This window comes from Chiloscyllium plagiosum, unplaced genomic scaffold (assembly GCF_037043375.1).
Source record: "Chiloscyllium plagiosum isolate Xiang-an unplaced genomic scaffold, Cpla_swu_hap1 HiC_scaffold_46, whole genome shotgun sequence".
Lineage (NCBI taxonomy): Eukaryota > Metazoa > Chordata > Chondrichthyes > Orectolobiformes > Hemiscylliidae > Chiloscyllium > Chiloscyllium plagiosum.
In genome coordinates this window covers 15477727-15549815 of record NW_028270184.1, presented here as the reverse complement: position 1 = coordinate 15549815, position 72089 = coordinate 15477727, and the positions used below count along the sequence as shown (strand labels likewise).

Below are 72089 nucleotides of genomic sequence, written 5' to 3'. Positions count from 1 at the left end.
TTGATGTCTGCAAACTATACTGCTAAGCACAGAACCCCTTTTCAGCATTCGGTCTCGTCATTGTTTGAGATCCGACCTCCAATGTCACCAGCAAACATTTAAATGGAGTGGGTACGGAATTTGGCCACACATGAGCGTATAAGGAGAATAGTAGGGGGCTGAGTACACTGGCTGCACAGAAAGATCTCATTTAATTTACCTGAGGGAAGATTCTCTGGTGCCTATTACTGTTTTGCATCTTTCTGTCAGCCTCGGATGAAACACATTTGGAGGAAGTTTGCAATCAAACTTGCTAATCTGTTGTGCATGCGTGATCCTGATTCCTCCCTCCTGAAATGTTTGAGAGGGTGGAAAAAAATGCACGCATGCTGTCCTCGGGGAAGGGTCAAGCAGGGAGAAAGAACGAGAAGAAGATGTTCTTGAAACTCATTGCTAATTTGAATTCCCAGAGCTACCTGGAATGTACTTCATTGGAAAGAACAATGAGCAAGTCTCAGCTGGTTCCGGTGTGGGTTTCAGACTGCGCTAATGGAATGCTGGTCTGGCTGAATGATCCTTGCTTAGGGGCTTGTACGTTGCAGATGTGTGAGAGGTCCTGAACTCAAATCCCAGATAAGCCCTGATTGCTTGCCGTCAGTTTTGCAGGCAAGTAGCAAAAATCCACAGTGGATTGAATATGTTAAAAAGTTCATGCGTTCAGCGTGACAGCCACAACCCCAGCTCAGCAAGTCAGAAATCTACCACCTGAATCTCCAATATCCACATGGTTACTGGTTCCATGTGTCCAGTTGGAACCCTGTATGAAGCAGTATACAATCTGACAGAGCACCTGTGGCTCCTCCACTCTGATCTAAAGCTGCAACAGGAGCTTTCTATTCCAGCTGTGAGAAAGGCGGGTTAAAGGTGGTGAATTTGAAAGTGAATGGTGTAGGTTTGCATTCTCCTCATTGCATTATTGTTTAAAGCTCTTCGCCAGAAACTACACAGAAAATCTGCAACATTCAACCAGTCGGATCTGTCCCACCATTCAATATGGTCATAACTGACTTGACACTTCCAATGACTCTTCCCATCCCATTCCCCGAACCATGTACACCAATGGAAATCATACACTCTGTACCTTACATATATTCAAAAATGTTTGGTAAATGGTGGAAAGGTAATGTTATACTCAACGCCAGTTGGATTTCTCCATCAGCTTTGGTTGAGAGAGCAGCTAATTCTGGTCTGATCATCGATTGAAAGATATCATTTCATGACCAGTTGACCTGAGAAGCTGACAAACTTCCTCTGGGCAGTGTGATTGGGGTGGGGTGGAGAAGGAAGAGAAATGACCAAAGTGTAGAGCAGTTTTTACAGAATATCATTGATTCATGTGAAACCTGAACTGAAGTTCTACACTGCTGGTCGGACGAACGACTTTTGAATGTCAAGGTGCTCTCCATTATGCCGCAGAGCATCGCAGGCGCTCTGACCTGTGTGGTTTACAGCACAGAAGACTATCCTTTAATCCATTGTGCATGCACATTTCATCAGGAATAAGTCCTATCCTCATCTCACTTTCCAACACCTTAACAATGTGTTTTCTGTCGCTTCAAGTGAATGCTTCTGAAAAGTTGTGATCTTTCCTGCATTTGTGAGATATTAAAGCATTGAATTCTAAATACCTTTCATCCTGTGCATGAAAGAAATCTTCCTGAACATTCTTCCAAACCAGCATCCCCTTACCATAAGCCATATGCCCTTGTTGTTAAGACATTGAATAATGAGACATTATTCCTATTTCCCATATCTATACACATCTAAATTTTCTGTGCGTCGATCACATTCCCACTCAGTTTCATAGAAAACAGAACTGTATAGCAGAGGAACAGGCCCTTCGGCCCACACTGTTGTATCGAACATGATGCCAACTGAAACTAATCCCTTCTGCCTGCCCTTGGTCCATATCCCTCCATTCCTTGCATATTCATGTGCTTCTGTGAATGCCCCACTACTGGCACCAGTGTGTTCCAGATTCCTACCACTCTCCGTGTAAAAAATCTGCTTCTCTTGTCTCCTTTGAACTTTCACCCTGTTAGCTCAAATGCATGCTCCCAGGTATTAGAAATTTGTACTTTGAGGAAAAGATTCTGGCCATCAATGCTACCTATGCATCTCATAATTTTATAGACTTTCTATCAAGTCTCCCCTCGCCACTGCTACTCAAGAGAAAACAACCTGAGTTTTTCTAGCCTCTCCTTACAGCTTATACCCTCTAATCCAGGTAGCAATCTGGTCAATCTCTTCTACACCATCTCCAAAGCCTCCACATCCTTCCTGTAATGTGGTGACCAGAACTGAATGCAATTCTGGAAATGTGGCCTAACCAATGCCTTACAAAGCTGCAACATCACATTCTGAGTCTGTACTCAATTCCCCAGCCAACAAGGCAAGCATGCCATAAGGCTTCTTTACCACCCTATCTACATGTGTGATCACTTTCAGGGAGCTATGGACTTGAACCCCAAGATCCTACTGTACATCAATGCTGTACAGGGTCCTGCCATTAGCTGTATACTTTTCCATAACATTTGATCTCCCAAAGTGCAGCACCTCACATTTACTCAGATTATACTCCATCTGGCATTTCTCCACCCATATATGTAACTGATCTATATCCATTTGACAGCCTTCCACACTATCCACAACTCCACCAATCTTTGTATCATCTGCATAACCTACTAATCTACCCATACATTTTCATCTAAGTCATTTATATGTGTCACATATGGCAGAACACCACTAGTCACAGACCTCCAACCAAAAAAAACCTGACCACCACTACTCTCTGTATTCTATGGGTAAGCCAATTCTGAATCCATTCGGCCAAGTCACCCATGGATCCCATGCATCTTAATCTTCTGGATGAGCCTACCATGAGGGACCTTGTTGAAAGCCTTACTAAAATCCATGTAAACAATGTCCACTGATCTACCCTCATCGAAAAATCCAATCAAGTTAGTAAGACATTACCTGCCTGCACGAATCCCTGCTGTCTGTCCCTGATTAGGCGTCCTTTTCCAAATGTGTGTAAATTCTATCCTTTAGTATTCTCTGCAATAGCTTCCCAACCACTGATGTGAGACTCACCAGGCTAGAGTTTTCTGATTATCCATATTTTACTTCTTGAATGGAGGAACAACCTTAGCTACTCTCCAGTCCTCCAGGACCTCTGCAGTGGCTAGTGAGGATACAAAGATCTTGGTCAAGTCCCCAGCAATCTCTTCTTGTGCCTCTCTCAATAACCAGCGGTAGATACCATCAGGCTCTGGGGACTTACCCACCTTAATGCTCTTCAAGAGACTCAATGCCATTTATTTCTCGATCTCAAAGTGCCCTAGGATATTAGTATGCTCCAGTCAAATCTCACTATCTTCCATATCTGTTTCCTCAGTGAATACTGATGCAAAGTACTCATTTAAGATCTCATCCACATCCTCCAAGAACAAGTTTCCTCCTTTATCCTTGTATGGTCCTACCTTCTCTTGAGTTATTCTTTTGTTTTTAATGTATCTATAGAATGCCTTGGGATTCTCTTTAACTCTACTTGCCAAGATCATTTCATGGCCCCTTCTTGCTCTCCTAATTTCCTGCTTGAGTACTTTAGTGCTTTCCTTATATTCCTCACGGGCCCCGTCCAATTTTAGCTTCCTAAACCTTACATGTGCTTCGTTTATCATTTTGACTAACTTCACAACCTCCCTCATTATCCAAAGCTCCCTTACCTTGCCATCCTTGTCCTTCCTCCTTACTGGAAAATGCCAATCTTGAACTCTCCCCTCTTTAAACAGTTCCCACATGTCAAATGTGGGCTTGTTTGATAACAGCTCCTCCCAATTAACACTCCCTAGCTCCTGCCCAATACTGACGTACTGTGCCCTCTCCCAATTTAGTATCTTCCCACAAGGTCCTGACTTATCCTTGTTCATAGCTATCTTAAAATTTAAAGAGTCGTAATCACTGCTGTCAGAAAATCAAACCCAATCTATCTAGTTTTTCTTAACAGTGGAAATGTGCCTGTGCAGGCAACATCCTACTAAGCCTCCTCTGGACACGTTCCAGTCCAATCAAATCCTTTGTGTAGTGTGGCGAACAGAATTGAACGGAATTCTCCAATTGTGTCCTCACCAACAGCCTATAAAATCCGTCATCGCCTCCTGGTTTTGTAGTTAATGCCAAAATGACCAAAGGCAGGTATCCCATAGGTCTTCACAATTAAATGACCCAACAGTCCTGTTGCCTTCACTAATCTGTGATCTTGCAAAGCAAGTTCCCTCTGACCCTTTGTACTTCGCCATGTCTTACGATTTATTGTGTACTCTGTTGCCTTGCTGATTCTACCAAAATGCATCATGTCACACTTCGCAAGATTCAATTCTATTTGCTATTGTTCTCCCCAGCTAAGCAGCCCGTGAATAGTATCCTGTTGTCTAAGGCTTTCCTCCTCGCTATTTACCATACCGGCAATTTTCATGTGATCTGCAAACTCCAGTCCAGGGAAAAACAATCAAACAGCAGGCTCCTGGGGGGAGGGAGTCAGGATGGGAAGATGGTATTCTTCAAACTGTTTTCTGCCTTTTGTCTTGAAGCAACGTGGAACAGACTTCGTTAGAACAAAATGCATAAGGTTTGTTCAATGCGTCACAGAGTCAATGGCTCATTCCTTGAGGGGTGTGATTCTCACTTTGAAACTTATACAACAGTGACATGGGAGAGGTCCAGGTTCAAGTCACTGGCTGCCTGCCTTTCACTTTGCTAATTCGCCATTTTCAGACAGAGCTGTACTCAATGATATGTGGATTTTAGTATCAGGGCCAGAGAAGTCATTGCAACGAATAATACACAGCAACACGTGCAATAAGAATCTAAATGAATCGTCCAGGTGGAGTATTATGCAATTCTGGGCGCCAGACGTTTGGAAGGGGATGTGACGTGACTGGAAACAGTTGGACAGGATCATGGGAACAGTGAAACAAATAGAAATTGTTGGAGAAATCCACCAATCAGGCAGCATCTCTAGAGTGAACTGAGTACCGAAGAGTCAATGGACTCAAAACATTAACCCTGTTTTCTCTCCATAAAGGCTGCCAGACCTTCCAGGTTTCTCCAGGCCTTTCTGATTCAGCCTCCAATTTCCGGCATCCTCAGTTCTTTGGTGTATTGATGGGAATCATTCTGTGGGTATGAGTAGAATAGAATAGGATAGAATAGAATCCCTACAGTGTGGAAACAGGCTATTTGGCCCAACAAGTCCACACCGACACTACAAAGAGTATCCCACCCAGACCCATTCCCCTATTACTCTACATTTCCCCTGAATAATGCACCTAACCTACACATCCCTGGACACAATGGGTAATTTAGCAAGGCCAATTCACCTAATCTGCACATCTTTGGATTGTGGGAGGAAACCGGAGCACCCAGGGACATGGGGAGAATGTGCAAACTCCATACAGAGACCCCCGAGGCTGGAATTGAACCTGGGTTCCTGGTGCTGTAAGACAGCAGTGCTAACCACTGAGCCACTATGAGCCACTATGCACCACCCCACCCCCCCGCCCACCTTTTAATTAATACTATTCCATTCGGTTTCTTTTTTCCAAGAGATGTGGACAACTTCATATTTGCACTTTCCACATGTTTACCAATTTACTGAACTTCCAAAGCCTCTTTACCTCCTCTGCATGAGTTATAATGAAGTGCAGTGATGAATTGTCTTCACACGTGGATGCTTTATGCTTGATTTGCTCATCCAAATTCTAGATGGATGTTTGGAATGACTGGACCCACACTAGGGTCAGTTTGCAATACAGGGGACCAATGAAACGTCCTATGGAACATATGAATCCTTTAAAGATACTATGCATATGCAAATTCTTGTGGACATTATAGATTTTGAATTGCATTTGGAGAGTGAGTACTTATCTATTCCAACTACCTCCCAAGAGAACCGTGAGCCTCTTGCACCTATTCTGAAAGATTGCTATAATCTGTAACTCCTGGAAGAAACTTCAATCTTCATCTGCAAATCGTACCCATGGGAGATAACCAGAGCTTCTGTTTAATAAATTGACATGGTACCAGCTACCATAATAGCGTCAATTTCTGTTTGCCTAAACGTTTGCCCTTCTATGTCTTTCACTCCCTCACCAATGAGGTTATGAGTTCAACAAATTGTTTTTTCATTCTTTTCAGTTTTGTCCATTCTCTCCTCATAGTACAATTGAAGGATGCTGACAAATCTCAAAATGCTGACACTCTGCTTGTTCCTATTGTTACTGTTCACTGTCTCCATGTCAGATGCGACTGAAATTCTGAACAGTCTGTTAGCTCTCGTTGTTTACAGTGTCATTGGAAAAGATCTTACCTGAACCCGCTCTGTAAGCTGGTGGTTGCACTCAATCTTAGGTCAAATCTGAGCCTCCTTGCCTGTTGCAGGCTGGAAATAAATGTAATGCCAGTTATGAAGACAGATCGGAGAAGTTGGGACATTTTTCCCTTAGAGAAGAGAAGACTAAAAGCTGGTCTGATTGAACGTTCCAAAGATTGAACTGTCTGGGCAGATGAAGCCTGCTCCCATGAGTGAAAGGATTGAGAATGAGCCAGCCGAGATTTAAAATCATGAGGAAAACAAATAGAAATGACAAGAGGGAAAGTAATTTCATCAAAGGAGTTGTCAGTGTCTGTAAAACACTGTGTGAGAATGAAGAAGAGATCCTTCTTCCCAAACTCTATCCATTATGACATGCAGTCATGGAACATCCTGCTAACTCTACCTGAGCTCACCAAGTTCTACCCCATCGCGCTCGCTGATTGAAGCAGGAATCCACTCCAGCAACCCCTCACCGTTAACCTGCTTGTTCTTGAGTCCTGCCACAAGTCATCTCTCCCTGCTGTCTCTATAATCTTCAACAGCTCTAACACCCTCCAGGTTGACCGTGTCCTTCTATTTCTAGTAGCCTGAGCACCCACAAATTCCATTTCAGAGTTCCACCATGAATAGCGGTGCTTACAGATGACTGTACGTTAGTCTCTGTGAGTCACTCACCAAACCTTTCTGCCTTGCACTCCTCATTGATAGCACTTGTTTAAATCTATCTCTTTCTGCTCAACCCACTCTTAGATGCCTCACTATCAACTTGCTTTCTACTGACCAGTTCTGAAGAACGCTAAATATATGCGTTCCTTGTTGGCTGTTGTCCCCCACGGAACAGATTTGCCCTTCCTGAACAACTGAGAGAGAGAGAGAGAGGACGAGAGGCATCTTCTCCCAAAGCATGGTGAGCCAATGGAATTTTTTGCCACAGAAAGCGATTGGGACCAAAACATTGAATATTTTTCAAAAGGAGTTGGATATCGTGCTAATTGGGGCTGAAGGGATCAAAGGATATAGGAGAAAGAAGGAACATTGTAGTTCGTTGGAAGAGCAGGCCAGAGGGGCTGAATGGCCCATGACTGCTCTGATTTTCTATGCTTCGGTGTAACCATAGATTAGATCTGCTCCCAATGTTCTACCAATTCACAAATTGCCAATTTATAATGCCACTGCGATGTTTGATGTACAGGTAACCCCCACTATCCGAAAGTAGCGCGTTCCTATGAAATGTTTCATCAGCTGAAATGGTGTAAAGCAAAGAAGCATTAATTTATATGGGAAAAGTTTCGTCTCTTTTCATAAAAGCAAAAATCCTCTTCGGATTGCTTTCGGGTACAAAAACAAGTACAGGTAGACAATCCTTTATCCGAAATCCTGAAATCCGAAAAGCTCCAAAGTCCAAAGGTTTTTTTGTGAAGTTTTTTTCTCATTAACAAGGTGCAAACAATTAATCTAAGTCGACACCCACTTGATGTGTGTCCCTCAGATGCGACGTTGGGGGTGTGGCCCAGCACCATCAGGCCTCGAAAACTGTTTCTGGGCCTTTTCTATTGAGTGAGTCTGCTGCTCCGGTAAGATTTTAAAAGATTTCACCACCAAACTGTCACTTAATCTGAAATTCGAAAAATTCTGAATTCCAAAAACCAGCTGGTCCCGAGCATTTTGGATAAAGGATTGTGCACCTGTACTAATGTAGGTCTTTCGTAAAAACAAAGTGGCGTAAAGCGAACTTTTGAAAAGCGGGGGATGCCTGCGTGGACACAGGCCGTCAACTGGACTATATCACTTCAGAAAACTTTCAGAACAGCAGACCCCAAAATATTCAGCTGCCTTAATCATACACGTTGCACCTTCATGAGATCAGAAATGGGAGTGTTTGCTGCAAATTTGCTGATCTCAAATGCCACTCAATAAACATCTTCAACATGAGAAAATAGCTTGACGTTTAATAGTTTTGCCATCTCTTAACGTCCCAAAGTAACTAACTGAGGCCAGCCACCAATGTGGCTCCAAAAGCAGGTTGGAGATTGGGAGTTCTGAGGTGGATAACTCACTCCATTTGTCCATGGCATCCATTTGGAACGTGATGGAATATTCCCCCACATGCCTGTATGCGTGCAACTGCAAGGGAAACAAACAGCTCGATTACAGCCAGCCCTTAGAAGCAGAGAAACTATGACCATGAGTAGCCATTTGGACCTTCGAGCTTATTTTGCTGTTCAGTATGATCATGGCTGATCATCCAACTTAGTGTCCTGTTCCCACACTCTCTCCACATCCTTTGACCCCCCTTTAGCCTCTACTGCTATACCCAACTCCGTCTTGATATCATGCAACGTTTTAGGTTCAACCCCTTTCTGTGGCAGAGAATTCTACCAGCTTACCACTGTCTGGCTGAAGCCATTTCTCTAAATATCAGTCATAAGTCTCGTATCTTTGGACTGTGATCCCTGGTGCTAGTCTGCTTTGCTAGTGGGAACATCCTTCCTGCATCTACACTGCCGGGACTTGTTAGATTTTCTAGGTTTCAGTGAGATCACATCTCTCATTCTTCAAAATTCCAGGGAATTGATTCAAACCTCTCCTCATCTGCCAGTCCTGCCAGCCCTGAATCAGTCTGCGCTCCCTCTTTAGCAATGATGCCCTTCTTTAGACAAGGGGATCAGAAACTGCACACAATATTGTAGGCATGGTCTCACTGGGATTGGGCTTGAATCCTTTCTGCCACAAGCACTCCCTCAGCTATCAACACAGGAGTGGCTGCAATATCTGCAGTATGTCCTACAGTAACACGACTACCTTACCCACACAACACACGTAGCCTTTCCCACGTGGAAGTTGAAGGGAAGTACATGCATGGAAACACGGCCATTTGGAAGTTTTCCTTTGATGCACGGACCCAGCCTGACCACAGAGATACAGCATTGTTTCTGCACTGAGTTGAATTCCGTGAACTCCCCCTGAACAACACTCAAGGAGATCAGGATGACAGGAAAATTCAGGATAAGTGGTAACTGCGAACTTCACCAGAGATGTTCTACATTGAGACAAATAAATAGAAAATCTACAAGCGCCAAACATCTCTATTCCTTCAATAGCCCAACTTTTCAATTTGCTTTTAGCAAATCAGTGCATCTACAAACCAGTATTTTAGTAATTGTAGATCTTGCTGAAATTTTTTTTTTTTTAGATTAGATTACTTACAGTGTGGAAACAGGCCCTTCGGCCCAACAAGTCCACACCGACCCGCCGAAGCGTAACCCACCCATACCCCTACATTTACCCCTTTACCTAACACTACGGGCAATTTAGCATGGCCAATTCACCTGACCTGCACATCTTTGGACGGTGGGAGGAAACCGGAGCACCCGGAGGAAACCCACGCAGACACGGGGAGGACTGCCAGAAAATCTGGCAGAACTTTCCACATCGTCAATGTTACACTGACTGTGCGGGAGTTACACTGTGTATGTTACACAGTTATACAAACCCTGGTTAGATTCCAATCAGAGTACTGCGAGCTGTTCTGAGCAACTTAGGAAGAAAATATTGGAGATTCAAGAATGGGGTGGGGGGCATAGTCTCAGACTTAGGGCCAGAAAATTCAGGGGAGATGTTAGGATGGTAGATAAGAGTGGTGGATGTTTGCAACTCTCTTCCACAAACAGTAGTGCATTCTGGGATTGTTGTTCAGTTTAAATCTGAGATGGGTGATTTCTGTTAAGTAAAGGTATTAATCGATATTGGCCAAAGGCAGGTGTGTGGAGTTAGGTCAGAGATTAGCCATGATTTCGTTGAATGTTGGACCAACCTCGATGGGCTTAATGACCTTCTCCTGTTCCTCTGCACTGAGGTTCCTGTGTTTTGCCAGACAGTGATTTCATAAACAGGGTCCAATGTGTGAATCCTCTTGCAAGTCAACAAATGTGAATTGAAAAATTAAGGTCAGCACTCTCTATTTTCACATTTGCTTCTGCCACTGATCTCAAACACATCCCACTCAGGCCGGCTAAGTGCTCTATGTAATCACTGCATACTGGATTGAATAGGAGTCAAGTTGCAATTTTTAGGCTGTGATTCATGGCAGTCTCCAACGATTTTAATGGTGTCACTGGAACGTTTGCTTCTTTATTAATGCAACGCTCCTTTTAGCGTGTCACATCCGCACAAGAGTCATCTACAGCTCAAGAGATCAGGGAAGGAGAGACGTGATTGGAATCAGAGACAGAGAGATTGGAATATCATGTCAGTGGATCAAAATCTGAAAATGGCTGATTGGAATGCTGCAATAATCAATGAGAGTTTATTGTATTGGCATCAGCCTCTCAGAGCACATTACAATTGGATAAAATATTCAACGTGTATCTATTATGCTCTGAGGATGCTTCAATATATTTATTATCCCATCTTCGCTTTTGTCAGTGTTTCTGGTAACAGGCTCTATCTTGTTTCTTTAACAGCTTTCTCTTTGTTGCCCATTATCGGCCCCTCTTTGTTCTTGTCGTTAACTCTACCAAGTTTCTGCCTGCCTTTTGCTAATTTTTCAAATTATTACCATTACCAGATTTCCTCTCGTTATCTTCCTATCAATTTGGCATGTCTGCAAACACTCGATCACACAACAGGCAGCGATGAAGATAAATGATACGTTGGCATTCCTAGTGAGAGGATTCGAGTACAGGGACAGGAATGCTTGCTGTAATTGTACAGGACTGTGGTGAGACCACGCCTGGTCTGCTTAACTGAAGAAGGATGGTCTGGTCATGGAGGGAGTGTAGCAAAGGTTCACCTGACTGTTTCCTGGGATGGCAGGTTGAGTCCGTGATTAAGAAAGCGAATGCAATGTTGTCTCTTATCTCAAGAGGGTTGGAATATAAAAGCAGAGATGTACTACTAAGACTTTATAAAGCTCTGGTTAGGCCCCATTTGGAGTACTGTGTCCAGTTTTGGTCCCCACACCTCAGGAAGGACATACTGGCACTGGAACGTGTCCAGCGGAGATTCACACGGATGATCCCTGGAATGACAGGTCTAACATATGAGGAACGGCTGAGGATACTGGGATTGTATTCGTTGGAGTTTAGAAGATTAAGGGGAGACTTAATAGAGACGTACAAAATAATACATGGCTTGGAAAAGGTGGATGCTAGGAAATTGTTTCAGTTAAACGAGGAGACTAGGACCCGTGGACACAGCCTTAGAATTAGAGGGGGTCATTTCAGAACAGAAATGCGGAGGCATTTCTTCAGCCAGAGAGTGGTGGGCCTGTGGAATTCATTGCCACGGAGTGCAGTGGAAGCCGGGACGCTAAATGTCTTCAAGGCCGAGATTGATAGATTCTTGTTGTCTCGAGGAATTAAGGGCTACGGGGAGAACGCTGGTAAGTGGAGCTGAAATGCGCATCAGCCATGATTGAATGGCGGAGTGGACTTGATGGGCCGAATGGCCTTACTTCCACTCCTATGTCTTATGGTCTTATGGCAGGACTGATGGATGAGGAGAGGCTGAGTTGATTAGGACGATGTTCACTGGAGTTTAAAAGAGAGGGTGTGGTGGGGGGTAGGGGGGAATCTGGACAGCATCTCATAGAAACCTGTAACAGGACAAGACAGGGTCAATGCAAGAAGGATGTTCCAATGATCAGGAGTCAGTTTAAGGGTAAACCATTTTGACTGAGATGAGGAGAAATGTCTTCACAGCCTGAAACACATTATCAATGAGGATGAGCACCTCGCCAAGATCTTCCCTACACCTCCATGTCTTGCCTTTAAACAAACGCCAAACCTTAAACAGATCATTGTTTGCAGCAAACTACCCAGCCTTCAGGACATCTACCACAACACCGTACAACCCTGTCATGGCAACCACCGCAAGATGTGTCAGAGTGTTGACACGGATACTATCATTACACGTAAGAACACCATCCACCATGTATGCAACAGGTACTCATGTGACTCAGTCAATGTTGTCTATCTCATATGCTGCAGGCAAGGATGCCTCAAGGCATGGTACATTGGCGAGACTAGGCGGATGCTACAATAACAGGTGAAAGGGCACCGTGCAACAATCGTCACACAGGGATATTGTCTCCCAGTTGGGGAACGCTTCAGCCATCAAGAACATTCGGCCTCGGATCTTCGGGTGACCATCCTCCAAGGTGGAATTTGGGACGGCAGCAATGCAGAGTGGCCAAGCAGAGGCTGATAGCCAAGTCTGGTACCCATGAGGATGGCCTCAACTGGGACCTTGGGTTCATGTCACACTCCAGATGACCCCATTGGAATATACACCCTTTCACACACAAGCACATATGCACACACACTCTTGCATACTCACATACTTACACAATCTCTCTCAGGCACACATACACACTGCCCTCCCCTCTTCCCATGCGAACACTCTCTCACAGGCATGTGCTCCAGCACACTCATGCACACACCCTATCCAGCACACTCTCAAACACACACAACCCCGGACGAGCCCTGGTTGCTTTGTTTTCGATATCACCATATCAACTTTCTGGGAAAGAAAAGCTGCGCTCAATGAGGTTGGACCTCTTGAGGTAGGGATGGAGTAGAGGTACCATTGCAGAGAAGATGGCAACAGAAGACACTTGCCGAATGAGAAAACAAGGGTTTCAGGATTTTTTGCCCAGACAATCCAACATTGCATGAATCCCCTGGTTGGATTGTTGCACTGTTCTGGGCGCCAAACTTCAGGAAGCGGGGAATGTGAAGTGATTGGAGATAGAACTGAACAGCTTCATGTGAATGGTGCAGCATCTGAAAAATCGCAGTATTGAAAATTGATTGGAAAGTTGTGACACTTCTCAGAGAACACAAGGTTGAATGCTGATCTGATTGAAGGCTTCAAAGTCATGAGGTGTCCTGACAGAGTTAATAGGGAGAAAATGCTCCCATGCATGAACAGATCTCGAACGATTAGGCAGCGATTTATTTATCAATAGGAAAAGAAGCAAAAGTGACATGAGCAAAAACGTTTTCATACAGGGAGTGACTAGGGCCCGTAAATAACAGTCTGACAGTGACAAAGAAGCAGGTTCAATCAAATCAAGAGGGAAATGGATGGTTATGTTAAAAGTAACAATGTGTAGATTTACAGGGACAAGACAAAAGAATGACACTAAGGGAGATGTTCATTTACTCATTGTGGAGAGCCATTACAGATAAGGTGGCCTTCAAGTCTTCCATCTGCCCCATGACAAATTTGTAATTCTGAGTGAAATCAGAGTGGGACCAACCAAATGTGAGAGGTTAGGCAAATGTTATACTTACATGGCTAGGGCAAGTCAACAGAATATGACACAACAGCAGCAAAGATCGTTTGACATCATTCTGGGTAGTCTGTGCCACCAGCCAGAAGGAAAATGGAATACTGGTCTGAAAAGCATCCATGCTGCACTAGTAGGGTGGTGCAGCTGGAGCATGCTGGGCCTATAATCCAGATGCCCGCTGACTTTATAACGCTCTGCACATTCTGTTTCGATCAGCTTCCCGCTTCACGTGACACGATGCATCTGACACTTTAGTTGCTCAGGGCATCCTGTAGTACTTCCCCATGCTTTTTCAAGCAGCAGTGTCCACCGGGTGGCATCAAAATTTGTATAGATTATTTGTATAGCATTTAATTAGAGCATCAGTATCATGACACAGACACACCACCATTATTAGTACAGATATCCCTGTTCCTGATTAACGACAGAATGTGAGAAGTTTGATGTTTTCTGAAATTCATATGATGCCTTACTTTTTTACCCATTAACTTTGATTACACATCTTTTAGTAATGATCTATCCCCTCCTGTCATCTCAAATAAAATGAAGACTCCCCTCACAACATCCCAGCACTTGGCCTGTGTGACATCACAATAGTCCTTAGTTTCTTCATTATCTGCCTCCATAGCAATGGGAACCACAAATGTACATGATGCCATTGTGAAGACTGGCCCTCCAATGGGATATTGAAGGACTGCTCCTGTGCCAGAAATCTTTCGCAGGGAACTCCTAGCTCTGGCCACAATCTTCCAATTCTTCCCATATCAGAGGGGTTCGAAAGGACTGATACGTCGTAAATGTTACAGCCCCTGTAAGAAAGAACAGCAATCACAGCCAATCAACTGAGCATCAGTGGTGATAAAATGTCGAAGCCAAATCATCCAGGACAAAATCAATGGACATTCAGAAAAGTATGGAACATTATTAGTGTTTGCTGCTTCCAATTCAGAAAAAGTCCATTTCTATCAAAATGAAGGAAGAGTCTTTGGAAGATAGAGCATTTGAAGGAAAGAGAACTGAAATAATCTCAAGCTAGAAAGGAGTGAAGACCCAAGAATGGAGCAATCGGTAACAGAACATCCATTAGTCTCCTCTTATCCTGGAGAAATCATAGAATTGATGATTATGTCTGTCAGTAGAGGTTAGAAATTCAGAACAGACAATTTGAGATTCTTTGGAACATGTTTTTCTCTCTTTTTCCAGAAATTTAACTCACCGTCCCACACACTCTCCCTCCTCAGTCATTCTCTCTTCTGGCCATTGGGATACTGAAACTCCTCCTCTCATCAATATACATGCCATACTGAACAGGATATTGTTCAATATATATTCAGAAATAGGGTTATGATTAGGCTATTCAGTCCCTTGAGACTTTGAAGGAGATGCTTCCTAACTCATTCTCAATAAAGAAATATTCTGTTAGAAAATGAACACTCTTCGGATGATGAACCATCGATGGCCAACAAAGGGAGTTAAGGACATTATCAAATTGAAAGATGTACAATGTGACAAGGATTAATGGTCAGAAGATTTGGGAAAATTATGGCAGGAGTGTGGTGAGTGGGACAACCCTGGGATTTGTTCCTGTCAGATCTCCAGTGTCAGGAGTCTGGGGTGGTGTGGTGAGGAGAGTTACACTCTAGGGCTGTGCTCTGCTTCTCTCAGACTCTGAAAAGTCAGGTTCTCGGGAAATGGCTGGAGAAGGGAGGAGGCCATATGATGCCAGCCCTCAGAATATGACCAGCCAGTGTTGGCAACAGACAGGTTGCCTGGCTCATGCCCTCACCAAGATGGCTGGCGGCCAGTTTCCTGGGTAACCTGCCTCCACCCACAGGATTAACACTTCTGTCTGTCAGTAGAGGTTAGAAATTCAGAACAGACAATTTGAGATTCTTTGGAGCATGTTTTTCTCTCTTGTTTTTCAAGTTGGCTCTTATTCAGGGCCTCAAGCCTCCCCCAGGAGTTGATACTTTGGTGATCTGCCCTGGTGATGTATGTCTTTCTTCAGATGCATGATGTCAGTGGTGACATGCAGCTCCTGTGCACAGTCTGGTTGAAGAGAATGCTTGAAGAGAATTGCCTGTCTTTTCCTGAGCCTGATCCAGGTTGGCGACATGGTCACCTCATGCTAGAACTCTCTCCTGTTATGAGTAGCAGCTATCTTCAGGATTCTGTGTCTCTGCCGATCTGGCTGATCTGAGAACTCTCTCAGGCAACCAGGATGACCAGACTCTGACGTGCTAAATGGTGGAGGAGGTTGGAGGATGCACAGCAATAGCACATTTGTTTTAATCTTATTTATTTTTAGCTTGGGTTTCTGGTAACCAATGGGTGAAAGGTACTATGCCCCTGTGCCATGGTTTCCACTTCTACTCTACCTCACAATCTCCTCCCAAACCATCCGTTCTTCCTCAGGCTGTCCCGGTGACTGACACTGAGCATATTCAGAGCACTGTCCCCTCCTGTTCTTATGCATTCGGCTCAATAACCTGCTCAGGAACGCCCAGTTTGGATTTGGCTAGAGACACTCAGCACCTGATCTCATTACAGCCTTGGCTCAAATATGGACAAAAGAGCAGAATTCCAGAGGTGAGGTGAGAGTGACAGCCCTTGACACCAAGGCTGCATTCAACAGAGTGTGGCAAAACTGGAATCACTGGGTACTGGGAGCAAACTCTCCGCTGTTTGGAATTATGACTGACACGGAGGAAGATGGTTGTGTTAGTTGGAGGTCAGTCATCTAAGCTTGTCAATGATTGCACAACATTCAGCACCATTTGTGCCTCCTCAGATACTGAAGCAGTCAGTGTTCAAATACAAGAAGATCTGGACAATATACAACCTTGGGCTGGCAAGTGACAAGAAACATTTGTGTCACACAAATGCCAAGCAATAAACAATAAAAATCTCAATAATCACCGCCCCTTGACATTCAATGGTTTTACCATCACTGAATCCCTATTGTCAATATCTTTGGGTTACCATTGACCAGAAGTTCAACAGGACTCTTCACATAACATAGACACAGTGCAGGTCAGAGGCTAGGAATACTGCAATGAGTGACTCATCTCCTGACTCCCCAAAGCCTGTCCACCAACTACAAGGCACAAGTCAAATGTATGATGAAGTACTCCCCATTTGTGTGGATTGGTGCACCTCTGACAACACTCAAGAAGCTTGGCATCATCCAGGACAAAGCAGCCAGCTTGACTTGCACCTCATCACATGCATCCACTCCTTCCACCACTGAAGCTCAGTAGCAGCGGTTTATACCACCTGTAAGACGCAATGCAGAAATGCACCAAAGAACCTTAGACAGCACCTCCCAAACCCCTGACCACTTCCATGTAGAAGTACGAGTACTTTTGAAAGCTGATTGGAGGCAGATGTTCGCAGGTAAAGGGACGGCTGAAAAATGGGAAGCCTTCAGAAATGAGATAACAAGAATCTAGAGAAAGTATATTCCTGTCAGGGTGAAAGGGAAGGCTGGTACGTATAGGGAATGCTGGATGACAAAAGAAATTGAGAGTTTGGTTAAGAAAAAGAAGGAAGCATATGTCAGGTACAGACAGGATAGATCGAGTGAATCCTTAGAAGTATAAAGGAAGTAGGAGTATACTTAAGAGGGAAATCAGGAAGGCAAAAAGGGGACATGAGATAGCTTTGGCAAATAGAATTAAGGAGAATCCAAAGGGTTTTTACAAATATATTAAGGACCAAAAGGGTAACTAGGGAGAGAATAGGGCCCCTCAAAGATCAGAGCTGAAAATGTGTTGCTGGAAAAGCGCAGCAGGTCAGGCAGCATCCAAGGCAGCAACACATTTTCAGCTCTGATCTCCAGCATCTGCAGTCCTCACTTTCCCCTCAAAGATCAGCAAGGCGGCCTTTGTGTGGAGCCACAGAAAATGGGGGAGATACTAAATGAATATTTTGCATCAGTATTTACTGTGGAAAAGGATATGGAAGATATAGACTGTAGGAAATAGATGGTGACATCTTGCAAAATGTCCAGATTACAGAGGAGGAAGTGCTGAATGTCTTGAAATGGTTAAAAGTGGATAAATCCCCAGGACCCAATCAGGTGTACCCGAGAACTCTGTGGGAAGCTAGAGAAGTGATTGCTGGGCCTTTTGCTGAGATATTTGTATCATCGATAGTCACAGGTGAGGTGCCGAAAGATTGGAGGTTCGCTAACGTGGTGCCACTGTTTAAGAAGGGCGGTAAAGACAAGCCAGGGAACGATAGACCGGTGAGCCTGACCTCAGTGGTGGGCAAGTTGTTGGAGGGAATCCTGAGGGACAGGATGTACATGTATTTGGAAAGGCAAGGACTGATTCGGGATAGTCAACATGGTTTTGTGCGTGGGAAATCATGTCTCACAAACTTGACTGAGTTTTTTGAAGAAGTAACAAAGAAGATTGATGAGGGCAGAGTGGTAGATGTGATCTATATGGACTTCAGTAAGGTGTTCGACAAGGTTCCCCATGGGAGACTGATTAGCAAGGTTAGATCTCATATAATACAGGGAAAATTAGCCATTTGGATACAGAACTGGCTCAAAGGTAGAAGACAGAGGGTGTGGTGGAGGGTTGTTTTTCAGACTGGAGGCCTGTGACCAGTGGAGTGCCACAAGGATCGGTGCTGGGTCCTCTCCTTTTTGTCATTTACATAAATAATTTGGATGCGAGCATAAGAGTACAGTTAGTAAGTTTGCAGATGACACCAAAATTGGAGGTGTAGTGGACAGCGAAGAGGGTTACCTCAGATTACAACAGGATCTGGACCAAATGGGCCAATGGGCTGAGAAGTGTCCGATGGAGTTTAATTCAATAAATGTGAGGTGCTGCATTTTGGGAAAGCAAAATCTTAGCAGGACTTATACACTTAATGGTAAGGTCCTAGGGAGTGTTGCTGAACAAAGAGACCTTGGAGTGCAGATTCATAGCTCCTTGAAAGTGGAATCGCAGGTAGATAGGATAGTGAAGAAGGTGTATGGTATACTTTCCTTTATTGGTCAGAGTATTGAGTACAGGGGTTGGGAGGTCATGTTACGGCTGTACAGGACATTGGTTAGGCCACTGTTGGAATATTGCATGCAATTCTGGTCTCCTTCCTATCGGAAAGATGTTGTGAAACTTGAAAGGGTTCACAAAAGACTTACAAGGATGTTGCCAGGGTTGGAGGATTTGAGCTATAGGGAGAGGCTGAACAGGCTGGGGCAGTTTTCCCTGGAGCATCGGAGGCTGAGGGGTGACCTTATAGAGGTTTACAAAATTATGAGGGGCATGGATAGGGTAAATAGACAAAGTCTTTTCCCTGGGGTCGTGGAGTCCAGAACTAGAGGGCATAGGTTTAGGGTGAGAGGGGAAAAATATAAAAGAGACCTAAGGAGCAACGTTTTCACGCAGAGGGTGGTACGTGTATGGAATGGGCTGCCAGAGGATGTGGTGGAGGCAGGTACAATTGCAACATTTAAGAGGCATTTGGATGGGTATATGAATAGGAAGGGTTTGTAGGGATATGGGCCGGGTGCTGGCAGGTGGGACTAGATTGGGTTGGGATATCTGGTTGGCATGGACAGGTTGGACTGAAGGGTCTGTTTCCATGCTGTACATCTCTGTGACCTTGTGCAGGCTGGAAGACCTCCTCCTGTGCCACAATAACCCCATGATTCCATCAAAGTTGTATGTGTGGGTAGGGAGGTATATCTAACACTGATAAAGAAGAAGACCTAATACAGGGAATCGGAATCCATGCTGACTTGAAAAGTGTAATGGCAAATGAACTCAAAGTTCATTTAGTATGCGACGATGCACTTTGGTTGGAAACTATCTGTATCTTTGAGAACCAGCAAGTTAATGGTGCTAAGCAACCTCTGGTGTTTGCTTCACCTGCATTTTTGGATGATATCATCCAGTGGCAGCTACCACACTTTTTTTATTTCAAAAATATACTTTATTCATAAAATACTTTGATGGTCTGTACAGTTGGACATGCCATACATATGTAAACATTCTGTTTGTTTCCATACCGAAACAGAGTAATCATTCCTATTTACAGGTCTGTACGATTACATTTTTAGCTGAGGCGCCAGCAGAGCCCAAATGACTGCATGGGCCCCCTGTTTTTCGTTAGGCAGGCAGATGTTACACAGTGGTCTTTCCCCACCGCACCTTGGCGGCAGTTGCCCCAAGCTTCAGCGCGTCCCTCAACACGTAGTCCTGGACCTTGGAATGTGCCAGTCTCAACACTCAGTCGGGGTCAACTCCTTCAGCTGGAAGATCAACAGATTTCGGACCACCCAGAGAGCGTCCTTCACCGAGTTGATGATCCTCCAGGCACAGTTGATGTTCGTCTCGGTGTGCGTCCCAGGGAACAGGCCGTAGAGCACGGAGTCCCGCGTCACGGCGCTACTCGGGACGAACCTTGACAAACACCACTGCATTCCTCTCCAGACTTCTTCTGCGTAGGCACATTCCAGAAGGAGGTGTGTGACAGTCTCGTCCCCCCGCAGCCGCTTCGAGGGCAGCGTGCGGTGCGGCTGAGAGTCCGGGCGTGCATAAAGGATCTCACAGGCAGAGCCCTTCTCACCACCAGCCAAGCCATGTCTTGGTGCTTGTTGGAAAGTTCTGGCAATGAGGCATTCTGCCAAATGGGTTTGACAGTCTGCTCAGGGAACCGCTCGATAGGATCCGCCCTCTCCTTTTCCCGAAGGGTCTCAAGGACACTACGTGCTGACCACTTCCTGATGGACTTGTGGTCAAAGGTGTTTTTCTTCATAAACTACTCCATGAAGGACAGGTGATACGGAACGGTCCAACGACTCGGAGCTTTCCGCGGCAGCGAGGCCAGGCCCATCCTTTGCAACACCGGGGACAGGTAGAACCTCAGTACGTAGTGACACTTGGTGTTTGCGTACCAGGGATCCACACACAGCTTGATGCAGCCAACACAAAGGTGGCCATCAGGATGAGGGTGGCATTGGGTGTATTTTTTCCCCTGTTGCCCAGATCTTCGTACAGTGAGTCCCTTCGGACCCGGTCCATTTTTGACCTCCATATAAACTGGAAGATGGCCCGGGTGACTGCAGCGGCACAGGTTCTGGGAATAGGCCAGACCTGTGCCACGTATAATAGCAATGACAGTGCCTCACACCTGATGACCAGGTTTTTTCCCGCGATGGAGAGCGACCGTAGCTTCCATCTGCCCAGTTGCTGCCTCACTTTGCTGATACGCTCCTCCCAAGACTTGGCGCACGCCACATAACCCCCGAACCAAATACCCAGCACCTTCAGGTGGTCGGTCCTGACGGTGAAGGTGATCGAGGATTGGTCGGCCCAGTTCCATAAGAGCATGGCCTTGTTCTTGCCTCGGTTTACCCTTGGCCACCGAGGCCCATTCGAATTGGTCACATATGCATGTGAGTCTGCGCACGGACAGCGGATCCGAGCAGAAAACGGCGATGTCATCCATGTACAGGGAGGCCTTAACCTGCAGGCCCCCACTGCCAGGAATAGTCACCCCTCTCAGGCTCGCATCCTTCCTGATGGACTCGGCAAATGGCTCTATGCAGCATACAAACAAGGCAGGAGAGAGAGAGCAGCCCTGCCTGACTCCAGATCTGACTGGGAAGCTATCTGATTCCCACACATTGATTGAGACTGCATTGACACTGTTGGTGTAGAGCAGTCTGATCCAATTGCAGATCCCCTCCCCAAAGCCCATTTTGGAGAGAATATCTCTCATATACCTGTGTGATATCCTGTCAAAGGCTTTCTCCTAGTCCAGGCTGAGTAACCATCTTTCCTGCATGTAGGCGTTCGTATCCCTGAGGAGTGCGAGACTCTCAACAATCTTCCTGCCCGGTACAGCACAGGTTTGGTCAGGGTGAATCACCGACCCCAGAGCAGACCTGCACTACCACACACAGAGAACATTAGAACCCACACTCACACAACATACAATCAGTTCCCACACACGCACGCTGAACAACCTACATGCACTGCACCGTTGAGATAGTGTGAGACAAAGTTTAGAAACACTGCCCCACACAACTGCAGTAAAACATCTGTTGAGGTAAAGATTTCAGTTGCCCTGTTAACAAAAGTTTACCTTCAATCCCTATGTGAAAGAAGATTAAAGAATTCATCATGATCAGTCCAAGTGAGAAAATATATATTCCTATTTCTCCTTCCTTGGCAGTCGCAAGTTCTCCCTGCTGTCCATTCCCCCCTCTTTCGAAATGGTTGCATTTAATGCAGACCTGTCATCAGGACAGGAATGAAACGTTTCAGTTATAAGGAAAGATTGGAGAAATTGTGACTATTTTCCTTAAAGAGAAGGCTGAGGAGAGATTTAATAAAATGTTAAAAATCACACAACGTCGGCACCTCCACATCATGAGGGGGTCTGGACAGAGTAGATGGGGAGAAGCCACTGCCGCTCGGAAATGGATCAGTAAGCAGAGAGAAACGTTGTAGAGTGTTTTGCAAATAAGCAAATGCGAGGTGAGAATAAACTTTGTCAAGCAGCGTGCATTTAGAATCTGGAACTGCAATGCAGAGCAGGTTTATTAGCAGCATTCGATGGAGCGTTGGGTTTATTTAAGAAGGGCAAACAATGTGCAGGGTTAGAGGGAAACGTGCAGGCGACTGGAATGCAGTCCAAGTACTCAGTCGGAGGGCTCGTGTTGCCACAATGGGCTCAATGTCCTCCTGCCCCAGAAGAATTCTGGGGCGGAGCTGGAGGACTCAGGCACTGGTTGTCCTCCTACCAATCAAGGTGCACGATGCTATCACATGACCTCACACCCGAATACCTGCGCAGGCGCACTGCTGTCTGATGGAAGCGCGAGGAGTCCGAGAAGGAAGGAGATGGAGAATGGTGAGAAGTCGATAAAATGTGGAGGTGGGAAAAAGCGTAGCAAGCAGGTCAAGTAGCATCGGAGGAGTCGGCAGGACTCTTTATCAGGACTGGGTCAGGAAAAGAAAGCGAGTGTAGTAATAGAACCAATGTGGACTTTCAGGATTTATAAACATCTGGAAGGTGTTCAAACGTGAACTAGATGCTGCAGGCCCTATGTTTGTGACAGACTGGGACATGGTTACTTGTCTTTGGTGGCCTGGCATCTTTATTTGGGGCAACAGTTAACAAAATGTCTGCCCGGCGGCCATCTTTATAGAGGCGACAGTCTGCGCGGCGGCCATCTTTATAGAGGTGACGGTCTGCGCGGCGGCCATCTTTATAGAGGCGACGGTCTGCGCGGCGGCCATCTTTATAGAGGCGACGGTCTGCGCGGCGGCCATCTTTATAGAGGCGACGGTCTGCGCGGCGGCCATCTTTATACAGGCGACGGTCTGCGCGGCGGCCATCTTTATACAGGCGACGGTCTGCGCGGCGGCCATCTTTATACAGGCGACGGTCTGCGCGGCGGCCATCTTTATCGGGGCGCATGTGCATCTTTAATTTTTCAGGGGGTTAGGAGAGGACTGACACCCAGCGAACTCCAGCCAACAGAAATGTTTGTCTTATCCGCAGTTTTAGACTTGGACTCACAGGGATTACTTTTTCATAGACTGCGGAATTTGAAGACAGGGAGCTCGATCCAAGTCTCTCATCAAGATCTGAGTCAGTCAGTCGCTCGGTCCCACAGGAGCGGGATGTGTCTTTGTCTTTGTCAATCAATTCAAACATCAGTCTGACTGCAAACAGGAATGGGCAAGGTGGGGCGGGGGTTTGAAAAGAAGGGTAAGGGTCCAAATTGAGGTGCTGCTTGATTATGAGCCTGTGTAAGTCCCTGAGGACCGTGTGGTGGGGGATTGAGAAACCAGGAACCTGTGTGGGTCAGTGTGGACACTGCTAATGGGGGTGGGGGGTTGGGGATGATTGAGACTGGGAGCCTGTGTATGATGAATGTGGAAAGTGGTGATGGGGGCATGAATGAAATTTAGTCACCGATGTCATCAGCAGCAGAGATATTGATTATTGCAAGTTTCTAAGGGGTTGAGTGTAGGACACCAGTCAGGAAGTATACTTGTCTCGTAACAAAGGAACGCATCAGTGTTTCAGAAATAGATGAGCTGAGGCAGAGGACAAGTTGAGTTATGTTACTTTGATAGAAGTGGGCAACCTGGATGATAATACAAAATTGTGGTCAAAGTCAGTTGGGAGTTAAATAAGACATCAGTTCAGTGTAGAAAGCTGAAAATGTGTTGCTGGAAAAGCGCAGCAGGTCAGGCAGCATCCAAGGAGCAGGAGAACCGACATTTCAGGCATGAGCCCTTCTTCAGGAATGAGGAAAGTGTGTCCAGCAGGCTAAGATAAAAGGTAGGGAGGAGGGACTTGGAAGAGGGGCGTTGGAAATGCGATAGGTGGAAGGAGGTCAAGGTGAGGGTGATAGGCTGGAGTGGGGATGGGGGCGGAGAGGTCAGGAAGAAGATTGCAGGTTAGGAAGGCAGTGCCTCACTTTCCCCTCGAAGATTTTAACCTACTGCGAATCCTCTTGCAAGGATGCAGCACCGAAATGTCGATTCTCCTGTTCCATCAGTTCAGTGTATCCTCAATAGGGGTGTTTATTCTGGAAACTGAAGAAAATATTGAAATATTTAAATAGAAGATATTTCGGCTCATTCATAACTGGAAGTCAGACAAGTTAGAGCGATCTGAAAGATAATTTAGCTGCTGCTCAGGTCCTTACAGGCAGAGGTTGAAATTGGAAGAGTCTGCCAAAGTGCTGATTGAGTTGTAGATATAAAATTGTCTCTGTTGTCATTTGCCTGTTCCACTTCTCTCTCTTGTCTCTCTTCCCATTGACGTCAAAACCTTGTGTCGAGCCAGACATTTCTCTGGTAGAAATGAGTGACTGTTGAGTTTTTATGGTACTGACTGTTCTTATGGTCACTTCCCTAATCCTAGCCCCACAAATGACCAGGTTCATTCAGATCAACTTCACAATCTGCTTTTGTGTTTTAGTGGGTCATCTTTCACTCTCTTTTCTCTGTTTTTATAGACTTTTGGAAGGGAAAGATTTGTGGTCTGGAAACCCAAACTGAACATCACGTCAGGACCTGACCGAGCAGCCCAGTTTATCGTGACTTAGATATCATTGGATTTTGAACATGGAAGGAAATTGCAGCATTCATAGCAGAGAGAAAGTCTACACATGTTCTGTGTGTGGACAAGGGTTCAGCCAATCATCTGAACTGTTGCAGCACAAATCCAGTCACACTGAGGAGAAACCTTGGAAATGTGGAGACTGTGGGAAGGGATTCAATTATCCAGTTGAGCTGGAATCTCATCGGCGCAGTCACACTGGGGAGAGGCCATTTACCTGCTCTGAGTGTGGGAAAGGGTTCACTTTGTCATGCAACCTATTGGCTCACCAGCGAGTTCATTCTGACCAGAGACCATTTACATGCCCAGAATGTGGGAAGAGCTTTAAAAGTTCTGGAGAACTGATGCGTCATCAACGTGTTCACACTGATGAGAGACCGTTCAGGTGCTGTTATTGTGGGAATGGGTTCAGGCAATTATCTGACCTCACTGTGCACCAGCGCACTCACACTGGGGAAAGCCCATTCACCTGTACAGAATGTGGGAAGGGATTCACTCGGTCATCCCGCCTGCTGACTCATCGGCACACTCACACTGGGGAGAGGCCATTCACTTGCCCTGAGTGTGGGAAAGGATTCACTAATTCATCCAATCTGCTGAAACACCAACAGGTTCACACTGGGCAGAGGCCATTCACCTGCCCGGAATGTGGGAAGGGGTTCACTCGGTCAACTGACCTGCTGCAACATCGGCTAGTTCACACCGGAGAGAGGCCATTCACCTGTCCGGAGTGTGGGAAGGCATTTACTCAGTCATCTACTCTGCTCACCCATCAGCGAGTTCACACTGGGGAGAGACCATTCATCTGCTCTGTGTGTGGGAAGAGATTTGCTCACTCATCCACTCTGTTGAGGCACCAGCAAATACACAAACTGTAATGATGGGATCTTCATGACAATCACATTCAAGGCTGAACAATGTTCGTTGGGATCTCTTACTGCTGAGGTTAAAAACATCAACCCACTTTTTAGGAATATTAATTCTAGTCAGAAACCAAATCAACTCAGTGTTAAATAAACAGTGTTGTGAAATTTTAATGTCACTAACATATGTCACTTCCTTGAGAGGGGCTTTCCTTCTTCCCAGTTTCCTCAATCCTCCCCTCCAAGAAGAATAAGGAGCTTGGATCTCTTATAGGATGTGACAAGGGGAAAGAAGACTAGATGCATGTTTGACTTTTCAAAAAGCATTCAAAAGATGCCATGTAAAAAGGTTTCTGTGCAAAGTATATGCTCATGTTGGCAGTAATATATTATCGATTGTGGGGTTGGTTCATGTACAGCAGCCTGATAGTTGGATAATTTTCAGGTTGGTAAACATTTAAGGTGGAGTGCCTTAAAAGTGTCGGAATCTCAATGATTTGTAATTTTAAACTACTAAGATGGATGAAGGGATCAACAAGCTAAAGCTGCTGAGCAAGATGTGAGGAGCTTACACAGGATGTACAAAGTAACATAGGGAGTAAGGGAAAGAAAAGACAGATCAAGCATAAATGTGGGATTTCCACTTGGTGCAAAGAATAGAGAAGCAAAATATGGAAAGGGATGGCAGAAAACTGCAGTTCAGCTAGATCTTGGCATCCTTCTATAACAAAGTGTGTGTACATTCATCAAATAATCATTAAGACATTTGGATTGTTAACTCTTATTGCATGTCTCATTGTAAAAGTACAAGGCATTTGTAGGAATGCACCTCGGGTGTTGGGAATATATATTCATATTTATGGAATCATATCATAGAATCCCTACAGTGTGAATTATGTGAATCACTGAAAGATATGGAACTGTTCAGACAATTTCTGGAATTAAAAGGGTTTTTACTGTGTGCTTTCTTTGGAAAATAATGTCTCGTTCAGAGTATGCTGTGGTTTATCTGCTCAATGCAGAAAGTCAAATGACAGGAGACAATGATAAAAGTTTTAAGGGAGATAGGAGACATGGTTTATGGCACTGAGTTATTGAAAAAACATGGATTTTGAACAGACTGCGTTTCCAAATATTAATATTTCTGACTATAACCCTGAAAAGCTGAGCTGTTACCACTTCCCAAACCCTTAATCCAGTTTGATTTCAAAACAAATGAAAGATCTTCCATCCTGTGGCTGTCCTTTGGTTTCAGACTCTTGGTCCTTTCCTTTTATAAGAAGTTAATCTTTGCAGTTTTTTTGTGTTGTGTGAGTGTGCCCTTAAGAAATGGGGATATAGTTGCTATTCCAGATTATAGATTGGATGTTAACTTGTGTTTGCCACTGGTTTTAAGAGTTAGTTTGGTTTTGTAATAAATTGATTAAGTATTTCTTTTCAAAGAAGCCTGGGAATGTCTCCTCTGTTCTGGATAGTAGTACAGATGGAAATTAATTGGCTGCTTTTGGGGATCACATTGATGCATTTACACAAGTGGTGTGACTGATGGGGTAATAGAGCTTGATGACCAGCGTATTCGTCCTGTCACAGTCTCAATAGTAAGCAGGGCTATATTTGCATTGAAAACCTTGCAGAGAAGGTTCAGAGGCCAATTCCAGGGATGAAAGGATTATTGGATGAGGATAGATTTGGGTCCATATCCGGTTTAAAAACATGAGTGGTAATCTCATAAAAATGTAAGATTCTGCTGAGGCCTGACAGGTTAGCTGCTGAGAGTTGGGGAATCTAGAACAGGTTAACGTGGTTTAGAAATAAACTCTGACTTGAGACAGAGACGAAGAGGAAGTTCTTCTCTCAAAGATTTGTGCATGTTTGGGTAGAGAGCTGTGCAGGCTGAGTTATTGAATATTTTTAAGGATGAGATAAACAGATTGTTAATCAACAAGAAACAGGAAGTCAGACCATTCACGAATTAATGGGATGGTGGAGCAAGTTTGATGGGACAAATTCGTAATGTTCCCAACTGACTAGTCCATTGTTATCTCCATGTAATTTGCAACTTTTATTTTCAGTAAGAAGCACTCAACCATTTTTTTTATTTGTAACATCTGCAAACTTCTTATTCATGGGTCAAGGGGCTGCAAAATTGCAGATGGAGTTCAATCTGGATAAATGTGAGTATTGCATTTTGGTACAACAAACGGGGTAGGACTTATACAATTATTACTAGGGCCTTAGGTACTGTTGTACAGCAGAGGGACCAAGGGGTTCAGGTATATAATTCTTTGATGTTTGCATCACATATAGATAGGGTGGATAAAAAGGCATTTAGCATGCTTACCTTCCTTGCTCCGTCATTTTGAGGATAGGAGTTGGGATGTCACGTTGAGGTTGTACAAGACATTGGTGAGGCCTCTTCAAGAGTACCGTGTCCAGTTCTGGTCGCCCAATTACAGGAAGGATATTATTAAAAAGGTTCAAAAAAAGATTTACCGGGATGTTGCTGGGTATGGAAGGTTTGAGTTATTGAGAGTTTTTCATTGAAGTGTAGGAGATTGAGGGGTGACAATAGACGTTTATAAAACCATGAAGGGCATATGTAGGGTTAATGGAAGCTGTCCTTTCCCTAGGATGAGGGATTTCAAGACAAGGGGACACATTTTTAAGGTGAAAGGAGAGATTTAAAATGATATGGGGGCAATTTCTTTGCACAGAGGGTGGTTCATGTGGAAAGAACTTGCTGAGGAAGTGGTTGAATTACAATGTCTAAAAGACATTTGGATAAGATCATGAATAGGAAAGGTTTGAAGGGAAATGGGCCAGGAGCAGACAGATGAGACTAGTTTAGTTTGAGATTATGTTTGGCATGGTCTGCTTAGACGGAAGGATCTGTTTCCATGCTCTATGATGCTTTGTCCCTACATCTCATCTAGATTAAAGGTATCATTCATGAATGAAGAAGTCAGAACTGAGCTAAGTGGAACTTTTCTAAAAACAGCCATCCAGTCACAAAAATAACTCATCAACCATCATTCATTGCTTCCTGCCATTGAATCAATTTTGGATCTTGGATTTGTAACTTGGATCTTGTGAGTTTTATTTTTATGTCCAGTCTGCCATGTAGGACTTTGGAGACAATGTTTCCATCTGTGGGAAAGATCCGAAGCTTGGGGTCATGACCACCGGACAGTTCCTCATAAATCCAACAAGGAAATAAGAAATGTGTTTCTACACTCTGGATATAGAGCTCACTACCTCAGAAAGTGTTTCAGGTAAAAAGCTGAGATACTTTCAAAAGAAAGTTAGATGATTACATATGAGAAATGGGAATATAAAGAGAAGCTGAAAGGCTGAGGTAAGGTCAAAGGGATAGAAGGAGAAGCCTATGAGTAGGAGTTCTAGCTCTGGCCAAAGGGCCTGTTTTATATGAACAGTGTACAGTGTAATTTTATATGAACTTTTTTAGGGCATAGGATGGGAAAGATTTACAGATAGGAAACAATTCAAATTATTAAGTGACAGTCAATTGGCTCATTAAATGTGGTGAACCCACATTCTGAAGAAGCGTCATTGGACCTAAAATATTAACTCTGCTTTCTATCCTCATTTGCTGCCAGACCAACTGAATGTTTCCTCCATTTCAGGTTTTATTTCAGAATTCTTAGGTTGAACATTCTGAAAGAAACCGGTCAGTGGTCTGGAATCCTAGTGGGTTGCACAATCTGTATTGACTGACTTGTCATGAGCTGAAATTGGCTATGAAAGGGTCAATGAACAGAAGGGGAGAGAATGATCATTAAGGCACCAGGTAAAGCAATGACCCAGTCACCTTTCTGACAGCTTTTCTCTGTTGTTTTTAATAGAGCAAGGAAAACACTGGAGCACCCTACTGGTCTCTGGGTGGAAGCAGATATGGATATGTTGGTAACTAAGCTGCCTCTTTCATTCTGCTTTGAAATGAGAACCATTCTCACTCACCCTCCTTTTTAGAAAGGTCCTCATGTTACAGGTTTATTCCCATCAGATTTTAACTGTGGTGACTGCATCATTGTTTATTAACAGGGAAATCTTCAATTCCCAGATAAAAATATCGAGAACAGCCAAGATATAGCAGTTGCCTTTTTTCACTGGGGGAAGTGAGCCTATATAATGAATCTGCAATGTTTCCCAGGCATGTCAGTCAGATGGACTTTGTTCACTGGCAGCTTTCATTTCACAGGCCTGCATTGATTTGGACATCAATGAGATGCAAGTTCATGTGGTGACTGACGTTTTATACATTCATGGGGTGTGGGATGGGAATGCTCTTGTGTTGCGTAGGTAGTGTCTCTCCCTCTGAGCCAGGAGGCCAATATGGAAGTCCTGTCTCCTCTAGAATTATCATAACAGCTCAGAGCATATGTATTCATTCACCAAATACCTATATTGGCCATCCCTAACTGCCATGGAAATAAATTATGGTGACCTGCCTTCTTGATCTGTTGCTATCCTTGAGGTGTAGGTACACTCACAATTCTGTAAGAGAGTGAGTCCAGGATTTTGACCTGGTGTCAATGAAAGAATGATAGTTCCAAGTCAAGATGGTGTGTAACTTGAAGGGGTACTTGCAGGTGGTGCTTCCATACATCTGTTGCCCTTATCCTTCTATGTGATGAAGATCCTGAGTTTGGAAGGTGTTGTTGTAGTATGTATTGGAGATGATCCATCACTGTTGAATGGAGGGAATGTGCTGCCAGTCAAGAGGGCTGCTCTGTCCTGGTTGATGTTCAGTTTCTTAAGTGTTGTTGGCGTTGTACTCATCCAGACTGGTGGAGAGTTTTCAATTACACTCCTGCCTTGTGCCTAATCGATGCTGGACAGTCTTAGGAGAAGCAAGAGATAAGTTACTCACTGCAGAACTCCTTGCCTCTGACCTGCTGTGCTGGTACAGAATTTATATGATCAGTCCTGCTCCAGTCTAATCAAAGATAATCCCCATTGAATTTTCATAAGTGAGGGACTGATACCATTGCATTTAAAGATTCATTCTTGTTGGAAATAACCATCACCTTGTGCAGTTGCAAATGTTACCACATTATCAACCCCAGTCTGGATGTTGTTCAGGGCTTGGTGTTAGTAACACAGAGCGTTTCAGTATTTGGGGGGTTGTGAATGGTGCTTCCCATTGCACAATTATCAGCAAACATCCCCACTTCAGGCCAGAATGTTAGGAATGTATCTGGTCAAGCAACTTAAGATATATGGGCTGAGGACACAACCCTGAAGACCTGCAGAGATATTCTGGAACTGAGATGATCAACTTCCAACATCCATAACCAGTGGAGAATTTCACTCTTGATTCCCTTTGATTGGGCTCCTTGATGCCACGTACAGATAAATGTTGCCTTGATGTCAGAAGCAGTCATTCTCACTTTACTTAGAGTCATAAAGGTCTACAGTATGGAAACAGACCCTTCAGCCCAACTTGCCCATGATGCCCAGTTTTCACAATTAAATAACTCCCATTTGCCTGCATTTGGTACATATCCCTCCATATCTATCCCATACCTATATGTGTCTAAATGTTTCTGAGATGACAAAATTGTGCTCCCTTCCATCGTTACTTCTGACAGCCAATTCCAGGCGCTCATCACCTTTTGTGTGAAGAAAATGCCCCTCTGGACCTTTTTGTATCTCTCCCTTCTCACCTTAAACCTGTCCCATTTAGTTTTAGACTCCCCCACCAATGGGGAAAAGCTATTGGCTATCTATCTATGCCTCTTACAATGTTATAATCCACGATAAGGTCACCCCTCAGTCTCCCATGCTCCAAGGAAAGACGTCCCAGCCTATCCAACCTCTCATTATAACTCAAACTTTCAGTCCAAATGGCATCCTAATAAATCTTTTCTGCACTGATTCTAGTTTAATAACATCCTTTCTATAATAGGGTGACTAAAACTACAGTCAGTATTCCAAATGTGGCCTCACCAACATCTTGTACAGCTGCAACAAGGTGTCCCAACTTCGATACTCAATACTCTGCCCAATAAAAGCAAGTGTGCCAAAAGCCGCCTTCATCACCCTGTCTACCTGAGACCTCTAGATCTCTTTGTTCTATAACACTTTCCAGGGTTCTACCATTGACTGTGTAAGTCCTACCCTGGTATGATCCATCAAAATGCAACATCTTGCATTTATCTAAATTAAACTCCCACCTGCCAATCCTCTGCCCACTGGCCCAGTTGATCAAAATCTCACTACATTCCCAGATAACCTTTCAGCTATACCACCAATCTTGGTATTATCCACAAACTCACTAACCATACCTCCTAAATTCTCATGCAAATCATTTATATAAATGATGAATAACTGGACCCAGCACCAATCCTGTGGCACACTGCTGGTTACAGACCTCCAGTTTGTAAAGCAACCCTCTGCCATCATCCTCTGTCTTCTACCATCAAGGTAATTTTGTAACCAATGAGCTAGCTCTCCCTAGATCCCATGGGATTTAACCTTACTCAACAAACTACCATGAGGTACCTTGTTAAAGGCTTTGCCAAAGCCCACATAGTCAATGTCTTAACACACTGCCCTCATCGTGGTCATCCCCTCAAAAACTCAATCAAATTCGTGAGACACAATTTCCCATGCACAAAGCCACGCTGATTATCCCAAATGAGTGTTTGCCTCTCCAAATGCCTGTAGATGCTGTGTCTCAGAATCCCCTCGAACAAATTGCCCACCACAGACATTAGGCTCACCAATCTGTAATACCCAAGCATTTCCCTGTAGTCTTTCTTAAATCATGGCACATTAGCCACTGTCCAATTTTCAGGCACATCACCTGTGGCTGTTGATGGTACAAATATCTCTACTAGGGGCTCCTCTATTTCTTCCCTAGCCTCCCATAAAGTCCTGGGATACATTTCATCAGGTCCCAGGGATTTATCAACTTTGATGCACTTTTAAGACTTCCAGCACCTACTCTTCTATAATGCGGACTCTCTCAAGATATTGCTGTTTATTTCCCCAAATTCCCTAGTATCCATGTCTTTCCCAATAATAAATACTGACAAGAAATTTTCATTTTGGATCTCACCCATCTCTTGTGGCTCTGCATAGATGACCTTGTTGATCTTTAAGAGGCCCTATTCTCTCCCTAGTTATTCTTTTGCCCTTCAGGCAATTGTCGAATAAGTTTGGATTTATCTGAAGATTGAAATATAAAAGCAATGATGTGCTTCTGAGACTTTATAAAGCTCTAGTTTAGCCCCATTTTGAATACTGTGTCCAATATTTGGGCCCCACACCTCAGGAAGGACATACTGGCACTGGAGTGTGTCCAGTGGACATTCATACGGATGATCCCTGGAATGGCAGGCCTAACATGCGATGAATGGCTAAGGAAACCCTTGATTGTATTCATTAGAGTTTAGATTGATAATTTCCTGATCTCGCAAGGAATTAATGGCTACAGGGAGAGTGCAGGTAAGTGGAGTTGAAATACCCATCGGCCATGATTAAATGGCGGAGTGGACTCAATATGCTGGCTGGCCTTACTTCTATTCCTATGTCTTATGGTCTTTACCTTATCAGCCAAAACCATCCCATGTCCCCTTTTAACTCCTGAATTCTGTCTTAAATCTAATCGAATCTAATCCTGAAAGTGTACTTCAACATCCTCTGTTTTCAAGGAATTCATTTGAACCCAGTTGCCCATACATGTCATAGAGTCAGAGTCATATGCCTCCTTATTTTTCTTGACCAGGGCCTCAATAAGTCTAGTTATCCTGGGTTCCCTACTCTTGTCAGCCTTATCCTTAACTTTTAATTCGGACAGGTTGGTCTAGAACCCTGATTAATTTACCTTTGAAAGCTTCCCACTTATCAGATGTTTCTTTGCCTGCCCCAACCAACTTTTGAAAGTTCCTAAGACCATCAAAATTGGCCTTGTCCTGATTTAGAACTTTAATTTGTGGACTAGACCTATCCTTTTCCATAGCTATTTCTTGCAGTTATCTGCCATCTCCTTACATATTTGCTCCTCAATCTCCTGATGACTATTTGGGTATTTACAGTATAATGCTATCAAAGTGATCTCCCCTTTTTTATTTCTCACTTTGACCCATATAGACTCAGTAGACGAATCCTCAAGAATATTTTCTCCCAGTTGTGCTGGAGGTCATCTCTTATGACCATGTTTTGATCCAGGCCATAGTGAGATCAGAAGCTGAGAATCTCTCTTGGAATCTTAACGAAGTGCCAGTCAGCAGGTTATTCCTTTACAAATGCTGCTGGATCGCACTATTGATAATGCCTTCCATCACTTTACTGATGGTCAAGAGTAGACTAATGGGTGGTAATTCCCGATCTTGGATATGTCCTGCTTATTGAGAAAAGGGCATATCTGGTCACTGGTCCATATAGTCATCTCAATGCCAATATTATATCTATAATTAAGCAGATTGGCAATGGGTGCTGCTCTTTCTACAGCAGAAGTCTGCAACAATATTGTTGGAATATCATCAAACCCAATAAACTTTGCTGATGTGTTGAGTTCTCCCATGATTGTGGATGGGAATATTTGATGTGAAGACCTCATCACGTTAGATCTTTAATTGTTCACAGCCATTCAGACCGACTTAGATCTCATCAGTTAGCTGTTAGCCTGGTCGATTGCATGCTGCTTCTGTTCCTTAACATTCAAGTCGTCCTGTGTTACCACTTGACCAGATTGGCACCTCATTTTTGGGTAAGCCTGTACCCTTCACTGAATTTCTTCATTCTCATTTCTCAGGGCAATCCTTTTACCCAATCAGAGTCAACCTGTCTGGTTTACATTTTAAACATACTTGACAGTTAACTGTCAGTCATCATCTTACGGCTGAATTGCCCATGGTAACTGCTCTACCAAAGTCCGTTTACAAACCAATCAGCACTTTCCTATCCTGCAGTTAATTTCCTTTTATATTGGTTGTTCTTGTGAATTGCCCTGAGTGCAAGACAAAAAGCTTTGATTAGATGTGTTTTCTGTCAGCAACACAAGTTCTGTACAATAAAATTACTAGATCTGGAGAGATACAATGAGACAGGATTAATGAATAATTTCATTGAGAATGTACATGTTCATAAAAATGCAATACTCAATTAATTTCAGAGAAGAGTGAACCTAAGACTAGTGACTTAAACTTACAATCACACGTGAAAATAGAGTTGTCTAAAGTGAATGAGGAAATAAGATTCCAGGATAGATCCATAGAAGTACAGTGACAGACAATTGCTCCTCTAGCTTATCTCTCCAGGCCCACTGCCTTTATTCCTGATGAAGGGCTTTTGCCCGAAACGTTGATTTCAAAGCTCCTTGGATGCTGTCTGAACTGCTGTGCTCTTCCAGCACCACTAATCCAGAATCTGGTTTCCAGCATCTGCAGTCATTGTTTTTACCTCGTTGATTTTAACCCTACTGCGGATCCTCTTGCAATTGATGAGCTAGTTCAGAATGCTTGGAAAGGTACATTCCAGTGAGAAAGATGAACTCAAAAGATGAATCACATGTCACTGGCTCAGGGATTTTTGACCAATAAAAATGAGTGCATCTGTCAGTTCAGTCGCTACTTGATTGGTGACCTGAGAATGTATCAGCTTTTAGTTCTAATAATTCTCTTGTCTTTAGGAATTGAATTGGTTTATGCTCTGACCTCCCTTTCATAATTATGAATCATTTTTGAGAAATTATTTGTATCGTTTATGGTGAGGACAAATGGAATGTAACTGTTCAAATTGTAAGGCATTTCCTGAATAAATTCAAAATAAATACACCCTGAAGTATAATGCAAAATTGATTACTCATTTCCTTTTTAAATTTTACTTTCCATATACTTAGCTAGCTTTTTGTCACACTCCAGTTTCTTCCCCTTCATCAATGTTTTACTCTTCATCAATCTTTTACTCTTCCTTTGCTATTCCCTGTTTTCTGCCCAATTTTATGACTTGCTCCTCACCTCCTAGAATGGGGAGAAAGGCGAGAGAAAGAGAGAGAAAGAGTGCACACCTCAGAAGGAATTAACTGGTGTTGGAAATATTCGAAAGACTTGACACTGTATGTTCATTGACCTTTCCTTGACCTCTAAGCAGCATATTAGTCCCAGTACCTGGACTGGAGTTCATAGAGTCCTAGAGATGTACAGCATGGAAACTCCTATAAATGGAGTTCATGAAAACCAACAACCCAATCCAGTCCCACCTGCCAGCACCTGGCCCATATCTCTCCAAACCCTTCCCATTCATATATCCATCCAGATGCCTTTTAAATGTTGCAATTGTACCAGCCTCCACCATTTCCTCTGGCAGCTTATTCCATACATTCAACCCTCTGCGTGAAAAAGTTGCCCCTTAGGTCTCTTATATATCTTTCCCGTCTCACCCTAAACCTATGCCCTCCAATTCTGGACTCCCCCAACCCAGGTAAAAGACTTTGTCTATTTATCCTATCCATGCCCTTCATGATTTTAAAAACCTTTCTCAGATTAGATTAGATTACATTACAGTGTGGAAACAGGCCCTTCGGCCCAACAAGTCCACACCGACCCGTCGAAGCGTAACCCACCCAAACCACTAACCTAACACTATGGGCAATTTAGCATGGCCAATTCACCTGACCTGCACATCTTTGGACTGTGGGAGGAAACCCACGCAGACACGGGGAGAACGTGCAAACTCCACACAGTCAGTCGCCTGAGGTGGGAATTGAACCTGGGTCTCTGGCGCTGTGAGGCAGCAGTGCTAACCACCGTGCCACCCACAAGGTCATCCCTCAGCCTCTGACGCTCCAGGGAAAACAGTCTTAGCCTATTCAACCTCTCCCAATAGCTCAAATCCTCCAACCTGGGCCACATCCTTATAAATCTTTTCTGACCCCTTTCAAGTTTCACAACATCTTTCCGATAGTGGCCTAATCAATGTCCTGTACAGCCGCAACATGACCTCCCAACTCCTGTACTCAATACCCTGACAAATAAAGGAAAGCATACCAAACGTCTTCTTCACTATCCTATCTACGTGCGACTCCACTTTCAAGGAGATATGAACCTGCACTCCAAGGTCTCTTTGTTCAGCAACACTCCCTAGGACCTTACCATGAAGTGTATAAGTCCCGCTAAGTTTTGCTTTCCCAAAATGCAGCACCTCAGATTTATTTAAATTAAACAGATCCTAATCATCACGGTTTGGTCCTGATTTTGAACAGCTGCAAAATTCAGTCACTGCAGTTACTTTCGAACTTGCAGGTGTCTCATCAGGCAGGATGACTATAAGGGAATGTCTTCCCACAGTGGATAAAGTGAATGGCCTCACCCCAGTGTGAATTAATTGATTAACATGGAATTGAGATGATTGCTTGAACTTAGAACTGCAGTGACAACACCTGAATCATCCCTTATTCCAGTGTGAATACACTAATGGAAAATCAGTTTCCTAGAAATTTTATAGCACTTGCTGCAGTCTCAACATTTAAATGGTCTCTCCTCTGTCTGTACTCACAGATGTCTGAGTGGATGGTTAACCAAGTAAATTCCTTCCTGTACTATGAACAGATGAACAGTCTCTCTCCAGTGTGAATTCACTGGTGTTCAGGGGGTGGATGAATCAGTGAACACTTTCCCACTCAGCACAGGTAAATGGTCCCTTTTCTGTGAGTCAGCTGCTGTCTTGTGAGTTCAGATAAATGTTTGAAGTCAGGCCTGCAGTGGAAGCAGCTGAACAGCCTTGCATTTGAGTGAACTTGTTGGTGTGACAATAGATTGGATGAATCAGTGAATCCCCTCCCACAGACAGGGCAAGTGAATGGTCTCTCCCCGTGTGAACTCGCTGGTGTATCAAAAGGCTGGAAGAATTAGTGAATCCCTTCCCACATTCGGGGAGATAAATGCTATCTCCCCAGTGTGAACTCGTTGCTGTCTCAGGAGGTGGGATGATTTAATGAATCCCTTCCCCACATGGAGCAAATAAATGGCCTCTCCCCCGTGTGACTGCAAAAGACAAATTTGCAGCTCAGATGGAAATTGGAACCCCGTTCCATGGTCTCCACACTCGCAGGGTTTCTCCTTGCTGTAATCCTATTGATGTTTTGATAGGTCAGATGATTGGCTGTAGACCTGTTCACACACACATCACATGTATGGTTTCTCTGCATCGTGAACAGGGCTTTTCCCTTCCATCTCCAATATTCCTTGGTACTCAGGTCACCATGAATTGAGTGACTCCACTAAATCCTGATCTGATGTGTGGTTTCAGTTTCCAGGCAGCAAGTCTTTCTCATCCTCCCTGTGAAAGAATATAGAACAGAAATAAATGTGAGAGGGAACCTGTGGGAACACACTTAGTCAATGTCCAAATATCACTTAAAGTGGCTCAGTCTCAAATATTGTTTAATGACATTTATGTAAACACCTTACAAAAAAGGTGCCACATAAATACAATGTTATTATTATTGAGTTGGACATACATGAGCATTCTTTTATCATCTCCGTAAATCCTCTACCTAAGACCAGTGGTGCATCTTTACCACATAGACTGCCATGGTGAGGAGGTTAAACATCATGCATCTTCTTCACAGGTAACCAGGCACTGGTATCATATCTTGTTCGTGAATGGGCAGGTTATTGAGGTCAACAGTACAGAAAAACATCTTTTGGCCCACCGAGTCCATGCGGTTAAAAATAAGCACCTAAATGTTCTCATCCCATTTTCCAAAAGTTGGTCCATGACCTAGCCTCAAAGTGTCCTGTCCATTCCTTAAAACTGTGCTCCCTGTTCATTGATCACTCCACCTTCCTGTCGACCCTATCTAAGCCCTTCATAATTTTATATACCTCAATCATGTCTCCATCCCTATCAGTACAGAATAGAAATTCAAAAGAGGCAAAGATTTGTGTGTGTTTGAGTTTGCTGTGTGTTAACACTGTCCTTCTAATGCCCTTAAATTATGTTTGCAAAATTCATCTCTATCAGCCCAAGATTGAATCCAGAAGAGACATTATTTTGTGAGTGTTGTGATTGCTCCATTCCTAACTCACCCACTCCCCAGCCTTCCCCCATCCTATAAATGGAGTTCATGAAAACCAACATAACACAAAGAACTGCAGATGCTGGAAATCTGAAACAAAAACTTCAGAACAGAAGAAGGGTCAGTGGACATTGCTTTGTTTTCTCTCCACAGATGCTGCCAAACCTTGTTTGTTTCTCTAGCATTTTTTGCTTTTGTTTTATAAAAGGTATCTCTGTCTATCCAGGATAGAAATTCATAAGAGGCAAATATTTCTGTGTGTTTGCTGTATGTAAATGTTCTACTCCTAGCCCATGGAAAGTGGAGTTTCTCAAACCCATCTCTATCAGTTCAAGACAGATACATTGTATTCTGCTCAGAGTCTCTGTGCTTGCACCCTGCTGCCTTGTGATAATGGTGGCCATTATCCCAGACCCTAATGACACTCTCTTGGGGCCGAGAAACGCCAAGAACCTTCAAGTGCCACAACTGTCACTCTGCTCTTACAAAAAAGGTGCAGAATATTCTAATCAGTGAGAGCTGTCATGCTGTTCCAAGATCCATTCCAATGGATTGGACGTCCTTCTCCTAGTTCTGTTCTTCTCCATCTAATTGTGAAAGAAGAATCAACATTAAGAGCTTCTTGTCGCATGTTATTAAATCTATTGTTCCCCAAGGATCTATTCCATGCTTCTCATTTAAAAGGTACTATTGGATGACATTACAATCTCCACACAAACACTGAGAATATCGTCACCAGTCCCTCAGTTATTCATTGTTGCTAAATTACCAACTTGTTTGTGATCCAGTACTGGATTAGTCGAAATTTCCTCTTATTTATTGTCATAAGAATCAAATCCAATGTCTTCCACTGTAAGTACAAAATCCATTTCCTAATAACTAAGTCTGTACCCATCACTAGAATCAGTCAGAGGTTAAATTAGCGCAAGAAACATCTATCACAAAGCTGGTTTCTTTTTTCTAAAAGCTGTTCCTTTTCTCAAGGATATTACGTCCTTAGCTATTTTCAAATACTCATCTACATACTTGCAAAAGGTTCGGAGGTTTCCCATCTTTCCTCCCCTCCCAGGCAGTGCTTTTGTATTCCTACCACCTTTTCAGTAAAACTAAATTTCCTCAAATCCTGCCTAAACCTCCTGCCTTAAAATTATGCCACCTCTCTATTATGCCTGGTTACCTGCCTATCCTGCAAGTCCTGGGCCTCCTCCACTGCCAAATCCTAACCACCCGACACCTGGAGGAAGAACACCTCCTTCCACATGGGATCCAACCTTCCAAATAGGCACCACCCTCTTGACCTGTCCTGCCTGTCCATCTTCCTTCCCACATATCTGCTCCACCCTCCTCTCTGACATATCACCATCACCCCCACCTTCACCTATCTATCGCATTCCCAGCTACCTTCCCCCCAGCCCCACCCCCTCCCATTTATCTCTCAGCTCCTTTGCCCCTCGCCCCCACCCCACACACATTCCTGATGAAGAGCTATGCTTGAAACGTCGACTCTCCTGCTCCTCAGATGCTGCCTGACCTGCTTTTCCAGCACCACACGTTTTGACTTGATCTCCAGCATCTGCAGTTCTTACTTTCTCCTTCTGCCTATCCTGTCCACGACCCTCATAATCTTATACACCTCAACCTTCTCTGTTTCAAAGATATATATTATATACATACAGCCAGACGTTCATTTTGTCAAACTCAACACCAAGTTTGCCAGTTTAGTGACCGAAAACTGGCTCCTTGGTCCTGTTTGTTGCATTAATTTATAGTACTCCATAGCTGAAGTGCTCCATTGCTGGCAACAGGCTGGTGAAATTCCTTCTGCACACCCTCCAGTGCAATCACATCCTTCCTATTGTGTGGAGACTAGAACTACACACTGTACTCCAGCTGTGGCCTAACCAAACTTCTGTACAGCATCAACATAACCTCCCTGCTCTTATAATTGATGCCTCAACTAATAAAGACAAGTATCCAAATGCCTATTCAATTACCCTGTTCTGCTTTCTTCAGAGATCTGTAAACAATACACCAAGATCTCTCTTCCTCTGTAGGCTCTGGCAGGAGATGGTAAAATTAGTAGCAGGGAAATGATTTAAGTGGCTGGTACGTTTTTCAGCATTAAGCTACAAATAATTTACATTTAGAGATTTTAGCGTTATCCAAGAGAGGTTTTCCGGTCCTGGGGTTGGGGAAGCCTTTTTTCTGTGGATCTGAATCCGTGTCCATTCAATGCTCTGTCTCAATTCTGCCTTCTATTCACAATGTATTTGAATGATTTAGGCGAATAAACCATTTGTCACATCTCGACATTTACAGATGATACAAAACTGGATGGGAGAGTTTCCTGTGAGGAGGATGCAGAGGAGTTTCAGTCAATATGGACAAGTGGGCAAATACATGGCAGATATGGTATAATGTGGATATATTGAAGTCATCCACTGTGATAGCAAAAACAGGAAGATAATTATGTGAATGCGGATAGATTGGGAAAGGGAGTGTGCAACAAGACCATGATGCTCTTGTATACTAGTCTTTGAAAGTAAGCAGCAGGCAGTGAAGAAGGCCATAATGGCAAGAGGAATTGAGTACAGGAGCAGGGATATCTTCCTGAACCTGGACAGGGCACTGATAACACCACACTAGAAGACTACCTGATTGAACAATTCACGAAGGGACATTCACCAGTTTCTCTCTGTAACACTACATATCTTTCCTTTTCAGATAATAAGCCAATTTCTCCTTGAATATCTCAGTTGAATCTGTTTCCACCAATCTCTTAAGCAGCACATACCACATACTAACTACTCACATTCTCCTCATGCCTCCATTTCTTCAATTTCCAATTACCTCAAGTTTTTTAACCTTAACTTTCCAATTAGTCAATTCTGAGTAATGGAATGTTTTATCAGTGTTGCCATGCTGACCTGTGTTGTCGTGGCGACCCATCAGCAATGAAGCAATTGTTGAGTTTCTAAAGCCAGCCACTCGGTCTGTTTCCCAACGAGCCTGAAAGTGTTTTTCTTCAAGCACAGAACCAATTTCCTTTTGAAATTCCCTGTTACTGCACCAAGCATTCAGTAACTTGATTGTCTCACTAACTTGATTGAGTTTTTTGAAGAACCCCGTGTCTGTGTGGGTTTCCTCCGGGTGCTCCGGTTTCCTCCCACAGTCCAAAGATGTGCAGGTTAGGTAAATTGGCCACGCTAAATTGCCCATAGTGTTAGGAGCAGGGCTAAATGGGTTTGGGTGGGTTGTGCTTTGGCGGGTCGGTTGTGCTTTGACCCTCTCTCATACGCTCAAACATGCACTCCCACACTCACACGCACCCTCTCACAGTCTTATACCCCTTTACACTCACATACACACACTCGCTCACAGACACTCATAACCCTGCGTGCCCCCCCCGACACACAAGTTTGTGAGGTGAATTTGTACTTGCTGAATTACATTTTATTTTCCTTAAAAACTGCATGAATCTATGTAAGATTCTGTAAATCTGTTTTTTAGATTAGAATTAGTCTGAACATTGCAACACAGACAGTATCACACAGGGCACCTCACACCTTAAATGCATTATCTGGGCTGACATGACAGCAATTGTTAAAGTTCACCTGGAATGTAACCTTAAAAAGTTCTGCAATTTACATATGAAAGAACCAAAACCAACATGTTCTTTTTAAAAGATGAGAGACTTAACAAACAATCCGGGTCTTTTTCAATATGTGATTTCAGTCACATCACACTGTAAATTCTGTGTCTTATAATCTTATTCTCCACAACCACCTGATGAAGGAGCTGCACTCCAAAAGCTAGTGCTTCCAAAAAAACCTGTTGAACTATAACCTGGTGTTGTGTGATTTTTAACTTTGTACACCCCAGTCCAAGTTGAAACTTTATTGCTGGAACAGCACAGCAGGTCAGGCAGCATCCAGGGAACAGGAAACTCGACGTTTCGGGCACAGGCCCTTCTTCAGATTCCTGAAGAAGGGCCTGTGCCCGAAACGTCGAGTCTCCTGTTCCCTGGATGCTGCCTGACCTGCTGTGCTGTTCCAGCAATAAAGTTTCAACTTTGATCTCCAGCATCTGCAGACCTCACTTTCTCCTTTTACACCCCAGTCCAACACTGATATCTCCAAATCTAAATTAATGGTCACCATGGCTGAGTTTGACTGAAAGGTCTGTTTTCATGCTTTACATCTCTATGGCTCCATGACTCTAAAACTGAGCTAAATCCAGTCCATTATGAGTAAGGCTCAGGGAGGATTGTTTCTTGGCACTGCAGTGTTATCATAAACAGCATCATCCAGCCAAGGCGATCTGTTCCTTTTCTCTTTAAATGTGGGGAACTGAGAATATCCCATCTCCAAATGCATCCCACCCTGTTCATTCTGAGTATCCCAGGATGGAGAGTCAAAGAGTCATAGAGATTTACAGCATGGAAACAGACTCTTCGGTCCAACCTGTCCATGCCGACCAGATATCCCAACCCAATCTAGTCCCACCTGCCAGCACCCGGCCCATATCCTTCCAAACCCTTCCTATTCATGTACCCATCCAAATGCCTCTTAAATGTTGCAATTGTACCAGCCTCCACCACATCATCTGGCAGCTCATTCCATACACGTACCACTCTCTGCGTGAAAAAGTGGGAACCCCATTTCAAAATGCATGCACACAAACGTATAGTTTGGTGAACAATATTGGTGAGTTACAAGCACAAAAAGCTGTGTGATAACCTAAGCTACAACAATTACAGAATTGTGGCTCAAAATTGGGTGGGAACTAGGTAGCTATTATTCAAATTTAGAGAAAAGGAAGACAGCTGGAGTTGCCGTACCGATTTAAAGCTGTAAAATTTTCTCCAAAGATTAAATTGGGTTTGATGTTTCAAGTGAACTATTTTACTGTAGAACAACTTCAGCTGACCGTCAGTGAATGAACAGAAAAGATCTCATAAAAGTTCTTAAAGATCGACTGCAGACCCCAAATCCCAGTTGGCTCCACTCTCAGCTCAGGAGACCTCAACAATTCCACGTTATCCAAAGAAAAGTTCTCCTGTCTATCGTGGGACCAAAATTCCTGCTTTAAATAACAACAAAAAAAACAAAATATTTATAAAGTGGTTCCTTGTTTTCCTGCTGATTGCAGGATCTTGCTGTGCACACTGCTTATTGTGAAATAACAAAGAGGTTATTTCAAAAAGAACTAACTTGTCTTAGTGATATCCAAAGACTCAATGTACTTTTGTAAATAGTAAGCAGATTGGACAATTATCCAGAATTCCAACAATTGAATCTGGGCAGGAGATGATTAAAATCATCAAAAACAGATTGCAACAGTCAGAATGAAACCGGTTCAGTGCTAGATTTTGACTAGCTACAATAGCAGAATCCAATCACAGCATTTGCTGAATTTGCTGTCAGCAGGGTCGATATAGGAGCAGACCTTTCCACACAGGGAGCAGGCAAATGGCCTCTCTCCCGTGAACTCGCTGGTGTACAGACAGATCAGATGACTGCCTGCATTCACTTCTGCAATGAGTGCACCTAAATGGACTTGTGTCAGTGTGAGCAGGTCAATGGTGAGGCAGATCCCCAGAACTTTAATAGCACTTCCCATAGTCTAGGTGTTAGAAATGTCTCTTGCCTGTGTGTTTCAGCAAGTTGAATGAATTAATGAAGCCCTTCTCTCACAAAGAGCAGGTGAACAGCCTCTCCCCAGCGTGCACTTGCTGATGTATCTACAGGTTGGACAATTGTCTGAACTCCTTACAGTCAGAAACAGAGTAATGTATAATGGAGAACAAAGAAATGACTAATAAACTAAATTTAAAAAAAAATTGCTTTGTCTTCTCAAAGGATGACATGAATAATGTACCAGAGAGAATGGGGAACACAGGGTTTAGAATGAGGGAAGAATTAAAGCAAATCTGAATTAGTAAAGAAATGGCATTGGAGAAACCGATGGGATTCAAGGCTGATAAATTTCCAGGGCCTGATAATCTACATGCCAGACTACTTGAGGAAGTGGCTCTAGAAAAAGAGAATCATCTTCCAAGATTAATTAGATTCTGGAAAAGTTCCTACAGATTTGAGGGTAGCTAATGTATCTCCACTGTTTAAAAAGGGAGGGAGAGAGATAACAGAATTACAGACAAGTGAGTCTGATATAGGTATTGGGGAAGATGCATTATCAAGGGTTTTACAGCAGAACACTTAGAAAACAGTGGTAGAATCTGACAGTCAGCATGGATTTACAATCTATTGAAAATTCTAGGAGAAGTGGAGAGCACAGTTAATAAATGGAGTTTTCAGATTTATTAGTAAGGGCATTGAATACAAGATCAAGGAGATGATGCGAACTTGTGCAAGGCACTTGTTAGATCACAGCTGAGTATTGTGGGTGGCATATAACAGAAAAGATCTGAATGCATTGGAGAGACTGCAAAGGGATTTAAAAGAATGGTTCCAGGAATGAAAAACTTCAGCACAGATTCAAGCAGCTTGGACTGTTCTCACAGAGAAGGTGACAGAGGAGATTTGATACAGGTTTTCAAAATCATGAGCTGGACAAAGCAAGTATGGAGCTGTTCCTGCTCATGAAAGGACAAAGAATGAGATGGCATCACTTTAAAGTGATAAGAAAATGAAGCAAGTGTGAGTTGGGAACTTTTTTTTTCCAAACAGCAGGCATTATGGAATGCATTGCCTGGAAATGTGGTGGAGGTATGTTCAGTTGAGGCATTCAGAAGGGATTAGATGATTATTTTTGTGAAAATGGTATACAGGAATATGGGAAAAGAAAGTGACTGGCACTAGATAATAGAACCAAGGCAGGCATGAGGGACCGAATGGCCTCATTGTTTTTGTGACAATTCGGTTATTCTGTAATTTCCATTTTAAATATAAATCCTTGTTTTTAGATTGTCTCCTAGTGCTATCCTCTTCCACAAGAAAAACAAATTCTCCATTCACTCTACCAGGTTCCTCTGGATACTTTCTTGAGATTACTTCTCCATCTTAGTCCCAAAGAGACACTCAATATTCCATAAAATTGCTGGAAAAGCTCATCAGGTCTGGCAGCATCTGTGGAGAGAAATCAGAGTTAATGTTTCGGGTCGAGTGACTGTTCCTCAGAACTGTTCAACATTGATGCCTGGTCAGTCATGCGCTGTGCATTCACGCTAGCTGGTGAAGAGGTGGCTTGTCAGCAGAGGAGGTACAAATACTTTGCAGGTTGGTCCAAACACACTTTAGTTACCTTCTCTTTCAGGATCCTGATGTTTACGCTAATTTCTCGCTCACCCGCTGCTACTCACACCTACATAGACTCCACCGCGGCCTCTCCTACAGAGGCACAGAATGCAAATCTCTCCAGTGCCTACAAACTGACTGTGCATGCTCAGCTCTCTACCCCCCAGTTAGATGGCAAGGTGCTGGAATACTGAGCAGGTTTTACAGCTAATCAAGCAGTCAAAGAGGGACTGATCCCACCCTCCCTCATTGGCTGGAAGACTTCGGTGTTAAACTCCATGAGAAAACTGGAGCCTTCTGTTTGTACCTTTGAACAGTTCAAATCCTGTGGGAATGGAGCAAATATTTCAATGTTTGTTACTGAAATGGGGAACATGATGACACAATGCACAAATAATTCAAAGGCTGATTTCAGATGAGTTCATGATGAACTCAAACATTTCACTAAGACCTGAGCACCATGTTCTAATATGAGGTAAAGGCAATACAGAATCCAGAAAACACTCCCAAGAATTGGTAAGTAATGAGCAGCACCACTTATGTGATTGGAGATCAGAGACAGAGTATGCTGGAGAAACTCTGCAGAAACTCAGAATTCTGAAGAACAACCATATCCAAGTGGAAATGCTATCTTTCCACAGATGCTGCCAGACCTGCTGAGTTTTTTTCCAGTTTCTCTGTGGTTTGTTTCAGAACTTCCAACATCAACAATATTTTGCTTTTATTGGTGATACTAGGTTTTTCACTTTGGAGAACGAAAAGCTAATATGAAAAAAAGTCCTGTGGAAGTTATAAATCAGAATGAGAAACAGATTGCTGTGTAAACTTAGCAGAGCTGGCAGCACGTGTGGAGAGAAAACAGCAATAACCTTTTGGGTCCAGTAATCCTTCTTGAACCTGAGATGTTAACTCTGCTTTCTCTCCACAAATTTAAAGATGAAATTTAATTTAGATGTTGAGAATCACGAGATTCAGATCTCCAGTACCAACAGGTCTTTTACTGTCAACTTACTTGTTTCATCCATATTTTCCAGACTTTTCACTAAAATGTACCTCGACAGCAGATAGCTTTAACTAAAGACAGAATAACATTCTAATTTCCATTCTGTGATGGGTTTTTTCTGTATCTTTTACTCTAAGAGGAGCACTGTGTTGTGCCTGCCACACGGTGTGTTTTAACTCCTATATCCAGCAAAAGAACTGCGAGTCGACTCTTAATAATAATAAACAATATTAATTTATTTGAACAATTAATACTATAACAACAGAATACTCTATAAACTAATGATTTACACCACAAATCTATCTTGTGTTTTACCTTAATTCTGGATGATCACATACCACCACAATAGATCTTGTCCTTGATGCACTTACTGATGATTGTCTGGTCTTCCCTCGGTGGTCCCAGGGGTGTCTTCTCTTCGCGGTGGTTGGTCTCGGGTTACTGCTTTTACTGTTCACCAATAGATCGATCAGGCTTGATCACTCTGATCGATCGGACCCAAACAGGCGTTGGCATCTCGATGGCAGGGTGGTCCTTAGGCATCCATTCCTGGGGGTGCTAGGAGCACGAAGCCCCCTCCAAATAAGCATGTGAGGGGCCCCTGTGTCCGGTGCCCACCCCGATGTTTCCAACTACCCTGAGCACAGTGTTCCGGTTGACTCTATTCAAACCTAAACCTAAATTTGGATGTGAACTGTGTGGTCTGCAGCTACCAGGTCAATTGCAAACTGTCTGTTTGTAGCTGCAGCCTGTCTAGATTCTGTAGCACAGTCACTTTGGTCAAGGGTTGACTCCGTTTCCCAGCATGCCTTAGTTTTCATCAAATCTTTGTAAATCCATCATAAATTCATCATTTTGGCTCATCCGGCCACAATTTCAATAATTACTATTCTCTGTCAGAAGCCCTGAAGGAACTTTACTGTCAATCACAGAGCTATACAGCATTGAAACAGACCCTTTGGTCCAACTCGTCCAAGCCAACTAGATATCCTAAACTGATCCATTCCCATTTTCCAGCACTCATAACCCTCTAAATCCTTCCTATTCATTTACCACCCTTTTGAATGTTGTAATTGTACCCATGTCCACCATTTCCTCTGGCAGCTCGTTCCATAGACACACCAACCTCTGCGTGAAAAAGTTGCCCCTTTAAAGGTCCCTTTTAAATCTTTCCTCTCTCAGCTTAAACCTATGCCCCCTGGTTTTGGACTCTTCTGCCCTGGGAAAAAGATCTTGGCTATACATGCCTCCTCATGATTTAATAAACCTCTATAAGGCCACTCCTCAGCCTCCAAGCTCCAAGAACAAAAGCCCTCGCCTATTCAGTCTCTCCCTATAGCTCCATCTGTCTAATCCCAGCAACATCTTTGTAAATCTTTTCTGAACCGTATCAAATTTAATGTCTTTCCTGTAGCAGGGAGACCAGAATTAAACCCAGTTTTCTAAAAGTGGCCTGACCAATGTCTTGTACATTGCCCCCAACACGATATTCCAACTCCCATACTCAATGCACTGACCAATAAAGGAATATGTATCAAACGCCTTCTTCACTACCTGCAACTCCACTTTCAAGGAACTGTGCACCTGCATTCCTAGGTCCTTTTGTTCTGCAATACTCCCCACGGCCCTACCATTAACTGTATAAGTCCTGCTTTGATTTGCCCTAGCAAAATACAACACCTCACACTTATCTAAATTAAACTCAATCTGCCTCTTCTCAGCCCATCAGCTCATCTGATTAAGGTCTCCTTGTACACTAAGATAACCATCTACACTGTCCACTACACCACCAATTTTGGCGTCATCTGCAAACTTACTAACCATATCTCCTGTATTCACATTCAAATAATTTATATACATAATGAAAAGCAGTGAACCCAGTACCAATCTTTGCTGCATACCGGTGGTCACAGGCCTCCAATGTGAAAAACAACCCTCCACCACCATCTTCTGTCTCCTGTCTTCAAGCCAATTTTGTATTCATTTGGCTAGCTCCTTTTGGATTCCAGGTGATCTAACCTTGCTAACCAGTCTACCATGCGGAACATTGTCGAATGCCTTGCTGAATTCCACATAGATGTCGTCTAGCTTCCTGTCTCAATCAAATGTCTTTGTCACTCCCTCAAAAATGCAAATTATTATTTAGTATTCACATTATATGGTGTCTGTAGATCAGAGGCTGAAGTACTGGCAATCAGTTCTGACATCAACTCCGAAATCTCCCATTCTCAAGCATATTGTTTTGAAAAGCAACAAATGAAACCAAATCTTTAAAAGGCAAAGTCTCCCAATCAAATTGTCACCACATTGTCAGTGGTATGAGTTAACTTCTCTGCATGATTGCAAATGTTGAAATAAACATTCAACAACTTTACATTAATACATTTTTTTCCAATTCCTTTGGGTGCTTTCTCAGCTTTGATATTTCTTGCCTGTCTTCAAGAGCCTTTCCAAATGATTGTAATTGCAGAAAAAGTAAAAAGGTTCGCCTTTCACAGGGATACAAAGCTTCTTAGACTAAGAATTTTAAAAAAGGTTGGGGTTTATAGTTTGAGAGATCCAGACTATAACCTCAAAACTGAAGCTTAACTTTTTGGAATCAAACATTTTCCTACCTTTTCCAATTCTACATGTATTTTGTAAATCATATACGGAGACTTATTTTCACTCAGTAATGAATTAGAAAGTACACATAGACAATGCTATAACAGATAAAATGTTATAACATTTCATTGTTCTCAGCACAGAAGCTGGTCGCATTTTAAACTAAACATCAATTATAAACTCACAAAAATCGAAATTGTTGAAGAAACACCACAGGTCTGGCAGTATCTGTGGACAGAAAATAAATGTTTTGAGTCCAATGACCTTCAAAATTGCAGACTTGAAACATTAACTCTGCTTTCTTTCCACAAATACTGCCAAACCTGATGAACTTCTCTAGCAGTTTCTAGTTGTGTGTGTGTTTAGATGTCCAACATGGTGGCTCAGTGGTTAGCACTGCTGCCTCACAGTGCCAAGGACCTGGGTTTGATTCCAGCCTTGGACAACTGTCTCTGTAGAGTTTGCACATTCTCCCTATTTCCTCCCACAGTCCAAGATGTGCAGGTTAGGCGAACTGGACATGCTAAATTGCCCGTAGTGTTCAGGGACACGTAGATTAGGTCCATTAGGAGAAAATGAGGACTGCAGACGCTGGAAATCAAAGTCGAACAGTGTGGTGCTGGAAAAGCGCAGCCACTCAGGCAGCATCCAAGGACAGGAGAATCAACATTTCAAGCATAAGCTCTTCATCAGTGGCCCAAGGGTGTGTGTGTGTGTGGGGTACGGTAGAGAACACGATAGGTAAATGAAGCTGGAGGTGAAAGTGATAGGTCGGAAAGGAGGGAGGAGCAGATAGGTGGGAAGGAAGATGGACAGGTAGGACAGGTTAAGAGGGCAGTGGGGAGGAGGGGGGGGGGAAATGAGGAAACTGGTGAAACTCACATTCACCCTGTATGATTGGAAGGTCCCAAGGTGGAAGATGAGACATTCTTCCTCCAGACATCGGGTGGTTAAGTGTTTGGTGGTGGAGGAAACCCAGAACCTGCATGTCCTTGGCGGGAGGGGAGGGGAAGTTAAAGTGTTCGGCCACAGGGCGATGAGGTTGTTTTGTGCGTGTGGCCAGATGTTCTCTGAAGCTTTTCGCAAGTAGGTGTCCTGTCTCCCCAGTGTAAAGGAAACCACATCTCTGACGGATGCGGAAGGCTCCTTTGGAGCCTTGGACAGAGATTGAGGGAGGAGTGTGGGCTGGTGGGGGTAGTGGACCTAACAAGGGATTCGCGGAGGGAATGGTCTTTACGGAGTGCAGATAGGAGAGGGGAGGGAAATATTTCCCTTGTGTTGGGGTCATTTAGGTCCATTAGCCAGGGGAAATACAGAGCAGTAGGGTAGGGGAATGGGTCTGGGTGGGTTACTCTTCGGAGGGTTGATGTGGACTTGTTGGGCCAAGTGGCCTGTTTCCACACTGTAGGGATTTCATGATCATTAGTTCTTTGTTTTATTCCAATTATAAACTTCCTTTGTAGCTGGTGTATGGAGAAGATCCTGTCCACTGTTGATCTGTCAGCACAGGAAGCACATAGTCCTTCTGGATACACTAGCTCTGTAAATAACTGGAATCATTTAAACATGACCCTCGGGAAAGTCTTGTCTGTAACACTTAGGAATGACATGCCTCGGTCATTGTTGCAATCTCCTCTGTCTCTGTTTTCATAGCTTGTGGCGATTTTTGCATCATGCATGTCGTATGGAATAGATCCTATATCCCAACAGGAGGAGGAGGAACTTAGATGCAGCCGTACATGTGACTTTCTGTGTTTGAACAGTCTGGCTGTGATTCCATCCTCACCGACGGCCTTTCTGCTTGCTTGGCAATCCACGGCTTTTTCCAGGTCGGGTGATGAAGGCTCTGTATCCAAGTCAACCACAATAAGAAGCTGCAGGAGTGTGTGAAATGGAGACAGGACTTTATCTGTGTCACAGGAGTACAGTTCAAAGGAGTGCTTAATGCAGTGGGGCATCTTCTTACTTTCATCAATGAGAATTTTAACATCTCCTGATCTCAAGGGGCTAACTTTAATGCTGGTTGGACCAAGTATACTCTTGATCCCAACAAATGTAGGACATAGATTTCTACTGTCACAGGCAATTTGGATTCCTTGACAAAGGTAATTGATCCAGTGTTTCTTTACACAGTGTCTCCCTTTCTTTTTGTCTGAAAGTCTCAGCTACTTTCAAATGATTCCACGTTGTAGATTTTGGGTTTACGTTGTATATCAGGCGGGCTTTGCTTTTTGCTTTAATGACAGATGGTCATTAGCTGGTCTCAGACCAGTCTTTTACAAGGGTTCTGTCTTGACCAAGTGTAGCTGCTGCTGGGTCATAATGTTTGAATTTTGCACCTCCCAAACTTTATTAAAATCAATGTTGAGTGACATTACTATGTTTTCCCAGTGTGGCAAAGTTTTTTTTTTGCTTCTGATCATTTAATTTCAAAATGTGAAGGATGTATAAGTTTGTAAGAATTATCAGCAAAAATTTATCAGCACTTTTTAATTGGAGCTTCAATGAAACCTTTCAGACTTTTAGATTTGCACCAAAGATAAATTTTGGATTGAAGTAAAAGCTCAAATTTATTATAATCAAGTTCCTATCAGGAGTTCTTAAATTAAGTGAATAGATCACAGATGGTGTTTTTTAAGGGATATTGCAACCCCAAAAATCAGGAGCAGATCTAAAATATTCAACTAAAGCCAGTTACCAAAGTTGTTACATTCAACAGAAACCCGTCAAATATTATCATATGATCAAACCTGAATGTGATTAACAACAGAAGTCAAACTCTTCTGACGCTTATGAATTCGCTGATGTGTCAACAGATTGGATGACCGTGTGAATCCCTTCCCACAAGTGGAGCAGATGAATGGCCTCTCCCCGGTGTGAACTCGCTTGTGTACGTTGAGGTCAGAAGCAGACCTGAACCTCTTTCCACAGGCAATGCAGCTGAATTGCTTCTCCCCAGTGTGAACTCGCTTATGTGACCAAAGGCCAGATGAATGAGTGAATCCTTTCCCACAATCAGGGCAGATGAATGGCTTCTCTCCAGTGTGAACTCTCTGGTGTGCAGTGAGGTCAGAAGACTGCCTGAAACCCTTTCCACAGTAAGAGCAGCTAAACAGCATCTCTCCATTATGAATTCGCTGATGTAACATGAGACTGGCTGACTGGGTGAATCCCTTCCCACATTCTGAACAGGTGAATGGTCTCTCTCCAGTGTGAGTGCGTAAGTGCGCGGTGAGGGTAGATGACTGCCTGAAATTCCTTCCGCAGTGAGTGCAATTGAATGGCTTCTCCTCAGTGTGAATTCGTTGGTGTACAGCCAGGTTTGCTGACTGTGTGAATCCCATTCCACACTCAGAGCAGATGAATGGCTTCTCCCCAGTGTGAACTCTCTGGTGTGCATTGAGGTTGGATGAAGACCTGAACCTCTTCCCACAGTGACTGCAACTGAATGGCATCTCCTCAGTGTGAATTCTCTGATGTAACATGAGGCTGGCTGATTGAGTAAATCCCTTCCCACACATGGAGCAGGTGAATGGCCTCTGTGCAGGATCTTCATGCTGATGTGACATCAGGTCAGCTGAAGGCTTCAACCTCTTTCTGTGGGAAGTGCCATTGAATAGCCTCTTCCCAGTGTGAATTTGCTGATGTGACTGGAGGCTGGATGACTGAGCAAATCTCTTCCCGCATACTGAGCAGGTAAACGGCTTCTCCCCAGTGTGAATTCGCTGGTGTGCAGTGAGGGTGGATGACTGTCTGAACCTTTTTCCACAATAACTGCACTTGAATGGTCTCTCCTCAGTGTGAATTCGCTGATGTAACATGAGGCTGGCTGACTTGGCAAACCCCTTTCCACACATGGAGCAGATGAATGGCCTGTCTCCAGTGTGACTGCGTCGATGGTTTTCCAGCAGGCATGGATAATCAAATCCTTTGCCACAGTCCTCACACTTCCATGGTTTCTGTCCAGTGCCAACCCCAATGTGACTGCGTCGATGATATTCCAACCTGGATGGGTATCTGAATCTCTTCCCACAGTTTTCACATTTCCAAGGTTTCTCCATGTTGTTGGCGTCCTTGTATCTTTCCAGGTTTAATGGCAAGTTCAAAACTTGTTCAGGTATGCAACACGTTTCTAAACACAGTGAATGATGTGATGGTCTTCGGGCTGTATAATTAATTAAAGCTCTTTCCACAGTCAGTTCGTTGGACGACTCTCACTCAAGGGATTGAGAGAGTCTCGATGCTTTCCTAGTCACACCGATGTGTGAAATCTTTTCCCACAGACAGCATTTCACCTTCCAAATTCAAAGGCGGATCTTAATCAGGTCTTTTTGAATCCAGTCACCCTGTCGTGTTTCGAATTGGTTTTCCTGTGTTTCCTCCCCTTGACACCCTGCAAAGGGGCAGTTGAAAAAATTCGTGACGATATGCACAGGAAAGAAATTCAGAGCAGACAACTCTGGCTGCTTTCTTACATTGTCGCCCTTAAGCTGCAAACCCCACTTCTCTTGTGCTATACATGGGATTCCCTTACCAAGATGGCTGCCGGCCGGGGTTACCTGGATAACCCGAGCTCTCCCAGTGAAGGGTCACCGCCTCCTGCAAGATGGATGTTAGTGTACACCCTCCCCCTCCCCTCGGGCCTGTCACCATCCTTGGTGTTAACACGGGGCCGAGGGGCTCTTATTCGTGGCCTCAGGCGTTGATAAAGTCGCCAGGCCCCATTGCGGCGGCTTCCATTCCTACCCGGTCTCACATTCTTCTCCCGCCGCCCGAACCGTCCGCTCCTCCGCAGACTGGCCCCAGGAATGAGACGGAGCATGCTCAGAGCTCAGCCCGCTCCTGCACGTGCGCACTAGGCTCCCGTGGCCAGTGATTGGGGACTATCCGCAGCGCGAGCCCGACGAGGGGATCGTGCGACGTGTCAATGGAGCTGCATGGTGGCAAAGTCGTTGGTCCTGCTGCCAGGGACCCGGGTTCGATTCCAGCCGGGGGTGACTCCCTATGTCTGCGTAGGTTTCCTCCCATTGTCCAAAGATGTGCAGATTAGGTTGATTGGTCATGCTAAAGTTGCCCCAGGATCGGCAGGTCAGGTGCCTGAGTCTAGATTAGAGTGGTGCTGGAAAAGCACAGTAGGTGCCTGAGCCAATGGTAAATGCGGGGTTGTGGGGACTATGAAGGATGGTCCTTGGAGGATTGGTGCAGACTCAATGGGCTTGATGGTATATTTATCCTCAAGAAATCTATTCCAATTTGCCAGTATTTGGTCCATATCTTTCTAAACACTTCCTATTCATATAGTCATTCAGATGCCTTTTAAATATTGTGTCATATCAATCTCCACCACTTCCTCTAGTAGCTCATGCCATACTACACCATCCTTTTTGATTAGTGGTGCTGGAAGAGCACAGCAGTTCAGGCAGCATCTGAGGAGCAGCAAAATCGACGTTTCGGGCAAAAGAAGGGCTTTTGCCCGAAACGTCGATTTTGCTGCTCCTCGGATGCTGCCTGAACTGCGGTGCTCTTCCAGCACCCCTAATCCAAACTCTGGTTTCCAGCATCTGCAGTCATTGTTTTTACCATACTACACCATCCTCTGAGTGAAAAAGTTGCCCCTTAGGTTCCTTTTAAATCTTTCCCCTCTCAACTTAAACATATGCTCTCTAGTTTTGGACATTCCTACCCTGGGGAAAAGATCTTGCCTGCCACTGCTCATGATTTATAAACCTCTAAAAGGTCACTCCTCAGCTTCCAATATTCCAGGGAAAATAGTCCCAGTCAAAATTAGTCAGACCATTGTTTTCAGAAGAAACAGGCGTGGGCAACTCCTGGAGTTGCTCCTCTCGGAGTTGCTTTGAACCACAGTATTTGGTGGGTGTAAGGCTCCCCCATTTGAGTTTCTGTTGTCTTTGAGCAAGAGACTTTGTCTTGTAGTCCACCCAGGTAGCACTTCTGCCCTTACACACAGGTACCAGCCCAGACAAGACTCCACGTGCTTTATTCAGAGCACGTTTTGATTACCCAATGTCAGTACACAAGTTTACGTACATCTTACAAGTTTTAGATTTCTTATTACTATCCTGTACAATTTTCTCGGGATTTATTATAATTGTATAAACATTATCCAAAATATTATTCATACATGCCATACATGTCTATTATGAATACATAATAGACCCTTACTGTCTTTATTAGTCAAGACATTGAAGGCAAGAGCAAGGAGATCGTGAAGCAGTTGTATATAACGTTAGATAGGCTACTGCCAAAGTATTGTGTGCAGTTTCCTGTCACCACACTATAGGAGGATGTTGATACAAAAGAGATTCGCTGGATATTGTCGAGGATGCAAATATAATTCAGATATAGAGACGCTGAATAATGGAAGAGCCAAACACATGAGTGCAAAAGATCTTGCAGCCTCTTTCAGTGGTCCCCAGCATGAGATATACCAGTCTTCAGCCAATTTGACTCATTTCACGTGATATCAAGAAACAGTTGGAGGTCGGTGCTGAAGACTTGAACTCCACAACTTCTGTCTCCCCTTGCCAAGCTTTTCCAGTAGTTACAATACTGGCATCTGCCGGTCAATGTGGAAAATTGCTTATGAATGTCCTGTACACAAAAAGTAGGACAAATCCAATCTAGCCAATTACCACCCCATAATACTACACTCAAGTCAACACTAAAGTGATGGAAGGTTTCATCAACAGTATACCCAGTTTGGGTTCCACCAGACCACTCAGCTTCTGACCTCATTACAGCCTTCATGGACAAAATAGCTGAACTCCAGAGGTGAGGCGAGTGAGTCCCTGACATCAAGGCTGTATTTGATCGAGTGTGGTATCAAGGAGCCCTAGTAAACCTGGAGTCAATGGGTATCGGGGCTAATTGGAGTCATACCTCGCACATAAGAAGATGGTTGTTATTGGCGGTCTGTCATCTTAGCTCCAGAACATCTCTGCAGGAGCTCCTCATGGTAGTGTCCTAGGTCCAAACATCTTCAGCTGCCTCATCAATCACCTTCCCTCCATCATAAGATCAGAGTGGGGGTGTTCGCAGATGATTGCACAATTTTCACCACTATTCGAGACTCCTCAGATACCAAAGCAGTTCATATTCAAATGCAACAAGATCTGGACAATATGCAGGCTGAGGTTGACAAGAGGAAAGTAACATTCGTGCCAGACATACGTCAGGCAATGACCATCTCGAGTAAGCGATGATATAACCATTGCTCTTGACATTGAGTGGAGCTATCATCACTGCATCTCCCACTATCAACATGCTTAGGTTACCACTGACTAAAAACTCAATAGGGACCCACCACATAAACATGATGGCTACAAGAACAGGTTGTAGACTCAAAATACAGTGGCGGGTAACATACCTCCTGACTCACCAAAGCCTGTTCACCGACTACAAGGCGCAAGTCAGAAATGTGGAGGAGAAAGTGAGGACTGCAGATGCTGGAGATCAGAGTCAAAAAAATGTGGTGCTTAAAAGCACAACAGGTCAGACTGCATCTGAGGAGCAGGAGAATCACCGTTCAAGGCATAAGCCCTGAAGGGCTTAAACCCGAAATGTCGATTCTCCTGTTGCTCAGATACTGCCTGACCTGCAGTACTTTTCCAGTGCGCACTTTTCGATACAAGTCAGGAGTATGATGGAATTCTCTCCACTGCCTGGATGGATGCAACTCCAACAACACTCAAATGGCTTGACACCATCTAAGACAAAGCAGCCCGCTTGATGTGCTCTCCATCCACAAGCATCCACTCACTCTCCCACCAACACTCAGTAGCAGCTGTGTGCACTGTCTAGAGGATGCACTGCACAAATTCACCAAAGATCCCCAGACAGCACCTTCCAAACCTATAACCACTTCCATCTAAAAAGGATAAGGGCAGCAGATATATGGAAACATCATCACCTTCAAGTCCCCCTCTAATACACTCACCATCTTGCCTTGGAAATACATCATCATTCTTCCACTGTTGCTGGGTCAAAATCCTGGAATTCCCTTCCTCATGGCATTGAGAGTCACCTCACAGCAGGTAGACTGCAGTGGTTCAAGACACCTCAAGGGCAACTAGGGATGGCCAATAAGTGCTGGCTAGCCAGTGACACCCACTTTCCACAAATGAATAAAAAATGGCTACTTTAAAACATGCCTTTCTGAGTGTTCTTGTTGGTGTAGATCCAAAAGGGAATGGTCAAGGGAAACTACGGAGCTGAAACTGATTCACCAAGCATGGCATTCGTTAAACAAGGAGAATGAGAGTTCTGGCAGAATCATTCGCATTAGGTTACCTATCCGAGGATATTAACATCATTTGACATGTCCTTTGTGGAAACCCACATTAAGTTATAGTGTTAGATTACCTGCCACTATTGCTTAATTGACTAAAACACTAACCTGCGTTGATTAAAATTAATAAAAGACCATTAAAACTATTGATTAAAAAAATGAAAATTCCTAGCATAGGAAAAAGTAAAAGAGAGAAGAAATGGAAAGAGAGTTTGAACTTCAACTGGACAGGAAAGTCGATGCAACAGGATGGAGGAGGATAGTGATGATGAGCAAATTCATTGTAGCAAACAGCCTGGTAGGGATACATACAATATGTCTGAGACATTATCAAAGTTTGATGAAAAAATATGTTGAAACCTTTTTCATTTCCTTTGAGAATTGGCTAAACAGAATGAACTGGCCACAGAACATAGAACATTACAGCACAGCACAGGCCCTTTGGCCCTCGATGTTGTGCCGCCCTGTCATACTAATCTGAAGCCCATCCCACCTACACTATTCCATGTACGTCCATATGCCTGTCCAATGACAACTTAAATGCACTTAAACTTGGCGAATCTACTACCGTTGCAGGCAAAGCATTCCATACCCTTACTACTCTGAGTAAAGAAACTACCTCTGACATCTGTCTTATACCTATCTCCCCTCACTTTAAAATTGTGTCCCCTTGTGTTTGCCGTCCCTATACTTGGACAAAGGCTCTCCCTGTTCACCCTATCTAACCTTCTGATTATCTTGTATGTCTCTATTAAGTCACCTCTCAACCTTCTCTCTAACGAGAACAGCCTCAAGGCCCTCAGCCTTTCCTTGTAAGACATTCCTTCCATACCAGGCAACATCCTAGTAAATCTCCTCTGCACCCTTTCCAAAGCTTCCACATCCTTCTTATGATGCGGTGACCAGAACTGTACACAATACTCCAAGTGTGGCCATACCAGAGCTTTGGACAGCTGCAGCATAACCTCCTGGTTCAGGAACTCAATCCCTCTATTAATAAAGGCCAGAACACCGTATGCCTTCTTAACAACCCTGTCAATCTGGGAGGCAACTTTCAGGGATCTGTGTACATGGACACAGAGATCTCTCTGCTCATCTGCACTCCCAAGAATCTTACTATTAGCCCAGTATTTTGCATTCCGATTACTCCGTCCAAAGTGTATCACCTCACACTTGTCCACATTAAACTTCATTTGCCACCTCGCAGCCCAGCTCTGCATACTATCTATGTCTCTCTGCAACCTACTACATCCTTCATCACTATCCACAACTCCACCGAGTGTCGTCCGTAAATTTACTAACCCGTAAATTTACTAACCCACCCTTCTAAGCCCTCATCCAGGTCATTTATAAAAATGACGAACAGCAGTGGACCCAACACCAACCCTTGCGGTACGCCGCTAGTAACTGGACACCAAGATGAACATGTTCCATCAACTACAACCCTCTGTTTTCTTTCAGCAAGCCAATTACTGATCCAAACTATGTCTCCCACAATCCCAATCCTCCGCATCTTGTATAATAGCCTACTGTGGGGAACCTTATCGAACGCCTTGCTGAAATCCATATACACTACATCAACCGGTTTACTCTCATCCACCTGTTTGTCACTTTGTCAAAAAACTCAATAAGATTCGTTAGGCACGACCTATCCTTCACAAAACCCTGTTGACTGTCCCTGATCAGATTATTCTTTTTGAGATGGTTATAAATCCTTTCTCTTATAACCTTTTCCAACACTTTACCAACAACTGAAGTGAGACTCACTGGTCTGTAATTACCAGGATTGTCTTTACTACCCTTTCTAAACAAGGGAACCACATTTGCTATCCTCCAGTCCTCAGGCACTATTCCTGTAGACAATGATGATTTGAAGATCAATGCCAAAGGCTGGGCAATCTCTTCCCTTGCTTCCCAGAGGATCCTAGGATAGATCCCATCCGGGCTTAAAAATGTGTTGCTGGAAAAGCGCAGCAGGTCAGGCAGCATCCAAGGAGAAGGAGAATCGACGTTTCGGGCATAAGCCCTTCTTCAGGAATGAGGAGGGTGTGCCAAGCAGGCTAAGATAAAAGGTAGGGAGGAGGGACTTGGGGGAGGGGCGATGGGAATGCGATAGGTGGAAGGAGGTTAAGGTGAAGGTGATAGGCCGGAGAGGGGGTGGGGCGGAGAGGTCGGGAAGAAGATTGCAGGTCAAGAAGGCGATGCTGAGTCTGAGGGCTGGGACTGAGAAAAGGTGGGGGGGGAGGGGAAATGAGGAAGCTGGAGAAATCCGCATTCATCTCCTGTGGCTGGAGGGTTCCTAGGCGGAAGAGGAGTTGCTCTTCCTCCAGGCATCGTGTTGCCATGGTCTGGCAATGGAGGAGGCCAAGGACCTGCATGTGCTTGGCGGAGTGGGAGGGGGAGTTAAAGTGTTCAGCCACGGGGCGGTTGGGTTGGTTTGTGCGGGTGTCCTACGTTCAGACAAACAAAATTTGGACCCAACCAGGACAACACTACGTTCAGACCAACAAAATTTGGACCCAACCAGGACAACACTCTGGGACACCCGCACCAACCAACCCAACCGCCCCGTGGCTGAACTCCCCCTCCCACTCCGTCAAGGACATGCAGGTCCTTAGCCTCCTCCATCACCAGACCATGGCAACACGACGCCTGGAGGAAGAGCGACTCATCTTCCGCCTAGGAACCCTCCAGCCACACGGGATGAATGCGGATTTCTCCAGCTTCCTCATTTCCCCTCCCCCCACCTTTTTTCAGTCCCAGCCCTCAGACTCAGCACCGCCTTCTTGACCTGCAATCTTCTTCCCGACCTCTCCGCCCCCACCCCCTCTCCGGCCTATCACCCTCACCTTAACCTCCTTCCACCTATCGCATTCCCAACGCCCCTCCCCCAAGTCCCTCCTCCCTACCTTTTAGCTTAGTCTGCTTGGCACACCCTCCTCATTCCTGAAGAAGGGCTTATGCCCGAAACGTCGATTCTCCTTCTCCTTGGATGCTGCCTGACCTGCTGCGCTTTTCCAGCAATACATTTTTAAGCTCTGATCTCCAGTCCTCACTTTCTCCTAGATCCCATCCGGCTCAGGGGACTAGTCTATTTTCACACTCTGCAGAATTTCTAATACCTCTTCCTTGTGAACCTCAATCTCGTCTAGTCTAGATGCAAGTATCTCTGTATCTTCCTCGCTAATATTTTCATTTCCTATAGTGAACACTGTCGAAAAATATTTATTTAGTGCTTCCAGACTGTGTGGGTAATGTTAATTCAGAACAGGCAGGGCTAGTGAGGTGTTTGCAGTGCTGTCAGAGGTAGTATCAGGAGAATAAGAAGTGAAAAAGGCAATTTTGAGTGCCTACAAATTGGTAATTGAAGCATGTAGGCAATGGTTCAGAAATGTGAGAAAGGAACCAGGCCAGACTTACATTGATTTTAAAAGAATTAAACATAGTAACTTCGATAGATGGATGACAGCATTAAAGACAGCCAAGACATATGAGAATCTAAGAGAATACTCTGCTGGAGGAGTTTAAAAACTCTGTTCCAGAAATGATAAGAACTCATTGAGGACCAGGAAGTTCAAACAGTGAGAAAAGCAGCAAAGATGAGAGATGAATACGCATTAGTGGATAAATTGAAATTTAGCTTCCCGACAGCAATTTCATTCCGCGAGGGATAGAAATTGAGAAGAAGGGAGATCCTTCAAATGAGAAGTGAAAAGTAGATCACACTGGGAACAGTTTACCACATGTGAAAAAAGAAACCCAAGAGGGTGAAAGGCCTCGGTGTTTTCACTGCAATAAGGTGGGACACAAAGTGGTTTGAGAAAGGCACTGGGAAAAAGAATGTGGTAAAAAAGGCCAAACCAGTGGGATCACTTGAAGTAGTGAACGAAATCCCAAAAGAAGTCAAGCAGCTGGTATGCTGTTTCAAGAAACTCTTCCCCCATTTTATAATTTTACATACCAACTTCGCAACAATAGTAAGATCTTTTCAAAGACTTCACCTGGGTAGGTAAGATTTACTCAGGTAGAACAGTTGGGAGTAGGTAAAGAAGTTAAAATATTGAGAGATAAAAGGACCTAGTCTGTCTCTAATAGTAAGAGATGAAAATATTTGCACTCCTGAAATATTACCTGAGAGTGGTAATCTGCAGAATGAATGGAGAGGGAAGTAGTGTTCCCCTCTATAAGTTAAGGTGAGAAAGTCCCCTCAAGACTAAGGAAGTGACAGTGGGAGTGATGGAAAACTTAGCTATTCCAAAAATACAGTTTATTCTTGGAAATGATATAGCTGGATCACAGATGGGAGTGATGCCCATTGTAGTGGAAAGGCCAAAGGAAAACCACGGAACTGAGGAGTTAAAAGAAAAATACCCTGAAATCTTTCTGGACTGTGTGGTGACAAGATCCAATTAGATTAGATTAGATTAGATTACTTACAGTGTGGAAACAGGCCCTTCGGCCCAACAAGTCCACACCGACCCGCCGAAGCGCAACCCACCCATACCCCTACATCCACCCCTTTAACCTAACACTACGGGCAATTTAGCATGGCCAATTCACCTGACCCGCACATCTTTGGACTGTGGGAGGAAACCGGAGCACCCGGAGGAAACCCACGCAGACACGGGGAGAATGTGCAAACTCCACACAGTCAGTCGCCTGAGTCGGGAATTGAACCCAGGTCTACAGGCGCTGTGAGGCAGCAGTGCTAACCACTGGGCCACCGTGCCACCCTAGTAAGATCCTACAGCCATAAGTTAAAACAAGGGAAAACAAAAGAGAAAGATGAAGGAATTGAGGTCCAGTTAGCTCACTGATAAGATGGTAAAGGACAAACCTAAGCAGGTAGAAGATCAGATAGATCTTTTGGTTCTGAAAGATTAATGAAGATACAATAAAAAGATTGAAGACAAAAAAAGGATTTACATCATAAAACCTACTCGGAAAAGGTATCAGTGTATTTCAGAATGCTACTGCCTTAAGGATAAAACCCTAAGATGGAAATGGAGACCTTGGCAGGTTATTGCAGGTGAGAAGTGGGAGGGAGTTCACCAGATTGTGTTGCCAGTAGAATACAGACAGGAAGTATTGCAGGTGGCGCATGATCATCCAGGAGTGACGACTCAGGATAAGAAACAGAAACATTTCTATTGGCCTGGATTACATAAAGATGTGGTTGAATATTGCCGTACTTGTCAGATGGTAGGAAAGCCACAGGCAGTGATAAAACCAGTGCCTTTCATGCCACTTCCCGGATATGAAGAACTTTTACACAGGTTATAATTGATTATGTAGGTCCCCTCCCTAAAACCAAAAGTGGGAACCAGTATTTGCTAACCGTAATGGATGTGTCTATCAGGTTTCCGGATGCTTTTCCACTGTGGAATGTTAAGATGTAAAAGGTTGTCGAAGAGTTGCTTGCTTTCTTTACCGGTTATGGATTGCCCAGGAAAATTCAGTCAGATATCAAGGGTCCAGTTTTACTGCCAAAATGTTTAAGGAGGTCACAGTTTAGGTATCAAACACTTTACATCAAATGCGTACCATCCTGCATCCCAGGGAGCATTGAAAAGGTGATGCTGAGGATTTATGGCCAGGAATACCCAAATGATTGGGATAAAGAAATCCCATTTTTATTATTTGCCATTAGAGATGCTCCAAATGAATCGACTCAGTTTACTCCATTTGAATTGATATTTGGTCATAGAGTAAGAGGGCCTTTAAAAATTACAGAAAAGTTGATAGTTCTCAGTCAAAGATCTCACAATTGGATTATGTATCTGAGTGAGAGAAAGATTAAACAGAGTCGGTGAATTAGCTAGACAACATTTGAAGGTGGCACAGCTCCGAATGAAGCAAGACGCAAATAAGAAATCTAAAATTCGTACGTTTGCCCACGGTGATAAAGTATTGATGCTGTTACCAGTGGTAGGGGATCTCTTCAAAGCAAAGTTTAGTGGTGCCTATCAGATTGAGAAGAAGTTAAGTCAGGTGATTTATGTGGTAAAGATGCTAGAGAGGGGAAAAACAATTAGGTATGTCATGTGAACGTGCTGAAAACATTGCTATGACAGAGGAAGGGAACCAGACAAACAGGTATTAGTTACTGCCACTCAGTGAGGAATCAATTCCAGATGATTTGGATTTTGATATGCCTCAGAATACATTGAATAATGGGGAAGTCCTTAAGGAATGTGATTGGGTAGTGAGCTATCTGTCCCAGAACAGAGAACTGAATTGAAATAGGGCCATGAGGACCCTTGTAGAAATAGAATAGGGAGGACAAATGTCATTGTACAAGGTTGATGTAGGGAATGCTATTCCAATTAATCATCATCCTTATAGGCTTAATCCTCTCAAAGTAGCGCAGGTTCGAAAGTGGAAGCAATACTCCAAGAAAACATCATAGAGATGAGTCAAAGTGAGTGTAATTTGCCGATCATGTGCATTCACAAACATGATGGTATTCAACGATTCTGCGTAGATTATTCGCATGGTAAATGCTGTGACCAAATCCGACTCATACCCAAATCCAAGGCTGGGGGATTGTGTGGAAAAAGTAGGACAAGCCACTTACATCACAAAGTTGGAGTTACATCACAAAGTTGGAGTTACTTCACTGTCACTCGCAAGTACCTTTGTCAGAGAAAGCAAAAGAAGTTTTCGCATTTGTAACTCTAAATGGGCTATACCAATTCAAAGTGACGTCCTTTAGAATGAAAAACGCACCAGCCATTTTTTAAAGGCTTAAACAGAGTTGTGGCAAGATTGACTAATTGTGCCATCTGCGTAGATGACTTAGTGATCATTAGCCATTTGTGGATAGATGACCTGGAGCATTTGGCAGAGCTCTTTAAAAGACTACTAAAGGCAAAGTTGGTCACAAACTTGGCAAAAGCAGAACTTGTGAAGGCAGAAGTGACATTCTTCGGGCAGAACATTGGATATGGAAGGCTGACACCAAGGAACATGAAGACGAAGGCCATCAAGCAATTCCCAAAACGTCTTGAAAGAAGGAAGTGCTATGACTTTTAGGATTGAGCGGATTCTGCAGGACATTTGTACCAAACTTCAGTCATGTAGTGGCACTGTTGATGGATTTATTAAAAAGAAACTCAAAATTTCAGTGGACAGAACAATGCCAGGAGAGAGTTGAGAATTTAAAAGCAGTGTTAACCACTGCACTAGTGTTAGCCATGTCAAATTTATTGAAACCCTTCAACGCAAGCAAAATAGGTGTTGGAGCTGTGTTGTTACAAGAGAGTGATTGTGGAGTTGAAAGGCCAATTGGTTATTTTTTTTAAAAAATTCAATCATTGGAAAAGAGTTATTGAGTTTGGTAATAGCCTTACAATATCTTAATCTTTACAGTGCAAACAATGTATCAGAGATGATTACGTATACCGCTCACAATCCTTTGATATTTCTGAAAAGGTTTATGGACAAGAACAACCAGATTATTTTGCTGGAATCTGACATTATAAGCATTTAATTTACGGATTGTACATGTTGAGGGGTCGTGAAAATATTATCGCAGATGCTTTATTGTGAGTTTAAAAGAAAAATGCTTCTATAAAGATAGAAAGAGTAGTGTTCAATATTGCATAGAAATAGAATTAGTATGAAATGTGTAACACTGGATTAATGAGCTATGGATCTGGTGATATAATGTAGTTAAGGTTTTAAAAGAAATAAAACAAAAAAAAGGCATCTTTTCATAATGATGGTTCATTTTTTTTCTTGGGGGGGAAAAATGTTGTGAAGTTGTGTAGAGTAATTATAGATTGGGAGGCAGGAAGTTAGAATTTGGAGTTTGTAAAACTGTAAAATGGGGAAAGCATTGCATGGTCCCTTTAAAAGATAGTGCTTTTTCGGTGCTCAGCAATTTAAAATGGATGTCTGTGAGCAGCAGCTTGAACATTTGCCAGTACACAGAGAGCTCGAACTGAAACATTTGTATTGAAAGGCCATACAGCTAGCAGGCCAAGCATCAGTTTTTACCAAAACAACAGGCTTTTGAATTTTGCCAATCAGTTTGAACCAAGCATTTAGATTCAAAAAAACCTATTAAATTTAAATCTGATAGTTTTAATAACATAGGACCAATCCTATTGTAAGCAATATGATATATCATCGAGGGTATAAAAGAAGAGAATAATTGGACAAAGACTCCAGAGCTAACAGTGATCCACTGGAGTTAACAGCCCTCAGCGCGCTCTCTCTCTCTCTCTTGAGAATTAGAATCTCTGGCTCTCACAGTCATTTATGTCTTAGAGAAAGCACCACCTAAATAACAGTGGTACCAATAATGGAGAAGGCGTTCCTTATAGAAGAATCGACAGAGAAGGCACAGAACATTCTAGAAGACATGCAACCTGGCTGTAATTTGGAGAGACTGTTTTTTTCATATATGATTGTGACTCGTATTTATTAGAATTGCACACCATTAGAATCTTGTTTTACTTGGGAATAGTTAGGAGTTAGAAGGAATGTATTTGATTGCTAATAGTTTAGATTAGATTAGATTAGATTAGAGTGTGGAAACAGGCCCTTCGGCCCAACAAGTCCACACCGACCCGCCGAAGCGAAACCCACCCATACCCCTACATTTACCCCTTACCTAACACTACGGGCAATTTAGTATGGCCAATTCACCTAACCTGCACATCTTTGGACTGTGGGAGGAAACCGGAGCACCCGGAGGAAACCCACGCAGACACGGGGAGAACGTGCAAACTCCACACAGTCAGTCGCCTGAGTCGGGAATTGAACCCGGGTCTCTGGCGCTGCGAGGCAGCAGTGCTAACCACTGTGCCACCGTGCCGCCCAACTGTGCCACCGTGCCGCCCACTGTGCCACCGTGCCGCCCAACTGTGCCACTAATTAACAAATTAGTTAATTTGTTCACAGTTCGAGTTAGATAAATAAATTGTTACTTCTTGAATTTAGAGTGAGTGTCAGGGATTTATTTTATTTAACCACTAGAAGTTGCTGAAAAGCAGGTTAGACCACTTTCACACTCTTCCTCCAGATTATGGGGCAAGGTGCTCCTCTTTGGATCTGGGGGTAGGGGTCAACCTTCACTTTATAACACAAGTAAGCATGTGCGTGAGAGAATAAGTGGCTTTGAGAGCAGATATAAGTGCATGTACAAAAGAGAACATGTGTGTGTTTAACTTGAGACTGGGACTAGACCAGACAAACAAATGCTTCAACTCATGCCGTGTCACACACAGAGATCAGTGTGGACTCTTAAGAACATATAAGCTTCCCTATCCTGTCCTAGCATCGCCAAAAATCTCTCCACAACGCTGATTGGGAGAGGAGAAAAATATAGGCTGAGAGGCAATCACATCTGTCCCTACTTTTCAATGAATTCAATCAAAAATGCTGAAAGTATATGCGAGCAGTGACAAATACAGCACTGATTAACAACACTTCCTAAGGTTACCCCCCAATCCCTGCCCCTTCCCTTCCCCAACAATTTGAGGCCTACCATATCTCTTCCTGGTTCCCATGTGAAAAATTAATAAAATGGACAGCTGTTGCTTGGCACTTCATTCTGGTCATATTTATTAAATTACTCAATTCTTAAAATTATCAATTTACTGCTCTGAGTTTTTTGTTTACTCTTCAGCAAGTTGCTTAATGTTTTCCTCATACTACTTGTATTTTGAAGTTCATGGTCACTATGGAGCCAAACCAGATCCTGGGCAGCTGCTGTTACCATGGCTCCAAATTCTGGAACTCAAATGGAATGCTTGGGGCGAGGCAGGGTAGAAGGTTTTAAGGAGCCCCATGGCCCACAATTCCTCTCCACATTCCAATTACAGCACAAAAGGAAGGAATATGGACGACTCATCTCTGGCCATTGCACTTTTTCCCCTTCATATAGTTGTCCAGTTCTCTTTTAAGAAGGTTGTTGGAATCTGAAATGCACTGTCAGATTCAACGTGCAGTGTTAGACTCAACTTACGGGCAAAAAAAATGATTTTCCCGATGCCAGCATTGCTTTTGTTAATCACGTTAAACTGGGGTCCCTTACTTCTCGATTCTTCCAACACAGGTGAAATAACTCTAACCGAATCACCCTTTTTTTACACATGCATAGTACGTGACACTGAACAGCTAGCTCAGAGCCGGTGTCTCGAGTGAACAGAACTCCTGACACTCCTGTTTGTATTGATCAGCCAGGGCTCCGTGATGGGAAGAAATTAACAGCCCCAATCAGGGAACTCATATTCTGTGAGGTCCTGTTCCAATCACTACAACAGGGAACACTTTTTCCCTCTTTATCTAATGGGAGCAATTGTCATAGAATCCCTGCAGTGCAGATAGAGGCCATTTGGCCCACTGGTCTTGTAGGAAATAAGTCTGAAGAATTTGTAATAGAAAATAAGTGGATGGCAAAGGAATCAAACAGGTTTTTTTATACTGGTCTTCATTGTAGAAGAGGTAACACCCCAGAAGCAGCAATAAATCAGGAAATGGAGGAGATAGAGCAGCTGAAGAAAATTAAAATCATGAGAGAAATGTTATTGAGAAATTGTGGGAGCTGTGCGCTGAGACGGTCAACATTCTGGGATCTTAAACGAAATGACTAGAGAGATAGTAGATGAGTTGGCTTTGGTTTTTTTGATGATTCAGTCAATTCGGGGAAGATTCCATAGATTGGAAAATAGAAACCTACCTAAAAACATACAGAGGTCAGCAGAAGGCCATACCACCCCTCGAGGCTGCTCCACCATTCATTATCAACATGAATTATTGTCAGGCCCAATATCCTAATCATGCCCTCCCTCCACATCCTTTGATCCCTTTAGCAACAAGAGTCACATCTATGTCCTTGATAAAACATAATGCTATGGCCTCAACACTTTCTATGACAGTGAATTGCATAGGTTCACCAGATCTCTGCGTGAAGACATTTCTCCTCTCAGTCTGAAAAAGGTTTACTCCTCATCCTTAAATGATGATCCCTGGTTCTGGACCTGCCCCCCACTATTGAGAACATCCTGACAGAATCTAACACGTCATAGAGATGTACAGCACAGAAACAGACCCTCAGTCCAACCTGTCCATGCCGACCAGATATCCCAACCCAATCGAGTCCCACCTGCCAGCACCCGACCCATATCCCTCCAAACCCTTCCTATTCATATACCCATCCAAATGTCTCTTAAATGTTGCAATTGTACCAGCCTCCACCACTTCCTCTGGCAGCTCATTCCATATACGTACCACCCTCTCTGTGAAACTGTTGCCCCGTAGGTCTCTTTTATATCTTTCCCCTCTCACCCTAAACATATGCCCTCTAGTTCTGGACTCCACGACCCCAGGGAAAAGACTTTGCCTATCTATCCTATCCATGCCCCTTATAATTTTGTAAACCTCTATAAGGTCACCCCTCAGCCTCCGACACTCCAGGGAAAACAGCCCCAGCCTGTTCAGCCTCTCCCTGTAGCTCAGAATCTCCAACTCTGGCAACATCCTTGTAAATCTTTTCTGAACCCTTTCAAGTTGCACAACATCTTTCCGATAGGAAGGAGACCAGAATTGCATGCAATATTCCAACAGTGGCAAAACCAATGTCCTGTACAGCTGCAACATGATCTCCCAACTCCTGTACTCAATACTCTGACCAATAAAGGAAAGCATACCAAGCGCCTTCTTCACTATCCTATCTACCTGCGACTCCACTTTCAAGGAGCTATGAACCTGCACTCCAAGGTTTCTTTGTTCAGCAACACTCCCTAGGACCTTACCATTAAGTGTATAAGTCCTGCTAAGATTTGCTTTCCCAAAATGCAGCACCTCACATTTATCTGAATTAAACTCCATCTGCCACTTCTCAGCCCATTGGCCCATCTGGTCCAGATCCTGTTGTAATCTGAGGTAACCCTCTTCGCTGTCTCCCACACCTCCAATTTTGGTGTCATCTGCAAACTTACTAACTGTTCCTCTTATGCTCGCATTCAAATCATTTATGTAAATGACAAAAACTAGAGGGCCCAGCACCAATCCTTGTGGCACTCCACTGGTCACAGGCCTCCAGTCTGAAAAACAACCCTCCACCCTCCAACTGTCTTCTACCTTTGAGCCAGTTCTGTATCCAAATGGCTAGTTCTCCCTGTATTCCATGAGATCTAACCTTGCTAACCAGTCTCCCATGGGGAACCTTGTTGAACGCCTTACTGAAGTCCATATAGATCACATCTACTGCTCTGCCCTCATCAATCTTCTTTGTTACTTCTTCAAAAAACTCAATGAAGTTTGTGAGACATGATTTCCCATGCACAAAGCCATGTTGACTATCCCGAATCAGTCCTGGCCTTTCCAAATACATGTACATCCTATCCCTTAGGATTCCTTCCAACAACTTGCCCACCACCGAGGTCAGGCTCACTGGTCTATAGTTCCCTGACTTGTCTTTACCGCCCTTCTTAAACAGTGGCACCACGCTTGAATTTTATAGTTTTCAATGAAATCCCCCCCCCTCCTCATTCTTCCACATTCCAGTAGAAACAATCCTAACTGACTCAATCAGTCCTGTCATCCCAGGATTAATTTAGTAAACATTTGTTGTACTCCCTCTACATCAAGAACGTCCGTCCTCAGGTAAGGAGGCCAAAACTGCATGCAATATTCCAGGTGTGCTTTTTAACATTCGTCTCCTATTCCCACTCTTTTTTTTTAACTGCAGCCTTGTTTGATTCTGGTATTTGATTCCTCACCTATTACTTTTCTTATTCTCCTTTCTTATCTTTTGTTCTTGTCCTGGATTCTCTTTCCTTTGACTCCTTGCAGATGTTCCTATTCTTCCCTCCCCCCTACCCCCGCCAATTTAGTTTAAATCCTTCCCAACTACTTGAGCAAATACTCCCCATTGGGCATCAGTTCTGATCCTGCCCAAATGTAACCCATCTAATTTACAGTATATTGGTCCCACCTTCCCCAGAATTGGTCCGTATGCTTCAGTAATCTGAAAGCCTACCTCTCATACCATCTCCTAAGCTATCCAATATATCCTGCCATTTTCACTCATGACTAGCACGTGGCACTGGTAATTTTTACCTTTGGAGAACCTATTTTTCAGCTTGCTTCCTAACTCCCTGTATTCTGCTTTTAGGACATCGTCCCTTTATTTTTACCAATGTCATTGTGTTCCATGAGCTCCAGCTATTCACACTTCCCCCTAAAGGATGTAGTAGCTCTGAAACACCCTTGAGCTGAGCACCACAGAGCCAACATATCCTCCTGGAATTTCATTTGTGGCCATAGAAATGCCTACCTATTGCTCTTGCAATTGAATCCCCTTAGACTGCTCCATTCCCACACTTGTTATTCCTCCTGTTAAAACAAACAGTGGTGCAACAATTTGGTCTGCTGTTGCTATCCCCTGTGAGGCCATTACCTCCAACAGTGTCCAAAACGGTTGTGAATCTGTTGTGCTGGGAATAGCCACAGGAGACTCCTTCTGCCTCCCTAGTTCTCTTAGGTTGCCTAGTGGTCATCCATTCTTTTTCTGCCTGTGGAGTCTTCGTCTCCAGTGTGACCAGCTCTCTAGATGTGATTTCAAAAGATAGAGGAGCAGAATTAAGTCATTTGGCCCCTCGAATCTGCTCCACCATTCGATCAGGGCTGATATATTTCTCAACCCCATTCTCCTGTCTTCTCCCTGTAACTGCTGATCCCCTTACTAAGCAAGATCCTATTTATGATTAGATCAGATTCCCTACAGTGTGGAAACAGGCCCAACCAGTCCACACCGACCCTCCAAAGAGTAACCCACCCAGACCCATCTCCCTCTGACTGATGTACCTAACACTATGGGCAATTTAACATGGCCAATTCACCTAACCTGCACATCTTTGGAGTGTGGGAGGAAACCGGAGCACCCGCAGGAAACCCACGCAGACACGGGGAGAATGTGCAAACTCCAGACGGTCGCCCAAGGCTGGAATAGAACCTGGGACCCTAGCGCCGTGAGGCAGCAGTGCTAACCACTGAGCCACCATGCCACCCTTATCTCTGCTGCAGAGGATTGTGGAGACCAAGTCATTGAATGTGTTCACAACAATGAATTCCACTGATTAACTACTCTCTGACTGAAGAAATTCCACCTCATCTCAGTTCTAAACTGTTGTCCCTTCACTCTGAGGCTGTCCCTCAGGTCCTAGTCT

General features: G+C 43.8%; 2 protein-coding genes across 5 annotated transcripts; one reads left to right on the top strand and one right to left on the bottom strand.

Moving 5' to 3' along the window:
- Nucleotides 1–24829: 24829 nt before the first annotated feature.
- On the top strand, nt 24830–26648 carry LOC122543916 (uncharacterized). The gene has a single exon (XM_043682825.2). The coding sequence runs from the start codon at nt 24830–24832 to the stop codon at nt 25700–25702; it is 873 nt and encodes a 290-aa protein (XP_043538760.2). The 3' UTR covers nt 25703–26648.
- Nucleotides 26649–34898: 8250 nt separating this feature from the next.
- Nucleotides 34899–55009, bottom strand: LOC148136236 (uncharacterized). Of its 4 annotated transcripts, XR_015754562.1 has the most exons (4): nt 54133–55009; nt 52349–53991; nt 45718–45823; nt 34899–37993 (listed from the first exon to the last, which is right to left on the bottom strand). XR_015754562.1 is itself a non-coding variant. In XM_087983619.1 (2 exons), exons 1-2 carry the CDS (start codon nt 53657–53659, stop codon nt 37985–37987), a joined length of 1320 nt encoding a protein of 439 aa, XP_087839745.1. In that variant the 5' UTR covers nt 53660–55009; the 3' UTR covers nt 34899–37984. The 4 variants fall into 4 exon arrangements, 2 of the variants coding, with proteins under 2 accessions (XP_087839745.1, XP_087839744.1); XR_015754561.1 differs by having other exon boundaries at nt 52349–55009; XM_087983619.1 differs by lacking the exon at nt 45718–45823 and having other exon boundaries at nt 52349–55009.
- Between the last annotated feature and the right edge of the window lie 17080 nt (nt 55010–72089).

Bases quoted from the DNA above. Each gene is read 5' to 3' on its own strand.
- LOC122543916 (XM_043682825.2), top strand. From the start codon at position 24,830: ATGGAAGGAAATTGCAGCATTCATAGCAGAGAGAAAGTCTACACATGT.
- LOC148136236 (XM_087983618.1), bottom strand. From the start codon at position 53,659: ATGGAGAAACCTTGGAAATGTGAAAACTGTGGGAAGAGATTCAGATAC. The intron at 45,824-52,348 runs GTTTGATCATAT...TTCTCTCCACAG, and splicing joins CTGTTGTTAATCACATTCAG to ATGCTGCCAGACCTGATGAG.